Here is a 72,089-nt window from a genome sequence, read left to right on the forward strand (position 1 = left end):
GCTGCTCATGCCTCTTCGGTGGATGCTGATAGCTAGTTGTAAGGGGCCTCGAGAGACTTCCAGGGCTCCCAGCATCCATGCTGGAACCCCTTGAAAGGTTGGTTTCCAGGGATTGGGCACTTGGTATGTGTAAGCACCATACTTTGCGTTTTCACATGTCCTGTCTCATTCAGTAAGAAGAACAGCCTTGGCTGAAATTTCTGGTGGCCAGAAGCCCACGATGTCATAAGGTCTCAACTAAGAGGTAGCGCTGCAGCGAGGTTCGGCATATGAACAAATCATGTTTGAATCCCAGCTCTATAGCTTAGATGAATTATGTGAACTCTCTCTCTGCCTCACTTTCTCCATCCATAAAATGGGGGATAACAATAGTGCTTCGCATACAGGGTTTTATGCGGATTAAGTGAGGGAATATTGATAAGGCTTTTGAAGAGTGTTTACCATATAAAACCCTATGTAGGACCGTGGTGAAGCAACTCCACTTCTAGGACGACTCAGTGTCAGAAAGTTCTCTCTCCTACTCATCTCAAATCCATATTCGTTCCTCACTGGAGTCAAGCAAGGGCCCTGTGTTTGGAGAGTCTTCAGTCTTGTGCCTGTGATCATCAAGGTGGATTTCCTAGCCAGGCTGCCTTGGGAAGTTACTTCCATTGTCCAAGTCTTATGATTCCTCATCTATTAAATGGGTGCAGTCACCCAAGTGCCGCTTAGCTTCCAGAAGTTCATCGCGAACTCAGTGGTGACAGACCCTGTTTGGGCCAGGCTCCTGCGAACCAGGACACTAATTCACATTAACCAGGAGGTGTGCAGCAAGCAGCAATCCGCACATGTCACATCACAAGGATCAGGCTCGCTGGCAAGAGGCCTGGAAACTTTAGACTGATCCAGAGCAACCAGGATGATCTTTCCAAAGCACAAATTTGATGACGTCTGTCCCCGGCCTTCATCACTTGTCATGAGTTGTTCCCTTTTCTTTTCCTGCTTCATTTTCCTTCATTCCCTACTCTCCCAGCCCCACCCTGACCCACCCGGGTTTGCTTAATTTGCCATGTTCTGTCTGGAGCAGTGCTTCTCAAATGGGGGCGCGTGTGATCCCCCCAATCGGGGGACATGTAATAAATGTCTAGAAACATTTTTGATTGTCACTACTCAGGGAGGCAGTGGCACTGACACCTAATGGGTAGAGGTCAGAGATACTGCTCAACATCCTACAGTGCACAGTCCGAAACAAAGAATTATGGAGGCCAAGGTCAATGGTGCCAGGGTTGAGACACTCTAGGCTAGATTCCATCTTTCCAGAGAATACTTGCCACCAGCCATCCACCCACCTGTGCCTACTTGTATCAGTCAGGATAGACTTAGTTATAATGCAATAACACACATTCCCATATCTTAATGGCTTAGTTCCACAATGTTCATTCCTTACTAATGCTCCATGTCCACCAGGTTGGATAGGGGACGCCAATCCATATCATCCTCACTCTGGGACCTGGGCTAAGGGCACAGCACCTTTGGAATGTTGCAGATTGCAGTGGCGGGGGAGAGCACATGACAAATTGCTCACTGGTGTCGCTTTGGCTCACGTTTTATTGGCCAGTGCAAACCACATGGCCATGCCTAACCTCAAAGAGGACAGGGGAAGAAAACACAGGGAAAAAGCTCCTTGCCATTGGTCTTGGCAATGATTTTTTGGATATGACATCAAAAGCACAAGCAGCACAAGCAAAAATAAACAAGTGGGGCTACATCCAACTAAAAAGCTTCTGCACAGCAAAGAAAACCATCAAGAAAATGAAAAGGCAGCCCACAGAATGGTAGAAGATATTTGCAAACCATATCTCTGATAAGAGGTTAGTAACTAAAATATATAAGGAACTCCTACAACTTGGGAGCGCCTGGGTGACTCAGTAGGTTGGGTGTCTGTCTTCAGCTCGGATCATGATCTCAGGGTCCTGGGATTGAACCCCACGTTGGGCTCCCTGCTCAGTGCGGTGGGGGGGGGGAGGGGGGTCTGCGTCGCTCTCTCAAATAAATAAATAAATAAAATCTTTAAAAAAATAAAGGAACTCATACAATTCAATAGCAAAAAAAAAAAGTTATTAAAAAATGGACAAAGGAACTGAATAGACATTTTTTCTTTTTTCCAAAAAGACATACAAATGGCCAACAGGTACATGAAAAGCTGTCCAACTCCACTCATAGTCAGGGACATGCAAATCAAAATCACAATGAGACATCACTTCACACTCATTAGAATGGCCATTATCAAAAAGACAAGAGGTAACCAGCATTGGGGAAGATGTAGAAAAGAGGGGATCCTGGTGTGCTCTTGGTGGGAATGTAATTGGAGCAACCACTATGGAAAACAGTATGGACATCCCCCCAAAATTAAAAATAGAATTACTGTATGATCCAATAATTCCACTTCTGGGTATTTATCTAAGGACATGAAATCACTATCTTTTTTTTTTTTTTTAAAGATTTTATGTATTTGAGAGAGAGTGAGAGAGAAAGCACAAGCAGGGAGAGTGGCAGGCAGAGGGAGAAGCTGGCTCCCCGCTGAGCAGGGAGCCCAACGTGGGACTCGATCCCAGGACCCTGGGATCATGACCCAAGATGAAGGCAGACACTTAACCAACTGAGCCATCCAGGCACCCTGAAATCACGATCTTGAAGAACTAGCTCCACCCCATGCTCATTGCAGCATTATTCACAATAGCCAAGACATAAAAACAACCTAAATGTCCATTGCCAGATGAATGGATACAGAAACCGTGAGGACAATCCAGTGTTTCTGTCCCCTCTGCAGGCTGGACCAGCAAGGGCATCTGAACTCTGTCATTGATGGGCCAGGCCATCTCCTCCTCTAAACTCACCCCATTCTGCCTCCTCTCAGTGCTTCCCAAGTTACAAGCTGACCTCCTCCTGTGATGGACCAATTCTTTTGTTAGATAGGCTCATACCATCGACTGATATGCATCAAATCCAGTTCTTCCTATCCTCTACCCAACCCTGGTGAGGACTGCTTTCTAAGGTAACATTTTCAAACTTCTGTCACTTACTTACAACTGTCCCAATTTGGGACATATCTTTGTCCCACTTCCCCTATAATCTAATTGATATATTCTTTAACTAAACTCATATGTTCACCTAAATAAATTTATTAATAAATAAGGTCACTTTGGTCCTAAATAGATAGATAGATGCTAGATAGGTAGTTATAGATCAGTCATTGAGTCATTGGTCCCTTTGGGGAATTCTAGGGAACCACTTAAATCTTTGGAAAACTGATAAATTAAACATTTAATCCTGCCTTTTCTATATGGCTTGTATCTCAGGGTATCCACATAGCTGATGAAGAAGTTTTTCCGTATAGAAGTTTTCTAGCTAATAAATGAAGAAGGAATGTTGAGAGTGGAACATCACTATTTTGCGAGACTTAATGAATCAATGGATCTAGGCAATAAACATCAATGAGTAGTAATGTCATGGAAAGAGAAACAACAGATATTGTGTACTTCCTAATGAAAGAACACAGCACTATCAATGAAATGACTTTGCAAAAACATATTGAACTTGAATCTGATCGAGCTTCTAGACCTAACTACCAATTTACAGGATACACAAGTGACAGTGGACTTATCAAGTGACCCATAGGATGCAATCAGCAAATCTAAATTATGGAAGACTCTACAAAACAAATGACTTGGCTTCTTTAAAAAAAAAAAAGAAAGAAAGAAAGAAAGATTTTATTTATTTATTTGAGAGAGAGAGAACTAGCAGAGGGAGTGGGAGAGGGAGAAGCAGGCTCCCCGCTGAACACGGAGCCTGATGTGGGGCTCTATCCCAGGACCCTGAGATCATGACCTGAGCCGAAGTCAGATGCTTAAACAGCTGAGTCACCCAGATGCCCCTGGCCTTGCTTCTTTAACACAACCATATCCTCCCCCAAAAAACCTGCAAGTGAAAAAGAGAGAGAGATGGAAGAAAAACCTAAAGGTTAAAAGAGACTGACATGACACAGAAAATGACAAGGAATGGGCCTCATTTGGATCTTGACTCAAACAAATTGGGTAAAGGTGAGCACTTGCCTGGTGATGTGATGCTATTGATAGTAATTATTGTTAATTTTTTAGATGTGATAATGATGTTATGATTATGTTTTTAAAAGTCCTTATATTTGGGGGAAACACACCAAAATACTTCCCGATGGAAGGACATGCCATTCTGCATGTGCTTTGAAGTAACGGGGCAGGAAGAGAGGAGGTGGCCAGGGGGCGGATGGAGGAGGAGGAAGCTGGGGCCAAATGTCAGTGATGCCGAAGCTGAGATGCATTCTATTATTCTCTTTACTTTTATTTATTTTTTAAATTTTTTAAAAGATTTTATTTATTTGACAGAGAGAGACACAGCGAGAGAGGGAACACAAGCAGGGGGAGTGGGAGAGGGGGAAGCAGGCTTCCCGCGGAGCAGGGAGCCCGATGCAGGGCTTGATCCCAGGACCCTGGGATCATGACCTGAGCCGGAGGCAGACGCTTAAAGACTGAGCCACCCAGGTGCCCCTCTTTACTTTTAAGTATGCTTAAAAATTTCTACAATAAATTTAGATTTTCTAAACCCAGGATGATGTAAGGGAATGATGAGCAGGGTCAGTTGCAGGGAGGAAATCAGGGAAGCCTCTCTGAGAAATTGCATTCAAAACGGGATGACAAGGAGCCAGCTGCAGGAGGATTCAGCAGAGGAATATTCCAGGCGGAGGGAACAGCATGAACCATGCCACCAAGATTACTCAACGCTGTCTAAGCAATAACCTTGTAAAGCCTTGTAAAATGCCACTTACCCATTTTCTAAATTATATGATCAGCCAAGAGAAGATGTCTAATTAGCAACTGAAAATACTGCTACTTGGAAAATGATGCTAATTTTCACGAGGGTGTCTTCCCTCTGAGTGGAGATGTGTGTATAAACCTTATGCTTTGGATTAAGATTTCAAGTGTCTTTTATTTTTTCAAAATTTTGATTTAAATTATTTTAATTAAAAAAATTGTAATTGCCTTATTGTTGTTGCTTGCTGTCTGATTCTGCCACTGGGATCCTTCTGTGCACCTGCTGGAGTTTCACAAGCTGCCGGTTCAACAGCCACATGTCAGTAAATAAAAGGAAAACACAGTTTTTTATGTTTGTGAAATATTGCACCAATGCATGTACTGTAAAATAGCCCAGTATGGTCCCAGCTGAATAGTAAGAGGGTGATTTATTCCCAAGGCTCTGTTTCCATTTTTGCTGTTTATGATAGCATATCAATGGAGCTTTTTGATTGAATTACCACCTTGTATTCAGGCTGGGACCATGCATTATTACATATGTAAGTATAAATGTTGATGCAAATGAGTTTTCCTAATGAAATGAGAGGCAGTTTATTTTTCCTTGCATAATGGGTGGTTCTGCGGAGCAGATTTATTCTCTAGAAGTGAGTACATGCTTATTTTTCAATTTGTCATCCGTTCTTAGCATGAGCACCCCAATAATTCAGATCTACAGATCTTTAAGCTTCCACATGTTAATGTGGATTTTTTTTCATTTTTAAACTGAAATCAATTTCAATGTGATTTATCATCAGAGAATTGCCTTATGTAAAATGCTTAAGTGAATGAAGTAATAACTTTAGGCCTATCGGTTAGAGAGAGCAATTTTCAGTTTCTCGGTTCTAAATAAATGGTGAGATCCTGGGTCACATTTTCATTTTATTCATTACACTGTGTGCTTTAGTTATTACTGAGTTTTGGAATGTCTAGAAGCTTCAAATGAGCCGAATTACTTTTAAATCTTGCTGAATTTTATTTTATACAATTTGAGTTCCTTGGTAGGGTGTTTCTTGCTATCCTATTAGCCTCTCACCTGAACCAGCTGGCCAAGTCTGGAGTTTATTTCACTCTTCATAAATTAGGATACTAATGTTGAGCCGTGGGCTCTCTCTTGGCATATGAAATTACCTGCAGCCTCCTTGCTTTGGAAGGGGATCAAGGATCGGCTTAGTAAATACTTGCCCGGTGACTGCAGAAGGAGAACCAGGCTCAAGAAAGGACAGTATGGGAGCATTTCTCTCCCACCTTTGAGGAGCTGAAGGCTCAGGTGAGCAGATCCCCAGGATGGAGTTTTCCCGCCAAGCCTTCTACACAAACTGTCAGTTTGGGGATGAGTCAGGTGGAGCCCTCCAAGAGCATGATGGGAGTTCAGGGACAATATAATAATAAGAAGAAGAATAGTAATGATAATCCTGTTTGTTATACTTGTATGTAAATAATATATAATAAATATATGTGTCATATTAATATATAGGATATATATACTACTACTAATAGTAATAATAATAATCCTGTTCATTTATTGTTATTGTTATTGTTATTTTTTGTTATTGTTATTGTTATTTTTTATTTATTGTTATTGTTATTATATATTATATGTTATTATATATTATGTTATTGTTATTATATACTATATATTATATATTACTCATGTAAATGAGTTATTTACTCATGTAAATAATATATAATAATATATATAATATATATTTTTTTATTTTTTGTTATTGTTATTTTTTATTTATTGTTATTGTTACTCTATATTATTTACTCATGTAAATAATATATAATAACAAATATATGTATTATACTAATAAACAGAATATGTCTACTCATCATAATGGTGATGGTAATAATCCTGTCTATTATAGTCAAACATAAATAAGATAATAATAAATTGTGCATTATACTAATATATAGGATATATATACTAATCATAGTAATAGTAATAATCCTGTTCATTTATTAGGCTCATACGTAAATAATATATAATAATAAATGTATGTATTATACTAATACATAGAATACACATACTAATAATGGTAATAGTAATAATCCTGTTTGTTTATTATACTCATATGTAAATAAGATATAATACTAAATATTTGTATTATACTACTGTATAGGATATATACTACTAGAAATAATAATAATAATCCTATTTCTTTATACTTGTATATAAATAAGATATAATAATAAATATATGGATTACATTAATATATAGATTGCCCATCCTAATAATAATAATAATATGCAAGCATTTATTGAGCACATACCATGTCCAGGTACCCTGGTAGGTATCTAACAAGCATTATCCCATTTAATGTCCACAACAAACCCAAGGTAAGAACCACTATCATTTCCATTATACAAACAATAACAGAAGCTCAGAGAAGTTAAGGATCACCCAGGGTCACCCAGCTAATACACGGAGGAACAGAGATTTAAAACCAGTCTGGCAAGCATTCTACTCTAGCAAGATTTCCACCTGTACAGGAACTCTTCTTTGCACAGCGCTTGTGAAAACCCGCTAATCGGGCGCCTGGGTGGCTCAGTCGGTTAAGCGACTGCCTTCGGCTCAGGTCATGATCCTGGAGTCCCTGGATCGAGTCCCGCACCGGGCTCCCTGCTCGGCAGGGAGTCTGCTTTTCCCTCTGACCCTCCTCCCTCTCATGCTCTCTGTCTCTCATTCTCTCTGTCTCAAATAAATAAATAAAATCTTTAAAAAAAAAAAAAAGAAAGAAAGAAAGAAAGAAAACCCGCTAATCGCCCGTTCAGCGGGAAGGCAAGGAGATTGTGTAGCCACGTGGTAGGTCAGAGGTGGAACTTTAAAAGCCAGACACCTCTGGTTCGGTTCCAACTCTGGGGCTGTCACTTAAGCTTCATGACCTTGCATAAGTTGCTGAACTGCTGTCTGCCTCAGTTTCCCCAGGCACTATGGAGATGCTCATGATATTATTATTACGAAGAATTAATGAAGCAATGCAACGTCCAATGGGTTGGAACCCCTTGGCACCAGCTATCCTTAAACTAAATAAAATCTTACACCAGATTTCCTCAGGTGGGAGATGCCTCTGGGAACTATTTTAAAGGGGCTTATCAATTTGCATTTCTAATTACCCTCTAACTACCTGCCTGGCCAGTCCTCTGAGGACTTGCTTGGTGATTGATGTGATACCACTTAGAAATTTCTTTGAGTTCTTCCGAAGAAAGGTTTTCTGTACAATCCAGCAGGTGGTGTTACCATTTAGAGGAATCTGAAAACTGAACTGCGCTGCTGATACGCTCATAGGGAGTTGAAAGGGGGATTATCTTTTAAGACTTGAGAATGTTGATGTTTGCAAATATTTTCTTGCTGCCTCTGCGAACATTGCAAATTGACTGCTGAGATAATGGGCAAAAGATGACGTCACACGAAACAGCCGTCTTTTAAGTGTAAGAGCTAGAAGAACCACTTAGAGTAATTAGGAAATCCTTAAACAAGGGTTCGCAAAGTACTAGCTAACCCGTAATGTTTGCCTTTTTTTTTTTTTTTCCTGGCATCCAGCTCTAAAAATCTGACCTTGAATAATTATCTACCCACTGGCTTTCAGCACCAGGAGCAGAAAAGGCTCCGAGCAACCATCTGGTTGCATGTGGACAATGCCCGTGAACCTGAGCGCCGTGAAGGAAGAAGTGAGTAGCTGCTTGGAGGAAGTGCTCCCAGGCTGTGCAAAGCGGAGTTGCGTGAGGCCCCTGCTAAATGCTCCAGGTTTTCTGTCCTCTCGCTTCCACGTCCAAAATGGCTCTCTGGCTCTTTTAAAAGTCTGGTCATTCATCTCGTTCTGTTTAAACTGGCCTGGATCCCACTAGGCATCGTGGCCACCAGTGAAGGAGAAAAGCTGACTTTCTCAAGAGGATTCTTTGGCCCATTTCAGAAGAGGAGGTAGCATGATCGGAACTCCTGTTTTTTGGGCCCAGGTCTGCAGGGGGATGGGGTGAGCAGGGGGAAGCTAAGCCTGAGGTTAATGTTCAATCTTGTAGTAGCTAGATCAATGTATGGTGTCCTCTGCAAACCAATATTCTTACCTTAAAGAAGACCAGATATAGATAGATAGAGATAGAAATAGATAGATAGAAAATGCCTTTCTATTTATCAAAGCAATGCATTTCCCTCGCAGAAAAGTCAGAAACTACAAAAATGTAAAATAAATCAAGGGGGGGAAATGTCCATGATCTTACCTCCCAGTGAAAATCTTCAGGTTTTTTTTTTTTTCTCCTGTGCATTTTCACATAGTTGAGACGATGCCATGTTGATAATTTGGTCTTCAGCAATTTTCATAGCATTATTCCATAGGCATTTCCCCAAGCTTTGGCTAATAGCATCATTCTATTCCCCCACAGGGCTAGACCATCCTGTGCCTAACTTCACCCCTAGCTGTAGGCATTCAGGTTGTTTTCAGTGTTTGGTTATTATAAACCCTGCCAGGTTGATATCTTGCCACCAACCTCTCCAGTTCTCCACCAAGTTCAGCCCGTGTAGCAGACCAGCAGGTGCAAGAAACTTCCCTTGGTCCCTCATTTCCACCACGACTTGAGCAGGTGAGGATTACGACTGCCTGGATTATTTTAACTTCCAACACGGGGCTTTTCAGATACTCGGTAGGAAAGAGGAAATAAAAGCCACGTGTTGTCTTGTGACTCTGTAACCATCTCTTTGAGAGTCACTTGGTTTAAGAAAAAAGAGATTAAGTCAATGAGCCAAAGCAGAAGGTGATATTCTGAAAACCTGATATACCAGATTTCCTAGATCTTGTTTAAAATGATTGCTTGCTGTCCGCTGCAAATCTTCAGCAGGGAGTGGGGACGACATGTACATTATAAACAGACGGGTCTTTTCCTTAAGTAAAAAGAAGAGAGAGCCTTCCTATCATTGTCTCTGAGCACTCTGTGCAGGTGAATGGAGACTTTAGCGGTGCCAAGTAGATCCTTATCGTCATCATAAGGATGTAGTGTTGGAGGAAATGCAGGCCGGGTGTAGAGATGTTTGCAGGATGCTTGATGCCCAGTGCTTCGCTCATGGAGGACCAGGCAGTCTTCCCGATGGAGGAATTTGGCCCATGCGGATTGCTGAGGCCCTGGAAGGTAGTAGTCCCCATGGTAGTCTCCCAGGGCTCATTCTGTTCTGTATCAGGGTCCTTTCCTGTCCTCAATACCTATGACGGAGGGCTTCGGGAAGCTAGCAGAGAGAACAATGATCTGAGGCATAACCCCTTATCTGAGCATGCCTACAGACAAGGTTCCATTCAAACCCCTCTTGGGTCACTCCTTCTCTGGTCTTCTCCTCCCTTCTTTCCTTTTTACTCCCTCCCCCTCTTTTCCCTCTTGCCTGAGTATTAGGCATTGATGATGTAGGGTTGCTATACACCTGGCCTGTGTTTCCTCCAATGTTACATTCTGCTTCCTGGCCAGAAGCAGTTTTAACTCCATGGATGTTACTCCCTGGGCTGGCGACCTGCCTATCACAAGAGCTGCTTGAGAACAGGGTTCTCCAGTCGCTAATTCCCTGCGGGCAAGTCTTAATCCTCAAAAAGCAATAATGAGGTTTAATGGAGTTCAACGGAGAGGAGAGCCACCAAGTATCTTTTCAGATGCAAAACTATGTAAATCCTGAAAGAAACCAAATGCATACAAAGATGGGGGAGATCATTTCCAAATAGATTAGAGCAGAGAGATTCAGATTTTCTGCTGTCATTTTTTTAAAATGATGTTCAAGTTTCACATGGTGATTTCTTGATACTGTATCTTCTATTTGTATTTAGTCCCCAAGCTCCTAGTAAAATGCTCTGTGCAGATAAGTTTATTCATTCAACTGTTCTTAACTGTTTATTGAGTTGTTTATGTGCCGAGTACTGTGTGAGGTGAAGGGGATACAAGAATGAACAGAATCAACCTCATCCTTCCTCTTTGGGAGTGTGCAGTCCTAGTGGGAGACAAATGCTAGACAAATAATCACACATGCATGAATTATTATAACTCTTGCTAAGTGTTCTGAAAGGAAAATGAAGGATGTACATGGAGATTTGATTTCGATTGGAGACAGGCGGGATAGGGTGGTACAAAGAGGAGTTATCAGAGGAGGTTTCCTTAAGAGATGGTGTTCTAGCTGATGCCTGAAGGATATGTATAGAACTTAACCAGGAACAGAGCTTGAGGAAAGGTTTTCCACGCAAGCAAGAGCATATGCACGGACACCTGGAAGGGAAGGCACTGAGCAACGGGAGGAACTCTCCAACTTAAGTGGCAGGAGATGGGATCACATTGATAGGCAGGAGCCAGATTAGCAAAAGTTTTGCCAGCCCACAGGAAGGCATTGGAACATGATCCCGAGGACAAAGAGAAACCATTGATTCTGTTTTATTTTTAATTTACTTTTTTTTTAAAGCAGCGAAGTGACATGATCAAATTTGTATTTCAAGATCCCTTGGGTTGCATTGTGAAGAAGGGGTGGAGGGCGTTGGAGAGACCAGATCAGCCGGCGTCCACATGAAAGATGGCAGTGTCTCAGATGAAGGTGCCAGAAGTGGCTAATGGAGAGACAGATAGGGAAGGGAGAGTTTTTTCAGGAAGAATTGACAAGTCTTAATAAGACTGGATGGAGGTGGGGGGCTGGTGAGGAAGAGAAAGATATCAAGGATGAATTCTGGATATCTGCCTTCAAGCAGCCATTTAATACAGAAGGAAAACCCCAGAGACCAGCAAACTCAGAGGTGGAAAATAAACAAATATAAGTGAAGGAAACATCACAGTGATTACTTTAGTCTCTGACTTGCTAGGTGTCCTGGGAGAATAGGACCCCAAGTAGATGGTCAGTTCTTGCCCCCAGGAATTTACAATGATGCTGAGCCCAGGTGTGATTACAAACATTACTTGTTATGTGCATATCAGCCAAATTACATCTGATTTCTTAATACATGCTATCCTTCACATCTCTCCTTGTGGGGGCTCTAAATGTATTCACCTCCAAGTTTCTATACCATTCAATAAATTTGATAATTAATAGAAATCGTCTGACCACTCACAAGCCCGAATGGAGATATTTATCCACACTGTTCTCTGGGTAACCATGGGGTATGCGATTCTTAAGAGATATTTTAACATGTTTCTCCAGTTATTTTGATAAGTTCTTTAAAAGAGACGGGTGTATTTTTTTTTTTCCAGAAAGTAAACAATGGCATTCGTGCCATTGTAAATCATGATGGATTTCCATATTCTCCACCATAAAGAACTTTTTTTCTCTTAGGAAGGAAAATTAAGGTTGCTGTACCATGGGATCAGTTTCATTATCTTTAGCATACAAATGATCTCTTAAAAAGATTTTCTTCCTCTACATATGTACAGTATCAATGATATAATTTACATTGCATCCTTCATATTAACACTCTGATCCATCATCGCTAACAATGCAGGGTCTTTGTGTGAGGGGCTGTCGGACAAATGTTTTAGCTTGTGAGAAGAAAATTGTTAGCATTTGAATAGAGAATGGTACAGGAAGGATTAATAGCTTACTTTGATGGATTAGAATGTAGGGAAATTGCTCAATATTAATATGAAAATGTTTGTGAATTGGTTGCAAGGTGCTGTCAATGGAAAATGATTATGTCTCCGGGCCTTATCAGTTGAGACTTGACTCTTAGCAAAGACTTTCACACAAAAGACTGATGAGAGGTGTCGAGGATGCCGGGCTCTGGGAGCTGGGACAAAAACCCACCATTCAACCATTGGAGACCTCCTGTCACTCTGGGTGTCCTTTCTGTGATATCGTGTGTCTTCACGTCAACATATCTGGCTATGGATTTATAACAGAAGAGAAAGGGACGTGTATTATTTCTATACTTTAGCCTTTCCATCTTTGAAAACCCAATCAGAAACAAGGCAGGGTGTCTTTGTGTAAATTATCGTCTGAGATTTTTGTCTCTGTGCAATGGTTTTCAAGTTGGTCACAGTTGTGAGGACGGTCAACAGTTCCAAAACCATGACATGAAAATCGTCATTGAAGAGTGGGGTCGACAAACTCAGTCAGAGAGCAAGCCTAATTTTAGAACGATGTCTGAGAGGTTTTGGGGGTGTTAAAAAGTTACACTTGCAAAATTGCTCCCTGGTACTTTGAACATATCTTAAGCCTCACTTAACCTTTGGAAATCGATTTCCTACTGAAAGTTTAAATTACGAACACAGTGGAGACTCATAGAGCTTTGTTGTTTCTACAAAAGTCCTAGACAATAGCTCTGACCTTCTGGTGGGGTAACCCCCAGCGCCGGGCCCCCTCATCTCGCGGCCGCGCGGTAACGCTGACTTTCATTCTCACTGACTTGTCAGGATAGAAATGACAAGCCGAGCAGCTGGAAATGCTGTTCTTAAAATCAAGCCACTGTCTCTTCCAAGAATGGATGGGTGCCCTCAGGAGGGTCCTTAGAGTCTGTTTTTCCCATTCAAGTTTCATATTTAATGCTAGAACAGGCTTTCTTGACCTTAGCACCATTCGCAAAATAATCCTTTGTTGTGGGGGCTGCCCTGTGCATAATAGATGCTTAGCAGCCTCTCTGGCCTCCACCCACTAGATGCCAGTAGCATCCCCCCAGTTGTGGCTACCAAAAATATCTCCAGACATTGCGATATCCCCTGGGGGACAAACCTCCCTCCCAGCTGGGAACGACTGAGCTAAAGAAATGGAAGGTAATCGTGAGTTATGTAGGAATATTATTGTTGGAATGAAAACGGATACAAAGTTAAATTATTTTCACCTTAAAAAGTGAGATTCCATGATGTTTATTTATATATTTTTTATAAAGTAATGATACTAACTACTATCTATTGAATGTTAGCCATTTGCCTGGCATCCCATGCTTTGATATCGTTTTATAGTCTTTGGGAAAATCTGAAGACTTGGGTAAAGTGCCTCCCATTTCACAGAGGAGGAAGCTGAGGTTTGCAGATGTGAACCACTTACCCCATATCAATCTGCCAATATGACACAAACGGGACCCAAGCCTGGGTGGCTCTGACAACTGTACCTTTCACCACTTCTGTGTGTTCCTGGTCGTGAGGTCTTCGCTACAAACCTCTAGCCCCTAAAATGAGCTCTGAGACTCTGCCTCCTTCCCAGGCTGTTGGAGGGTCACTCCAACAGTGGGGGTGTGTTTGGGGTTGTAAATTCCAGGGTCGATGAGCTCTCCATGATGCCTTGCGTCTTTCCTGCGGCATTAGGCAGACATCTCTGCCTCCATAAGTAGTTGCTGCATGGGTTGACTCCTGCAAGATGCAGAAACCTGAAATAAGGGTGCTGGGAATTATCTAGAAACCTGTGGACCCCAACAATGCTTGTCCTTTCTTTATAGTCCCCGATAGGTGAGATGCCCTAAGATGGAGACTTCATTCTATCTGGCCAGGTATCCGATGCTTTTAGTCTGGTGCTTTGGGTCACAAACCCCAGCCCCTTGCACAACGAAGTATTGAACCTTCATAAAATAAATGCACATCTGCGTAAATATGCAAGCTTGCATAGATTTTCAGAGGAGCCAAAGAACCCACCAAGACCTCCCTCCCTAGATCCCAAATTAGGAATCCATTTCTAGACTACTTTTGTGTGCTCTCTAAGAATTTTGGTCTAAGTCAGAGCAGCACCATCTTTATAACAAAAGAAACCCATATTTGGACATACTGGGACCTAATTTATGGAAATGATCAGGTACAGTCACCAGTGAGGGTACACCAGGGAGAGCAGGTGACATCTTCCCCTGGCCTGGCAATGTGCATTTAAGAAAGCTGACAGCTTGCAAGACCAGCCTGTAGCAGATGCGTCCCCGGCGTGCCCCTGGGATTGGAAGCTTCATTATTGCTGTTGTCAGTGTTTGTGGAGTGCCGACCCTGTGTGCCAGCCAGGCCTTTCCCAGGTAGAGATGTTCATTGTAACCTATTAATTCCCAGGCAAAGACAGAGTCAAGATAGAGAGCTGGCGGCTCTTAACCCGCCTGCTGCACTTTCTGCTTTAACTCCTTATTTGTGGCTGAAGGGTGCGGACCTTTGTCCTGTCTATTGTCATCCTAGCCTGAATTCTCCCATTTCTTTTTGAATTAAAAACTTTCCCCTGGAGTTATACATGTTCCTGGTTCTAAAAGAATTCAATAAGGCTCCCCCTTGCCTCTCCAGTTCCCTATTCACTCACCCCAATCCTGCTCTCTAGAAGTGACGTTCAGTTCTTTCTGATGTACATTTGGAAACTCATTTCCTTGTTTCTAAATAACATGTTTGTATGGCTTTTCTTTAGTTTTAAGTCTAGGTATTGTCTGTTAACTTCCTACAGTAGAATATGAAGTGTTCTGGGTCTTAATGCATTTCTCACCACTGCCCCCAACACACATGCTTGGCAACACACAGGCTCACTTCCTGTCACCTTCCTCCCAGTAGAGTTATGTTACAATTTCATTTAGTTCAATATTCAGCCTTTACCTTGTTATGTTCATATCAATATTACCCTCAGCTGAGCCATTGATATTGATTACATTTCCTTCTTGTAGAACTTTTTGTTTTCCCTGGAGTTGCTAATAGCCTTGTTTTCTAGCTACCTCTCAGTAATTCACTTGCAGGCTCTCTATCAAAACTGTGACTCTTCTCTCACCATTTAAAAATACATCTGCTATTTGGTCAGTTTGTGATTCTTCCAGGAGATATCCCTTTTGGACTCTAGCACCACCCCATTCTCCTACTCAGTCTGGACTGACTGTCCTCTAGACTGACTTCTTGGTATCTTTCTTCAACATCATCCCAGGAATCCCTTTACTCTTTTGTTAGGTTGGATCTGTTTCCTGGAGCTACGTCCCTATCTTTTGGTGGGCATCATCTAGTAACTTCTGACTGTGGATTCATGAGATATATATTCCTTGAGTCTGAAAATGTCTTTTTCCTAATCTCACCAACAAATGTTAAGGCTGCAAGTGATTCCTTTTCAAAACATCATAAAAATCTCTTGTAGTTTTCCCAACCTTATTGCTCCATGAGCATAACACGGAGCAACATGTTTTTGGAGTCACTGACACTTTCAGACTTTTGGGAGTACTGTGTATACCTTTGCAATCTATCTCTCACTAACCACTCAGAATTAATAACAACCTACATTGTACAGCCCTTTATTATTTAGCAAGCATTGTCATAGTCATATCTTATTGTGGGAGGCAAGTAGATATCATGAATCCTGTAGCTGGGGAAGCTGAGGCTAACTCAGGACCACACTGTTCATAAATGTCTAGGACACAGGGTTTTGACTCCTGGTGAGTGCGAGATTGCTCAAGAAACCAACAAAGCATGTGATTATGGCACCAGATAAAATTTAAGTTTTGATGAGCTTAGCCAGAATTTTATATTAAGAAATTCTTCCAAAAAGCTATTTTTATACAAGCATATATGTTTTGTGTAAGTTTTATATTTTATAGCTTTATATGTTTTTGAACTCTATATGGTAAGTCAGGGGAGCACCATAATATTTTCAAGGTTTAGGAACTCTAAAAGTCTTTTTTTTTTTTTTTTAAGATTTTATTTATTTATTTGAGAGAGAGAGAATGAGAGACAGAGAGCATGAGAAGGGGGAAGGTCAGAGGGAGAAGCAGACTCCCTGCTGAGCAGGGAGCCCGATGCGGGACTCGATCCCGGGACTCCAGGATCATGACCTGAGCCGAAGGCAGTCGCTTAACCAACTGAGCCACCCAGGCACCCGGAACTCTAAAAGTCTTAATCTGGTTTGTTTCAAGTTAGGTGATTTGCTCCCCCACCACTCCACCTTGATTAAATGAAGTTAATTTCTGTAATTATGCTCCAATTCAGTCCATCCCAGGAATTAACTTTTAGGCATTGACCAAAAATTTCCGCATCATGAATGTTCTGTTGACTACAGAGTTTCTCTGTTGGAAAAGAAGGAAAGGGTTTTATATCCAAATCACCAAGGGAGATTTTTCAACCTATACTCTCTCTCTTTCTGATATTTTCCCCTGACCCTTATTCTACTTCTTTTTACCAATTTAGGGATCCAGTGGAGGGGAGGGTGGAGAAAGAAAAAAATTAAAACAATAGGATTACATTGACCTTTATCAGAGCTTATGAACTATTTCTCGTTGCCAGGCAGAGGAAATAGCAAGTACAAAGATCCTGTGGCCCTTCGGAAGCTCCCATCCCCTCAGTGCTCTGCTTTCCCAGGTAAGCACTAGCTAGTTTTTAAAAAATAATCTGATAAAGTATTCTGGATTAATGTAGCTTAAACATAGCTTGAAAACATGTTCTAGAGACTATACCTTAATCCAAAGAGGGAAGAGAAGTAGTAGAATTTCTGATATTGGCAGGCAGGGGACTTCTGTATTTTTCAATCACGGTGAACAGCACACCTGGAGAAGCAACAAAATACAAAGGAAACAGGGCAGGATTTGAGATCAGGACACCCAGCTGGTTACCCCTGCTCTGTTCTATCATGGTTGTGTGATTAGTCACTCCTCACTCTAAATTGAGATAATACAAAACATGCCATGCCTTAACCTGTATCTCATATGAAGAGGGTACAGCAAAGTGCTCTGTAATGAGATACAGTAAGGAAGGAAAACCTTTGCATACCATAAACATTAAAGCCATGTTAGTTTCTTACCAAGTTAATTTCATTTCCTAATATTTTCATGTCAAGATAAAGTACTTTCACGTAATTCCCTCACAGCAGGTACACTTCTGTAACTCATATTTCCATACTTATCAGAAATAAATTTTCTTTCCTTAAATACAGCCTGCATAAAATTAAATGTATATAAGTGCAGGTATCAGTCAGGGCTTTGGGTTGCAAACATAGAAATGGACTCTATTAGCTTAAGTGAAAAAGGGGAATTTATTCAAAGTTTATCAGAGTGCATAGAATTGATATTCAAAATAGTAACTCACAGGACCTGGCACTGTCCAGTCAGAAGGGAGCTGGAGCAGGTAGCTGGTGGCCTCCTGCTGTTCTGAGAGTTAACCCTGAGGTTTCTGGATGATTGGGCGGGGGGGACCTGAGCAGATTTCAAGGAAGAGGACTCACTCAGCCACAGCAGTACCAGCATGCGGATTGGGGAGCTTGGGGCTGCGGGCTCCTCACGGAAGGAACCAAAGCATTTTAACATTTTAACCACTGGCATGGACTCGCTAAAGCAGACCCACTGAACATCAGTCCTGGCTGGAGGAGAGACCAAGAGCGCCAGGCTGGAGAAAGATTCAGAAACCCAGACAATGGGCAAGACATCTCCACCACCTTTTATGAGACCTGTGGAGGCCACTGTGGTCGATTCTGAACCCTACTCCTTTGCAAGGAAATTCCTAACTGAGCCCTCCTCTTCATGCATCCAGGACACGAAGTCCTGCACGGGGACAACAGGCTGGCCAAGCTAGGTGTGCACGCTGCCATGGAGTAAGTAGAGGGTGGTGTAAGACCTACTACCATACAGCGAAGGGGAATTTCTTCCAAGGAGAAACAGACTTTAGATGCTGGTGTAACCGACGTTTGCTAGAACGAGTATTGAATGTTGAGACAAAGATGCTTTCTGTAAGGTGGTCTCCCAGTCTGCTTCTCTTTCTCTCCCTCATCTGGAGAGTAACTCTGTAAACAAGCCATCATCATCACCATCATCAAAAAAAGACCTTAAAAAACCAGTAGGTGATCGACAATGTGTTGCTCAGCCCAAGGTCACCTTGGATTTTCATCATGACTGCCATGTTTTTCTTCTCATTAAAATATTTGACAAGAATTCTTTGCATGGATGAGCAGCTCCAAGCACCCCAGCCCCACACTGTTCTCACAAAGATGTTGTACTGTCATTGTAAATAATTGTGCTGCCAAATGAAAATCAATATCTGTGTTACACACACATTAACAACAAAATCTGCTGTTCGTACAGGTACAATGCCGAAGATAATGCATGATTTCTTGATGAAATAACATGTATTTTCTTCCCTTTAGGTTACTTACAAGTGGTCTAAAAAGTAGGGTTTACATCTTTATTTATTTCTGGTTCCCTACTGCACCTGGCAAAGAGTTTTTGATCACAGTTGATGGTTGAAAGTGTTCACTGGATTGGACAACAGTGTTGGAATTGCAAGAATATGAATATACTAAGTCTAAGAAGTTGTATAAAGGAGGAAGTCAAGTATAGTTGTGAGTGTTATAGGTAGGACGACCAATTGTCCAGGTTTGCCGGGGACCGAAGGGGTACCCAGGACACAGGACTACCAGGGACAAAACTGAAAAGTCATAAGCTCTGACACCAGACAACCTAGATTGGAATCCTGGTTCCACCACTTATCAACTGCATGACTCAGTTTTTAATTTGTAAAAGGTGAATAACAACACATTTATTCCAATGGGCTTTGAAATAAACATGTTAACATGTATAAAGTACTTAGGACCATCTTGGATCATGGTACATGCTCAGTCAATGTCAACAAATAGTAAATTATTATAACGATGCCTAACTATGATGTCTCCTACCAGAGCCCAGAAGATGCTTCTGTGAATATCTTTCTCAGCATTCGTAAGTATTTTTAAAATATTACATGTTGTAAGGGAGCCTGGGTGCCTCAGTCGGTTAAAGGTCTGAGTCTTGGTTTTGGCTCTGGTCATGATCTTGAGGTCATGGGATCAAGCCCCACGTGGGGCTCTGTGCTCAGTGTGGAGTCTGCTTCAGATTCCCTCTCTCTCTCTCTCCCTCTCTCTCTCTCCCTCCCCACTGCTTGTGTGTGCACTCTCCCTCTCTCTCAAATAAATAAAATCTTAAAAAAAAATTGCATGCTGTAAAACATAAACAGTAGAGCGTTTGTTTCAAAACAATGTTATTTTGAAACAGAACAAACTAACTTTTGCAGATATTGGCAAATAACGAGTCAAATTGGAAATCCCTTTGTATAATCACAGGATGTTAAAATGTGACACAGACTGAAAAATTTGCAGATATGGGACAAAGTGTCTTGAGATGAACTATGTGATTCTACGTTTTAGACAGCTATTGTCCTGACTCTCCCCTTCCATACACACACACACACACACACACACACACCCCAACAGGATAACACAATATTGGTTGTTTTTGTACCACAAACTTAAGGATTCCCCAAAATCATCCAGGGGAAAAGAAAAGGAAGGACAGAAGGTGCTGGAAAAGCCTCTTCTACCTAAATAAATGCCACGGTAGCTCTGAACTCTTTGTTTTTCTCCCTCTCTCAATGGAAATGTTCCTTATCCCTAATTCCATAGACAAGCTTAAATCAACGTGTAAATATTTTGCCATCACTGGGACCTGATTTCTTCGTCGAAGTAACCAGAAGTCTTTAGTCCGCATGTGAAAGAAACACAGAGGCCTTATCATCTTACACGGAAACCAGGGCATGTGCTGGAAGCTAAACCATAAAGGCATAATCGGGGTCTGTAAAGCAAGGTTTACCAGCTCCTGGAGCTAGTGCTCCCATGAGCCTCTGTGGCCCACTGATTGTTAGCCTGGACTAGCTTTTAACTGGGTCTCAGCTATGTGAGCTCAGATCATTGGGATGAAAAGAAGACATGGTCAATAATCTGGGTGTTTTGTCACTGCTGTCAAGTATGTGGGTGTTGGGGAATGTCTGTGTGGCTGAGCTCTGACCTGTTATACAGGCTTGAATCCTTTTTCTTTTTCCTTAGACTCTAAGATCCACTCGGGATGAGTTACACTGAGAATTGTAAGGTAACGGTACTATTTCCACTCGAGGGCAAAAGATGAAGGGAAAGCAAAGACCAGTGCTGGATGCTTCAGTCAGGGAAGGAGTTGTCTAAAGAGACGATGACCTAAATCTTTAAGTTCTTTAAACTATGCAAATAAAGGTGATCGTGATCTTGCTTATGGAATCCTGAGGTGACTACAATGAAGGGATACCATCCAAGATTGTATATGGCATAGACGAGAGTGTTGGTTCTCAAACTTGGCTGCACGTTAGAATAACCCCGGGAGGCTTTAAAAAAATCCCATTGTCCAGGCCACATCCCAGACCAACTAAATGAGAACCTCTAGAGATGGGGTCCAGGCCTCAGTAACAGCAAAGCTCCCCAGAGGACTCCCAAGTACAACCAAGTTTGAGAACCCACTGGCACAGAGTGATGCTTTTCAGACCGTTGAGAGCACAAACACAGCACCTGGAGATCTTTCTGGAATGCCGATTCTAATTCGGGGGGAAAGTCTGTGGTTGGGTCTCAGATATTGCGTCTCTGACTGGCTCCCAAGTGGGGCTGATGCTGCTGGTCCAGGGACCTCACTTTGAATAGTGAGAGCATAGTGTATAGAGAAGAAAACTTGAAGGGAGGAAATCTCTGAATATTTGCTCTGGCATCTTTTAGCTGTCGCATAATCAACCGTCCCACTTTTCTAGGACTCTCCTGTTTTGGCATTTGAAAGTCCCATGTCCTGGCCAAACTGGGACCCTGCATGTGATCATGAGACGTCAGATAAAGCCTCTGAGCCCGGTAAGGTCAGTGTGAGAAATAATGTGTGTGCAGATGTCTGCTAATGTAACCCTGTACAGAGGAGGGGTCCAAAAAGCATTTGATAGTTGAAAAACAAGACAATAGTTAGCAAATTAAAATGAAGGTGAGCCGAGCACCTGGGTGGCTCAGTCATTAAGTGTCTGCCTTTGGGTCTGATCTCTGGGTCCTGGGATTGAGCCCTGCATCGGGCTCCCTGCTCAGCGGGGAGCCTGCTTCTCCCTCTCCCACTCTCCCTGCTTATGCTCTCTCTCTCTCTCTGTGTCAAATAAATAAATAAAATATTTTTTAAAAAAATTAAATTAAATTAAAAAATGAAGGTGAGCTACCACTTCATACTCACCAGAATGGCTAATCTGAAAATGCTAATTGTATCCAGGATGTGGAGAAGTGGGACTCTCATGCACTGCAGACAGGGGTCAAATTGGTAGCACCTCGTAGAAGAAACTGTAGCAGTATTAACTCACCCCAAGCCTACGTGCTCCCTATGGCCCAGACCTTTCCATCCTAGGTATATACCCAAGAGAAATGCATTAAACTTCGCCAAAAGATAAACATAGCAGCTTTACTTACAATAGTAAGAAGTTAGAAACAACTCAAAGGTCTGTCAGTTAACTGGCTACAGAAATTGTAGTATATTCATAAAACGGAACATAGCAATAAAGGCCAATGAACTATTGTTATGCGGAGCAACGCGGATGAATCTCACAAACTTCATCTGAGTGAAAGAAGTTGGATACAAAAGATGTCCCGTAGAATTTCATTTATGTAAGTTAATAAGGAATTTCACATAACTATACAAAAATTAGTAAGAATTTTATTTAAATAAAATAAAAAAAAAACAGCCCAACGTACTCTATAAGAAGTCAGAATAGTAGTTTCTACTGGAAAGGTCTCGGAGGTTCTGGCAATGTCCTATGTGCTCTAGGTATTGGTTATATCAGGGTGTTCACATCGGGAAAATTTATCTAACGGTATAATATGATCTGTGCACATTTCTGTATAAATAGTATACTGGAATACAAAGTTTTAAAAAGACCAAAAGGTAGAAAAACAAACATAGGGGATTTATTAGCCTTAACAGACGATACTAGCTGGAAGCTTCGATGGATCCCAAAAGATTTTCGACAGATTGCAAATGAGATGCCTTAATGGTTTCTAAGAGACGGGGAATACGACGCATTTAAATAGACGTCTTTCTCCTCTGAATGGTCTCCACGGATTTCCATCCCAAACATGCAGTGGACGGAACTGTCTGCAAGTCTCACTGCTCTGTCCTGCACTTCCAACTAGGCGTTCCACACAGGGGGCCTTCTTTTCTCGTCTCTGCGAAGAAAGCCCAAAACTTAGCCAGCACAGGGCAAGGTTCCTAGGAGACTGAATACACTTCCCTTTAAAGCACCTGTCATATAATCTGCCTCCCATCGGGCCCCCATCCCTCTGGCGCTCCAATCCATTCGCTGCTGAGAATCACCATAGACACTCTTAATCTACTTCCTCGGATTTATCTTTTAGGCTCCATCGGCCAGTTCTTATAATCCTATGACATAAGATACGCTCAGCAAGCTGAGTGCCAATTCCTCCAGCTCACCATGTTAAAATGGAATTATCGGGCTGAAATCAGAAGCCATGTCAATCTTCAACAAGCTGTCATTATGGCTGTTGATTCAGGAGACCATGCTTTTCCCAGAGATCTGGGGTATTCCTGACAGATGTTTTGTTGGAATGAAGGAGGCCTCTTCGGAGGAGTCATTGACAATACCAAGTGAGGCTGAAACATCAAGAATCTGCAGATCTCTTGGTCCTGTTTCTTTGGACGCCCTGGGAGAGACTAATGCAGCAAAAGTGCATCAGAGGTGCATCTTATTTTTCAGAGAAGAGCAAGACAGCCCCCTTGGAGTGTCTTGTGAGCTTTAAAATGTAGTTGCTTTCTACCCGCTGAACGGAAATGTAGTCATGGTCAGAGCAATAATAACCAGAGAGATTCTATGTTCAACACGGCAGCCACCACCAGCCCGGCAGAAAGTAAGACCCATCCGTTCTCCCCCACTCTCCAAACCTGTCAAAATGGCTCCCGCTTCCCTCAGAGTAAAATCCAAAGTCTTCCCTGCTTTCCCAGGCCCTTCCTGATCTCCTCTCTTACCTTGCCCACGCCATATCTCACCATTCTTGCCCTCTCTGTCTCTCTCGCTGTCTCTAGCCACCTTGGTCTGGTTGCTGCTTTTGAGAAACTCCAGGCATACTCCTACCTTGGGGTTCTGCACTGCCTGCCCCTCCTTCTTGGAATACCCCCACTCCACCAATCCTATTGGCTAACTCACTGAACACCTTCAGATCTGGGCTTACATGTCACCTCTTCAATGAGTTCAACCCTAACTATCCAGTACCCCTCCCACACACACACCTCTGCTCTTCTAAACCCCTTCACCCTGATCTACTTTCTTTTCTCCACACTGTTTCTACCTAACTTCCATATGACTATTTCGTTCTTCTGTTTATTGCCGCTTTCTGTGCTAGATTATCAGGTCCACAGGGTCAAGGATTTTGTTCTGTTTTGTTCACCAACGTATCCCACCAAAATAATACAGTCTGGCGCATACAGGTGCTCAACAAATAATCATTGAATGGTGAACGGCTAAAATTTATTGGGTGCTTAGTATGTGCTCTCCTTGTGCTGAACACTTCACGTGTATACAGGTGGCAATCCACGAGAAAGGTATATTACTAGCCACATTTACAAGTGAAATTGAAGCAGAGAGAGGTGGATTAACGGGACCGGGTCACACAGCGAGTAAATAATGAAGCCAAGATTCAAACCCAAGCACTCAGTCCTAGAACACTAGTTCTTAACCACACCAACTACATGGAAACAAGCGATGCCAAGACGAGGATATGCTCTCAGCAGGCAAATCTTGCCAGTGGTAGCTATCAACCTGTTGCTCCTACATTCATTCTTTTCCGGGTAACTGCACCCCAGTTTTCCTTTAGAGAATCATTCCTCCTCCCACTTTGGGTCTGTGGGATGCCATTCCTGAGCAGCGGGGAAGCACGTGATGGGAGAAAGCCAATCAGCACATGGCATTCCTCGGGTCTTGGTGATTGGCTCAGGGATGGTCACATGACCTGATCGGAGCTGAGAATGCCGGCCCTCGGCGGCTTCAGTTCTGCAGGGCAGGGAGGCAGCAAAGCCGGGAAGCATGCTGGCACCGTCTTGGGAGCTGGTGGGGACGAGGCAGTGCGGGAGCAGAGTCAACACCGAGGAAGTGGGGTCAGTGAACACTGGAAGAGGCCCTGGGGCTGCCTAGGAGGTTTGTCTGAAGCCTTGAGATGCTCTTTTCTCCACCCCAGTATCCTCTGTGGGTAATGGTCTCTGTCTGTGGTGGTTCAGTGGGCAGGAGAACACATCCCCTTCCTTTGATTTGCTCTTATTTTCCCTTTCTCCCTCTTTTTTTGCTCTTTCCTTCTCTCTTTCCTTTCTTCCAACCTCCCTCTCGCTTCTTTCTTTCTCTCCCTTCCATCCGCCTTCCTTCCCTAACATTAACTGAGTGGTTACTATGTGCCAGAAACCATCCTGCATTTAAACACTTCAGCCCATTTTATTTTCACAACAGCCATCATAGTTAGGAATGTTTAATATTCCCGTTCTGAAGACGAAGGTGCAGGCTAGGAAATTTGCACAGGGTCACCAGGTTGGTGAGTGACAGAGCAGGGTTCCAAACCCAGGCATTCTGACTCCAGCCCAGGCACTCTTCACTGCTAGGGTACTCTGCCTCCCTTGTGGAGCTGAGGGTTATGTGTGGGGCCGGCCAGAGCTGATAGAAGGGTGGCTCTGGAGTCAGCCCAGCGTGAATGCCGGTAGCAGGGTAAGGGGCAGACCAGAGCAGTGATGAAGAACAAAGCTTTGATTGCAGGCCAGTTCTGGTTTGAGTTCGGCCTCTTCCGTAAATACTAGTCATGTGAACTTGGCCCGTTGATTAACCTCTCTGAGCTCTTGGATTCTCACTGGTGATGAGCAGTGAAAATCATGCTATCAGTCTCGAAATCATGTTGCCTGGTTTAACTGAAAAAAAAAAAAGTGGGTACAAAGTGTTGCTCCATCATTTGGTACATAAGCGAAAGCTACTATGATAATCACTAGTAATAGTCTTCTTATTGGTGACCCTTCACATCTTCAGTCCCAGCAGTGGTTGTCCTGAAGACAGAGAGCAAATGTGTTTTCTCCCTCATGACTTGAGCTGACAGCCCCCTTTCTAGCTTCACTCTTGGAACTGAAGACTACTCACATGCTGCTGAAAAAAAATACATTTAAACGATGCCAATTAAATTTTGTCAGCCGTCGGAAGGAAAACATGAGGTGCAACATTCAGGATGTGACTGTGTTTAAAGAGATGTTCTCCGAAATACAGACGTTCCCCAATGAGGGGCGAATTAGCCTGAGTCCTTCCCAGGTGATACCAAGCAGACAGTGCTTTCAGAATGAGCGATCTGGCCCCAAAAGCGCTGGGACGGTGCCACAGGGGGTGAACCTTCGCGAGCAGGGACATAGCCTACAAATAGGAAACATCGCCCAGATCTTGGATCAACGCAGCTGTGGAAAATGACATTTGAATAAACATTTTCTCCAAATGGAGGCACTTTTAGCGTAAAGCCTTTCTTTTCTGTCCTGAGAGAAACGGAATGTTTTGGCTAGGCTCAAACCACGACGGCAGTTATTTTCCAAACACGCATGTTTTCCGCGTGTCAGTTTCCCTGCACGTTGTAGATCATTGTCAAGACTCCTTGGGGAGAAGAGATCCGAAAAACATGATTGTCTTCGACTTGAGCGAGCAGAAGTCATGATACCTGGTTCACATTTGGGGGTGTTCAGCTCCCTCCCATCTCCTTCCCCCCTTCCCGTAACTCTTCCGTTGTATTTACGCTTCTGGGAGAGCAGGACTTGGGTGCCTCAGCGCTGACAAGAAGAGACTGGACGTCAAAGCGCTTTGCCAGTTTCCACTTTTCCTTATAGTGTTCCTTTCCGCTTCAACTTTTACTTAAAAAAGAAAAAAGAAAATCCCGACTTAAGAAACCTTGATCTGTTTTGAACAGACTGGCCCCAGCTATTCCTTCCTGTGCTCCCCGAGACAGAGGGAGGCGTGGAGGCAAGAGGGCCTAGAAGATTCCAGGAGAAGAGAAGGGGGGGAGGTGCCAAGAGAGGGCAAGGGCGAATGGGGCCCGCTCTGCAGGGAACATTCAATAACTCTCTTACCTTTTATGCTGTAGGACAGGAGCTCATTTGCTCGATTTGGGGTGACAGCAGCTGGTTTTGTTACCGCGTAGCTGGAGTTTTAAATAAGTGCCCCTCTTGGAGGTTGAAGGCAGTGTTCGTTATCTTAGCCGTGGGAGGGCATGGAAATCGGAGGCAGTTTGGCAACGCAGCATAAATCCAGTGTTTGTGAGCGGCTGACCCAGCCGGGGAGGAAGGAATGCACAGTTTCCCTTTGACGGTGTGATTTCCTGCTTCTCCTCCGAGAGGTTGTCTGGACTGCGTGCAGAGGCAAAATCTGCATCAATTACTTGAAAGGAAACCAACCCAATTCCTGAAGGTTTGGCAGCAGAAATAGTCATTGTTGAGAAAGGGGAAGAAAGAAAAAAAAAAAAAAGCCTAATGAACCCCCCCCCTTCGGTACTTTCAAAGGCCTCTTGTGATGGTGGCTGCCTCTTTTTTATTATTTTTTTCTTTTTTTTAACAGAGTTCTTAGGGACGCTCATTAGCCCCTCAATAAATGCTACTTTAAGGGCTTGTAACTTTGTCATTAAATCTGCACTCCAAGATGAATTAAGGTTGTTGCAAAGAAATGCCCTCCCCACCCCCGACGAGCCTCTTTACAATTACCAAAAAGGCAGGAAAATACGTTTGTGCAGGATTTTCAGTACTCGTTTACGGGCCTCCCTGTCAAATAGTGATTAATTTGGGGCCACTTAAGTTTTTCTAACTTTCATCCATAATGGGCACGTTGACATTTTTATTTGAATCTCTTTACGCCATCCAAAATAATCTCCTTCAGCAACAGAAACTGATGGTCAATTGCAACAGAGCAGCTCTTACTCCTCAGCCGACAGCCTCTTTCAGGATGGTTCTGAGCTCGGTGCCTGTGACGCTCACGGACCCCAGTGACAGTGGCATGTCAGGTGGATTGATTGAATGGCCCCCTTGTTCCTGACTGGCTGTGTCTGTCTACACTGGTTGCCGGGCCAAACAAAGCCCTTCGCATCTAAATATAGCATTTTCTTTGGCCCCAGGCCCTCACTGTCTTGTTTTCCTATTCTTCCACGCTCTAAAACAAATACAAGCGCGTCCCACTTTAGCATGACTTATTTTTTTTACCCAGATTTGCATATTCCATGGGTCAGACTCTGTCCTGCAAATAGAACTTCATGCACAATTAATTTGATTTTCTGGTTAATTGAAGGCTCACCAGAAAAAACTGCTTTGGAAATTCACTGCTTACTGCAGAGTCCTCTGAAAGTGTGTCCAGATGCTCTCAGAGCAGCAGAATCTTGGAACTGAAAGAGAAGTGGGCATCTGTGTGCCCAGACCCCTGGGCGGGTGGAAGGCAGGACTGATGGATCCTGGAATTTATGTCTTTGGCACAGCGCTTCCATTTTTGAACACATTTCCAAAATTGTTCTTTAGGTATTTCCTTCTTGTGTTGCCTGCCCTGCTTATTAGTGAATTTTTAAAATTGTTTTCTTGATTAGGGGGGAGTCAGCAGGCCTTCAGGACCCCACATTGGCCATGGTCCTATGGATGTGGCGTTCCTGGGATGTAGGTGTGAGCGGGGGACTGCCAGAGGCACGAATCTTCTGTAGATGTCACAGATTCTCCAAGCTGTTTTCTTATCTTCTGTTCCCCTCCAAGCGTGGCCTGAGCGAAACAGTTCCAGATATTTGGAATTCAGCTAGATGAGGTTCTGTTCATGAATCTGGTGTTTTATTTTTTTAAAGATTTTATTTATTTATTTATTTGACAGAGAGAGGGAGAAAGCACAAGCGGGGGCGGGGTGGCAGGCAGAGGGAGGGGGAGAAGCAGGGTCCCCGCTGAGTAGAGAGCTCTAAGTGGGGCTCCATCCCACGACCCTGAGATCATGACCTGAGCTGAAGGCAGTCGCTTAACCGACTGAGCCACCCAGGCGTCCCAATCAATTCGGTGTTTTAGTGCACTGTGAGACTAGCCCTTGCAGAATGTTGGTATAACTTGAGGCACAAAGAAGAAAGAAAAATGACTAATTTAAGATGATCTACCTACCGTGTTCTGATCATAAAAGTAATATGTGTTATAATAAGTTCAAGCAATACAGAAAAGTAAAGGAAAGTTGAAGTCCCCCAAAGTCCTGCAGAAATAAGTATTTTACAATTAAAAAAAAAAACATGTGGCTGAGGCCCACGTGGAGGTGGTATGGCTCTGAATGGAGATGTTTAAGCTGTCCACCCTGCCACCTGCTTCTTCTGACTTCCGAGCCTTGACAGAAACGGCAATCAACCTTCCAGTTCCTCTGGAAGACCCCACCAAGAACAGGGTTATTCAGGGACATCTAAGGAGAACGATGGCCATAAGCTCTCCAGGTCCCAGAGTTCTATCTTTGGATCCAGTGGGACCCCATAAATCTGCTCCTTTGTGCTGTATGTATTTAGCCCAAGGTGAGGAGGTACATAGCACACGTGGTCGATCCTCTGCCCTCATCTTTGTCCAGCCTAGATATGACCTTGAATCCTTCTCACAACGGGGTTCTTCGAACCCGCCACCAAGCAACTGAAATGCGCACTAGATAGGCACCCATTTGCCCCGCTTTTTTGCTCTAGTGCTGGGAATTTTGTAACTGCATTTGCTCTCATGTTGACATTGAACTTCTTTCTGTTCTCATTGACCCCTTTTGAAGAGCTCTGAGTATAAGGTTTATTTTATTTAAAGATTTTATTTATTTATTTGAGAAAGAGAAAGAGCACGAGTGGTGGTGGGGGGGGGAATAGATGGGGCAGGAGACGAAGAGGGGGAGAATCTGGCAGATTTGAGCTGAGTGTGGAGCCCAATATGGGGCTGGATCTCACGACCCTGAGATCGTGACCTGAGCCAAAACCCAGAGTCGGATGCTTAACTGACTGAGCCACCCAGGCACCCCATAAAGTTTATTTTTAAATGAAGCTTCTGGAAATTTTTTTCTCCCTTCTGAAGAATTGGGTGCTCTAGTGAAGTGAGGCTTTGTCATTGGTCGCCATTCCCCTTTCACTCTTGCTGCCAGGAGGCTCTGAGTCGGATCTCAAAGTTCAGTGACAGTAAACATAATGAGCCTTATAATTGCCCTACTGCAACCTTCTTTTTCCTTGTCCAGAGTTATTGTTTCTACCACGAGTGTGTTTGGTTAGGAATCGCCTCATATCAAAGAGGCAAAGGGATAAATAAATAAATACACAAATTAAAAAATCATGCAGCCAAGCCACTGTCTTATAAACCCAAGCCTCAGCCCGAGAGCTCGTTCTGTTTTCCTTTGTGCTTAAACACTTCCGTCCATGCTTTTGCACTCTGTTTAAGAAGAAAAATGGCCGCCAGAACAATGTGACTGGAACCCAACAGGAGAAATAAAATGGGGCGGATGGCCTCTGGAGAACGTTGTCAAGGCCCATTTTACAGATAAGCCAGGGCAGACGTGAAGGAGGACTCGGCTTCTAGGGGCGGCCGGAGTACGTGTGAGTTGGCAGGTCACTCCAGAGTCCTGCCTCCAGGCCACCGTGGCTTGTCATCTTGGGCAACCTTTTCTGTTTCGAAAGCACTTCGGCACTCCCCGATCATTCCAAATGCTGCTGGGGAGCACCCTTCCTTTCTACTGTGTTTGCCCATCAGAGTCTCTCTGACTTTGGAAAAGCACAAAATCTCTCAAGGAAGGAAGGAACGTAGGTACTTGGCTTTCCACACCCCAACACGGAGGAACAATCTGAATACACAAAATTAGAAAAGCATACCACAGAAGGGTTGTTTAAAATTCACAGCTGTCAACATCAAGTATTTTGTGTGAGAGAAAGAACGTAGGAAACATCGGGTTAACAAAGTAGCTGCAGATGGATGGGTTCGCGCCTGGGACGGGGCTGGCATTGTCCGAGCTGTTTGCAGAGGCTCATTTGCATTCGGGGACAAAGATTCCCTGTGGGAGACCCTTTCTCTCCAGCCTCCTCCCCAAAAAGGCGCCTCACCATCCGCAGTGAAGATAGTCTGCCTCAGTCCCCTCATCCGAAACCTACAGGAACGAACACAAATCTGTTATTTTAACACAACGTGGGCACAAAGTGATGTTTTCACTCCGAAGAAAACCCGGGGAAGCCAAAGAATGGGGCCTTTTATTTGCAGGAGATACTCAAAGGAAGTGGGATTGAACTGCGGGCCAGGGTAGATGAATAAAGTTGTTAGAAACTTTGCAGCCTGTGGTCTGGGAGCTCCACTGTAAGTTTCTCGACTGTCAGCTTGAAGCACTTTGCATCAGAATGCATAATTGTATCTGTTAATGACATTTTTAGCTTAGCTCTCCAACATAGAATAAATTCATCTCCTCCCCCCCGCCCCCACTTTTCATACTGCCTGGGAGAGGACTTTTTTTTTTTTTTTTGATTTAATAAACATGATTGACAACAGAGAATGTAGATTTGCTTTCTTTCTGCTCCGACTGTATTTTTGAGTCTAGGAGGCACATACGGATTTTGCTGATGATGCGGTGGCAGCCTGTTAACAATTGCATTCATTCCACAAATTCTAAAGACCCCAGCTTATGACTCTCGGAAGAAGTAGCTGGAAAGTGGCACGGAGAAAGGTTTAAAAATACACTGAAATTAAGGACATTGGAAGCACCGTGTCTAAAGCGAAATGGCAGAGAAGAAATGGCATGTCGATGGTAGAGGCCAGCCTGGGAGGAGGCCAGGACAGCCTCTGCGAGCAGGGCCCTGAGCTCTGGGGCTCCCATCCCTGGGACACATCTCAAGGGCCTTGCCCTTGAAAGGCCTCCACCTTTTACCACTGCCTTTGAACCAGGAGCACTTGGAGCTTCGAATCTGGTCCTGCCCGGCTGGACAGCTGTTTTACTTGCAAAGATTGCGAGTCAGAGGATTAGAACCAGCACCCTGACCTACCTGGGACTGTGGGAGCGAGCCTGGGGCACCCATATCCCCTTCCCATCTCTCCCTCCCTCCCTGTGTTCCCGAGCTGCCCGGAAGAAGGGGTAAGAGTCCCCCTTTCCCGTCTGGATGGGGAACAGCACAGGAAAGATGACTTTAACCAAGGCCGAGAAGCCCAGGAGACATTGTGATTTCTGAGGCCCTGGCATGAGGCGCCGGGAGTCTGGGGGTGGCGACTGCCTGGCCCTATTATCAAGAGTGGCCCCATGATGTAACTGAGGGCCTTGACACCAGCTCTTTAAATCAGGGACTCCTTTAGGGGCTCCCCACTGCCATTGTTTCTAATGGCCTTAATCCCAGGCCTGCGGGGCAAGTTAAATAATTTTTCTTTTTTAACCACCAAAAAAACCTCCCTCGGGTTTGAGTAGAAGAGAGAGAGAGAGAGAGAGAGAAAGGAAATCCCCCAGAGCATACATAATCTCCTCTTGATCTGGTCTCCCCGGGCCCTTGGTTTGCAAAGCTAAGCCTTCAGGATAGGTTCAGGAAGAGGAGCAGGAGGATCTCGCTGCCTGGGTTTGGGAGAGCATGCTAAGGGGGGGTGGGGGGTGTGCCTGTGACGCCTTCAGGGGCTCCCAGCCCGTACTGGCCTCTGACCACTGTTTCAGACATCTGTGTGCAGCCCAGCATAGGCCGCTCTGAGCCGTGTGCAGGCCTTGGTGACTGTGGTCATAGGTCTGTGTCCAAGCGAGAGGTCAGATGAGATCATCGGGGTGGAAGAGCTTTGTAAACTCTAAAGCACTGGACAAATGTCAGTCTGTTTTAATTCGTAGCCAGTAGAACTGTCTCCCTCCTGCCAAGGAGACTTTTTTTTTTTTTTCTTTGGTCTGAGTATTTTTGTACTTGTTAACTAATATTGACTGAGAGCCTACCACTGACCAGGCACTTTAAAGACATGAATCAGATCCTGTCACTCCCCTACTTCAAACACTCTGTGGCTGCTCATCCCACGTAGAACAGCATTCAGAGTCCTCCCGTGGTCTGCAAGGCCGCCTCTGAGCAGGCCGTGCAGCCTCCTTCTCATCTTTACCCTGCGCCACCCCCTCTCCCCTTCTGCCCCCCGACCAGGTACCCTCCTTGCTGCTCTTCAAACGCGTCAGCTTTATGCTCATCGTAAGGCCTTTGCATGTGCTGTTGAATCTGCCCAGAAAGCTCTCTTTCATCCACTCGGATCTCCATTCGAATGTCACTTCCTCAGAGGCTGTCCTTGACCACACTCTATAATGCACGCCCCATACCTGATACTCTAGCCTCTTACCTTGCTTGAAGTCTCTTGTTGGCTCCCCATCATAACCTGAAATTGTTGAAGATCTGTATAATAGCGTGTAAGAGTGCGTGTGTGTGTTTACTGCTTGTCTCCTCCACTAGAACCCACGCTCCCCCAAGGGCATTTGGCCTGTGGCTATATGCCCATGGTACCCAGCACATAGTAGGTGCTCAGTAAATGTTTATGGTGTGAACGCCCAGCCCCGAGGATACCAAGATGAGAAGTTGGGGGCTCATAGTCCTGTGCTTTATCTGATGGGATTTAGCTTAGAAGGGAAGCAAGAATAATTAATAACTCACTCTTTACTTTGTGACTCAGTATGAAAGACTCAGACGTTCAGGTTACTTTTCATAAGACTTGTCCAAAATTGAGGATCTGGTTTCTAAGGTCCTCTTTGAGCCTGGAAGTGAGAACCACACACTAAGAGGACCACCTACCTCCCAGGGACTAGATGGACCTTCTCTACCTCTCTCTCAGCTGCCTCTTTGCAGAGAAGGTGAGAACCACCTCCTCTCTGCCCTGCTGATCCGTTTAAGTCAGCGCCTCACCTAAGCTGAGCCAATTACACTCCTTCGCCCCCAGGCCAAGGGTGACCAGGAGCCTGTAGCTGGGCCAGCTGGGGATTTTTCCAACAGGAACTAGAGAGAAAAACTTTTTCTGTCCAGTCACTAAGCTGTTGAGGATGCGAGGCCAGGAACACACCGTTCATGGAACTTGCAACTTCAACTGCCCCAGGAAGAGATTCAGGGACAAGAAGCAGTGGTGGAGAGGGAGACATAGAGAATGTCTGGCTGGTTGGTTCCACTCTTGCTCCCTCCCTTACCTACAGTCCTGAGCATTAAATCCCCCCTTTCTGCATGAGCCTACCTCAAGCTGTTTGGTGGTGGTGGTGTGTTTTTTGTTTTTGTTTTTTTAAATCAACCCACAATGCCCTGATGAGTATATTTTTATGTAAACTACTTATTTAATTACTCTAAAATAAACTCATGTCATTGAAAAATTCAGACTCTCCAGGAGATTGCATGATGAAAAGGGGTCTTCTTCCCTGGCCCCTACTCCCTCCTGTGCCTCAGCACCCCCCTCCCCACCTCATTCCCTAGAGGTAATGGCAACCACTTGTTAAACTGATTATCCTTCTTACTGTCATCTGACTAACTTCTGGCAAGCATTTTGAAAGGCAGCAGAAAAATCCTTTGTAATTTTGATTTATCTGATTGTAATATATATTCCTCTTGTAGATTTTCAAACAATGGGTTATTCAACCATTTATTTCAGTCAGCTTTGTCTGCATTAGTAAATGTTTTGACATTAGCCATTTATTTCAGAGATGAATGATTCATTTGGGTATTTCTCAACAACATAAAATAATACTCTGGGTGAGGGCATTGCTGACTTTTTGGCAGGGACTGAGTTACTCCTTTTCACATTCTTTATACCGATCGTGGTGCTTTGTGCCGAGTAAGCGCACAGTATGTGTCGGAATGGATGAGGAATTTGGTGAAAAGAAGCCCAGGATGGAAGGGGAAAGAATGAAATTTTATTGAGTGCTTTCAACGTACCGTGGACTTGGCATGCTTTCTCTCTTTAGTTGTGGCTGTAACTCTGAGAAGCTCTGCTTTCTTCTTCCTTCCCCAGCTGATTGTTTTTTTTTCTTTCCATTCCATGTGTCTCCTGCAAATTCATTTTGCTTAGGTTAGCAGGAGCTGGTTTCTGTTGCTTGCAACTCCAGAACCCTGACAGAGAAATCAGTGCCTGGAACATAGAGTATAATGGACTGGGCAGATAGAAACAGATAGACTCCATTTGCAAATGAGGAGAATGAAGGTACAGACCCATTAAGTGCTTTGCTTCAGGCTACAGAGCTAGGGAGTGGCCAAACAGGAATTAACTCGGGCCTGTCAGGGTACAAAAGTTTTAATTTTTCCAACCACTCTGCCGCCAGGTGCCAAGGAACAAATTATTTCTAGAGGCCAAAGAAAGCATGACTGAGCTCGTGTGGTTCTCGCCAAGAAGTTGGTCTGCATTTGTTTTGCAGAAGGTGGCCTCTTTTAGAAGTCTGTAGGTTGTCCTCAGAGAAGTTTCTAGATTTTTGTTGGCCCAGTGGCATGTCTTGGACACTTAGAAAACAATGTTTAGATGAGACAAATCATAAAAGAAGGCCTCAGATGCTATCCTCCTCTTGGTCTTTTATATCGCTAAATGGTTCAAATGTTGGGGTGCCTGGGTGGCTCAGTCATTAAGCGTCTGCCTTCGGCTCAGGTCATGATCCCAGGGTCCTGGAATCGAGCCCCGCATCGGGCTCCCTGCTCAGCGGGAAATGTGCTTCTCCCTCTCCCTCTCCCCCTGCTTGTGTTCCCTCTCTCACTGTCTCTCTCTCTGTCAAATAAATAAATAAAATCTTTTAAAAAAATACAAACCTGGGGCGCCTGGGTGGCTCAGTTGGTTAAGCAACTGCCTTCGGCTCACGTCATGATCCTGGAGTCCCGGGATCGAGTCCCACATCGGGCTACCTGCTCAGCAGGGAGTCTACTTCTCCCTGTCCCGCTCCCCGCTCTTGTGCTCTCTCTTTTTCTCTCACTCTCTCTCTCAAATAAATAAATAAAATCTTTAAAAAAAAAAATACAGACCTGTACCTCTGAAACAAATAATACATTATATGTTAAAAAAAAAAAAGAAGTTAGCAGGAAGGGAAGAATGAAGGGAGGAAAATCAGAGGGGGAGACGAACCATGACAGACTATGGACTCTGAGAAACAAACTGAGGGTTCTAGAGGGCAGGGGAGTGGGAGGATGGGTTAGCCTGGTGATGGGTATTAAAGAGGGCCACGTATTGAATGGAGCACTGGGTGTTATACGCAAACAATGAATCATGGAACACTGCATCAAAAACTAATGATGTAATGTATGGTGATTAACATAACATAATAATAATAACAATAATAATAATAAAATAAAAAATAAAAAAATAAATGGTTCATATGTGTTCCAATCCTATTCTGCTGCTATTGCTACATGGCTAAAAAGAAAACAAGAGGGACCCACCATCTATGGTGAATATTGATCATTTCTTTGCTTAAGGTATGATTCTTTATCTCACATAATACTGGAAAGTGGTCAAAAGCAGAGGCTCTAGAGCCAGATTTCCTGGGCTTGAATCCCAGGTCTTCTGCTTGTCTTGAAGCTTTGTTGTATCTGATCTATTACTGTAGCTGTGCTTCTGTTTTCTCATCTGTACAATGGGTATAATCATAAAGCCTCATGTTTCTTGGGACTGTTGTAAGGATTAAAAAGTTAACAGATGTAAAACATTTAGAACAGGGCCCGGCATAGAGTAGGGGCTGTGTTTGCTATTAATATTCTTCCTGAACTTATTACTTAAATTTTTAATTATATTTTTAATGTTAAGGTCCTGGGGAACCGGAACAGATGAAACGTTTTGAATTCTGCAAGTACACTTGTGTAAATTTCCCAGTTCAGAACAGTGGCTCAGAGTCTGTGATTAAGGCGTAGGTCTCCACGTAACAAACGACTGGCGGCAATAGGAGTATAAATAGAATCCTCCTTCATGGATATTCTAATTATTCTTTCCTCTTTGACACGATTCCATGTTTAGCTGCATAACATTAAGCAATACTCATACAGTTCGAGAAAGGGCAATTTAGAAAGATCAGACCCAATGATCTTAAAGCCGTGATGTATGGTTCAGTGAAAGTATAAGTAGGTCAAATACCGCTAACAGAATTAGCTGAAATTATGCAAGCTATTATATTGGATATTGCTGTTTGAACATTTTGTATAAACTGCAGTAATACACATTCGTCTTTATAGGATGAATCAAGACTTAAAACTAATTCTGGCGAATTAAGAATTGTATTTTCCAGGAATTAACTACCACCATTTGACTGCAGCTGTAAAAATTTTATTAGGTAATACATCTGACCTCAAATTGGAAATTGGTGTTGGAACCAGTTTAGGAAATAATTATTGCTGTGTTGTTAATTTTATATTTGCCTAATAAAACACAGCAGGAGCAACAGGGTTGGGTGAAAGTAACAAAAGAAAGCCCTTGGACATGGTCTAAACCAGTGTTTTCAACCTCACTGGAACGCCAATTAGGAATGCATCCGTCTGATGAATGCTGTTGCTGCTGAAATTGTGGAATTAATGGTCCCTGGCTATCAGACCGTGAAAGAGAAACATGGTGGTGTGTCTATACTGTCTGAGACAGCCACTAAGAAGTGTCACCGTGTGCGTGCCTCCCCCTGTTTGCTTTGGTAAAGTTTAACTTCCTCACGTACCTACAACTACACACACCTACGCACACCTGCATGTTGACATTGACCCTTGACCTACCCACTTGTTCCTGTTCGTCGGGTTGGCGATGTGAAGAGTAGTCGCAGAGAAAGACCAATGTCTCTTGGAAGCAAAAAGCATGTGTTTTTGTTATTGCTGTCAGGGTGGTTGCTGTTGGTGTTGAGAGAGGGCTAATTATTTCAACAATTCTCTGAGTGACTATTATGCTTCCTTATGCTAGTATCATCTTCTAGTATCTCCTAGTAGCATCTAGTACCTTCTATTATCTTCTAGTTTCATCTCAAAGACATAATTTGAGGCTATAAACTGAGTCAGTAGCCACTTGCTACTGGTTGCTGTGGGGCAGTGTTATCCAAAAGTTGGGATACAAATTGCCTTTTGGATGGGGTATCAAATAACAGATCCCATGATGAAAAAATTACTACCTTAGCAGTCATCTCAAGATCCTTCTGGTTGTGTCCATCAAAGTGGCTCAGTTTGCTGGTAAGATGTCCTTAACACCTTTTAAACACTTGTTCATCTCCATTTTTTACCAAAGAGGGGGGAGGACTCAGGCTCAGAACCTTGGCAGGCATGGCAGCTGCCAGAGTTAATGATATCAAATTTTCTGCTCTGCTCTTTTTTAATGGTTATGTTTGATTTAGAGTAAGTGAACACGGTTTTTCATTTGTTTTTAAGATTTTATTTATTTATTTATTTATTTATTTACTTTAAAAAGAGAGAACGCAGGAGTGGGGAGATGGGCAGAGAGAAAAGCAGAAGGAAAGGAAGAGAATTCCAAATAGACTCTGTGCGGAGTGTGGAGCCCGACTCTGGGCTTGATCTAATGACCCCGAGATCATGACCTGAGCCCAAACCAAGAGTCGGCTGGTTAACCAACTGAGCCACCCAGGAGTCCCTGGTTTTTCATTTAGATGATACAGATTGAATACCTACTTTAAAAAGAATTTAACATAAAATGAATTAATTGATTTTAAGAAAAAAATACTAGGTAAATACTAATAAGAGTAGTCCTCAGATAAGGCAAAATCAAGAAGGTTGTTGTAAAGGAATAGGGGCCATGCTCAAAGAATTTCAGCTGGTAAGAGGTTAATGAAATGTCTAGTTAAGGAGACATGGGCTGGGTTGGAGGAACCAAGGTGGAATGGGGTGTATCCAGGACCAGCAACTGTGGGAAGCCATTAGCCTCCCAGGGCCAAATGGTGAGGGAAAGGAAGGGTTTCCCCAGAGCCAAGTAAGACAGCTGCCCTAACGGGAAGCAGGGAAATCTTTCCCCATCCTGATGATGCCTTCTAGCAGCCCAACCCAACGGGAAGCCAAGGTCAAGGGAGAGGCTGGGAGATGATGCAGTCCTCAGAGGTCAGGCTCCCAGGGCAAGGGGCAGGTTGGAGAAGGGTTGAAAGTGCATCAGGAGTGGGGCTTGGCAGATGGAGAAGGGCCAGAAGGGCAGTGCTTTGGGGGCTGAATTCAGGAGATACTGCCAGGGGTATAAAGAGGGGAAATGGGGATTTGGGGAAAAGAAATGGACTTTTGAGATCCTACCCTGCATTTGCCATGGGTCAAATATCCTTGACCTGCTTTGTTTCATTATTTATTTCATTGGTGGACAGACAAGATAAAGGAAACCACCTCTAAAATTCTTACACTGCAAGAGTACAAAGCAAAGTGATCATTTATGAGCAGACAAAGGTTTAGCTTACAAGTCCTGCAGTAGGGCAGCCCAGCTCACCCAAGTGCTCTGTGAAGTAGAGCACAACAGTTGAGAAAAACAGTTTAGGAGGCCAGGCAGCTGGGGTTCAAATCCCAGCTCCATCATGTACTAGCTCTGCGATAGGACAAGTCATGTAGTCGTTCTGTGCTTCATTTTACTCATGTACAAAAGACCAGCTCCTACTTCTCAGGGATGCTGTGAGGACTGAATGGGTTCATGCAGATAAAGCTTTTTGAACAACCACCAACACATACTAAGTGTTCAATAAACATTTTTTTTTTTTTTGGTAGAATGTTACTGCAATTCTGGTCTTTTTGTTTTGTTTTGTTTTAAGATTTTTATTTATTTGAGAGAGAGAGAGCACAAAGGGAGAGTGAGAGGAAGAAGAGACTCCCTGCTGAGCGGAGAGCCCAATGCAAGGCTCGATCCCAGGACCCTGAGATCATGATCCGAGCCAAAAGCAGATGCTCAACTGACTGAGCTACCCAGGTGCCCCACTGCAATTCTGTTTTGTTTTTATGTTATTTTACAGAGATGATACCCATTCTCTCATTGGGGCATTAGTAACGGTAAGTACTAATTCTGAGGCATAAAAAAAAAATAATAAATAGGGTAAGCTCTTTCCTCCCCAGTGTTTCTTAAGTTCAGTAACATTTCAGTAGAAGAGAAGGCACAATAATTCAGTAAGCAAGACCCTGGTTAATCAAGTAAATCAGAATAATATCTGTTGAAATATTTTCTAAGATGGCCCAGTCCACTGAGATGACCTAGTGAGTAGAACAGTGGCTGTAGTTGAGCCTCTTTTAGAGAATGAATGCTGAGTGACCTGAGATGTATCATCCTTTGAGCCTGTGGATCAATATGGGGCTGAACATCCCAAGCGTTAATTTTGGAGGATTTTTCCTTAATCTGCAATATGTTACTTTATTGTCAATTCCTTCTTTCTGATAAGAAGAATAAAGTACCCTGGAAAGTTAAGGTTCTCCAAGCCTAAGGATGCTATAAGTGGTAAAAATCCTTCATTTAGTTGGTGTGTGTGTTGGAGCAAGGGTGCCCCGGATAAGGCATGGCTCTTGCTCTTGAGGAGAGTACGATTTTAATAGGGGGCATGAGATAAGATCCAGGTCAGACGATTCTGACCATCATTAAGACTGCTGCTCAGAAGGCACAGGGGGATTCCTGGAGACACACTTTCCCTTTCTGTTGAAGCTAGAAGGTCAGTTGAGTGGACCAGAGAGCGCTTTGAGAAGGAACTTATTTCTAAATTAGATTCAAGGGGAAACTTTTGAGAATTTTGGGAACCAGAGATGGATGAGAAGAGACATTTATTAGAGAAATAATTCTCCAAGTGAAGTCTTTTGAAGTGAGGAAATGACTTACAGGATCCAAAAACAGCAAACATCAAGTTTGGCAACCACGTGTTTTGCACATCCGAGTAGGCTCTTAATGTCTTTGTTTATGGAATAGAGCAGCATATGGGGCTCGGTAGTGTGAAAGAGGTCAGAAACTGCGGTGGGGGTCAGATTATAAAGAGTCTTGAAGGCCAAGCCAAAGAATGTGAATGCAAGATTATGAGGTGATTTTTAGACTTTTAATCTTGCAATGAAAAGGTATAGAGCCTTTTCAGTGTCCCAGCTCTTGAAATGAAGAGGTGGGTGTTATGGCCTTGCCTATACAGGGCTCATGGTGGGACAGGCAAGATGCTGATTGCTGCACAGTGTGGTGAAAGCCAAAGCAGAGGGACTGGGGAACCGAGGAGAAGGCACCTAGCTCACGGTAGGTTGGGCAGGCTTCTGGAGGAGGGGGTCCCTGGCTGAGACATAAGGGAAGGGCAGTTGTTGATTCAGCAAAGGAAGGCAGGGGAAAAGGTGCTGCAGGCAGACAGCAGTGTGTGCAAACATCCAGAGGTAAGAGGACGTGACCGTCAGGAAATAGTCAATGTGCTCCCTCCAAAGATGCGCTAGTCATGGCGATGCAGGGAGCAAGGGACAGAAAGCCACTCAAGCTGGTGGAAATATGCGGTTATTAGAAGGATACTAAGGTGTCCTGCAATTCAAGGACCAATACAACCAGGTTTCAGGGGATTTGTTGACTTTCAAGAGCGGAAGAGTCAATACTCTTCTCCTCTCCCCCATGAGCACATAATCTCTTATCTCTGTTTTTTCTTGCCTTATCTATTTCTGTCTCTCCCCTTGCCTCCTTGACTTCCACTGACTCAACATGGCTACCAGCCACAACACTACACAACCTATCTGCACAAGCCTAGCTAACTCAGCCTCTCAGCCCCTATACCCAGGAGAGGACTCTGATTGACCCCCTCACCTCGATTCAGGCAGAATTCTTGGCACCAGACTATGCCATAGAACTGTCTAGAGATTTATTGCTTTTGGGTCAGAACCTCTGGTTCAGTCAGCTCTGGCTGGGAGGGAGGGGAATGAGGTCACATAGCCCATGCCCACTCATCTGGAGCGATGGGTCTTAACCCCCAAACCCGAAAAGTTCCAGGGTGCCACAAAAGCAAAAAGCATAAGCTGTAGAGAAATCCAGGGATGAGTTGGTTGGTAGTCTGAATGAAGAACCGGCCCTGGAGCTGACAACATGGTGCCCTGGAAAAGCCCGCCCCTTCCCCCCTCCTCCACCACCCCAATCTGATCTAAGTGTAATGACCTGAGAGCCACTAGCTTGATTGACATTCTTGGCAAGATCCACTCATTCTAGGCCCACACTGTTAATTTCATTTGGAAGAGCAAAGAAATAAATAATTCAATTAGGCATTTTTCTGCTATACCTATAGAGAGAGCTAAGTGATAGGAATCTCTCCATCAAATTGTCAGTTTTATCTTAAGCACTCAGGGACAGAAAATGGTGGCAAATAACAATTTGTGATTGAGAGAAAGTATAAAGTGCAACCCTCCAGTCAGAATGCTAATTCTTAGGCTTTTGCGTTTATCTTGATGGCTATGCTTCCTTTATTTTATTAAAAGTTTAAGACTTGCTCTGATTAAAAATACACTAAGATGCTAAGAAAAAAATCCTTCCCCCCAATATTAAAATTTATTTCCCAGGAGAGAAAATAAATTTCCATGAAAGGAAAGAAAGAACTAATAGACAGTCATTTTCTGAATAACCATGTCTTTTTCTTGCAAAGAATGTGCTTTCAGGCAAATACATTTGTGTGTCTCTTGAGGTACGTGATTTCTGCTGCTGTAAGACAATAGCAATTAAAAAATTAAACAATTAAAAAAGGAAAAAGTTTGTCATCAATTTTAATGTTATGTTATGTGAATTAATATTTCTTCTTATAATGCAATATTCTGCAATTTACCATGCAGGCACAGTCCTTGCTTCTGCGTTGTAGATAATTAGTTTACATTACTCTACAGAAATGAATTGTCACTGGTGATCTCAAGTGCCTGCTAACAAATCACTCCTGTTGGAGGGTTCATTAAGATTCTACTCAGGTCTTAACTACAGCAATGTATGATACTGTTCTTAAATGTTAAATATCAGGCTAATTTAAAAAAACAAAACAAAACAAAAACAAAAACTAGATTCCTAGTCCAAGAAGGGAAGGATTCTACTCTTGTAACAAATCAGCACTCGGTCCACTAACTTCCTAAAAAAGGATTCATGTTCTCAAGTATAATTTTCATTACCAATTTTTCTATCCCCCACCCCCACCCCCCACCTACAACCCAGCCACTAAACAAACCAGGCAGGACAGTGAAGAGAGGTTTAGGACTCCCCTGGGGTTTTTAATGAGAAAAAATTACTCTTGAGTCTTTTGTGCGCTTCTCCTCTGAAACCTGATCTTGCCATAAAAAACTCATGGAAAAGAAAACTGACCTTAAGATCCAATTCAGAATCCCAGTATTTGTCATGTGTGAGAGCGCCATAGTATGGATCAATTTCATCATGGGGAGGCGGGGATCGCATTGTCAGATCATGTCTGGTGAGCTGATTGCAGAGCTGATCTGTCTCACTGCAGTCCTCAAGGGCAATATAGAGAAAACAGCCTGGGCGCATGGAGAACTCCGCAGTAACTGAGATGTGGCCTCCAAAAGGCTCTCCTTTGTGAGGTTTTAGAGAGAAGTTGATAATTTCTGAGAATTTGATTCATTGTCATCTAGAGATTCTTAAGAACATGAGCATACTCCAGAAAGCTTCAGAAAAATATCAGCCCTGCTTGCCAAGAGTTCCAAACCTTTGACCAAAATGACAAGCATTTACTGATGGACTACTATGGGCCCCACAATTGTGGGTTCTTGGATAGAACCATCAAGAAGGAGGAATCTGGCCTCTGCATTTGAGGGATTTATATTCTAGTTGGAGAAAACATGATGAACATAGGACAAGAGGCAATAAAATAAGATGGCATAATTATTGATTATTGATTCGTTTAGTACTTCCCAAAGTTCTGGTGGCACTCAAGCAATTTTAGGTGGTACATGTATACAGCAGTAATTAATGAATTAATGAGAAAATTAACAAATTTTTATCCCTTCTCAATTTTTCCATAATGACAAGAGAAAATCTAAGTTTGATGCCAATATGCCTTCATTACTTTGCTAAATCTTGCCAGCTTCCCTTTTAGCATGAAAAGGGCAAGTTTCAGGGCACAAACTTAGCTAGCATTTACTAATGTTATTTTTGTGTGTCTTTATTTACATTCTATTTATGCCAAGTACCACTGGTTTTCAGTTTACTCTTATGAAATACAATTTTCTTTTAAAATAAGCTGTTTGAGAAAAGTAGTGAGTCTACTTAAAGAAACTTGTTAAATAATTAGTAGCCTAGATGGTAGGTGGTTATAGCAAAAAAGAAAAAAAGAAAAGTGAAGGTGATATATACAGGACTGAAGTTTGGAAAACTCAGGGTTATCAGAATCAAGCATTAAACCCAGTTGGCCATTGACCATCAGGGACAGGTCAAAGGAAGGGCATAGAAGGGTGGGGTGACAGGAAAAGGAGGTGAAGAATCCAGCCTGCGAGAGAGAGACAGCATGGCATCATTTGACCTTGTGGCCTGTGGCAGTGAAGGCAGAAATCCTGGGCAGTAAGTCTGAGGATGCATGAGCACCTCACTGAGCCATTTCAAAGCCCTGACACCTGCATATGCACTGATACCTGCCCCCCATCTCCCACAGGGAAAACAAGACTCAAGACATTCATACCATCCTTTTAGCTAGCGTTCAGAGACAAGAACACACTATTTCCCTAAGCTCTAGCAGAAGACTTGAGATGCCACTGATGGGCAATCATGGTGATGAGTTGATTGGCCAGCTCGAGTCACATGCTTACAACACAGCCGGGGACGTGGGGCCACGTGATTGGCAGCCTCAGTAGACGTGTGTAAATGCTCTTGAGAAAAAGATGCTGAGCAGAAAGTAACAGCCACCACAAATGGGTAAGATTTCAAGAGATGGGCAGAGAGAAGGGCCAACAAAATCCCTTCTTAGTTCTTACCCTTGGCTCACATGGCAGATTAGCCCCCACTCCCCACCTGCCTCCCAGTGTTCAAAGTATTCATTCTCCCCTAAGTCCCTGGGAGTCTTCCTCTAGACTTGCCCCAACAGCATTTTGAGCTTAACCAAATAGCTAAGAAGTATATGCTAGAGGTAACTCTGTTCTGGTGCCATGTGGGGCATCATGGAGAGATGAGAAGTTGTCCTGCCATGTGATTAACCCATTTGAGCCCCCAAATTATAGGGTTTATTGACATATATCTGAAATAGGAGTTTGCTTTCCAAGAAGAGTGAATCTTACTAAAAAGGTCTTTGGTTTCTGTTGGACTCCTCGATAGATTTGGGACTGCCCACAGTAGACCTCTTGGATCTGAGTGTGAGAACAGGAGTTGACAAGAACTCAGTTAGAAATTCCCTGGGACAGTATGTCAGGAGAAGAGGATAGGGAATGTTTGCATGCTAGCTACGTGGAGTGATTCGCCCACTGAATGGCTGGGAGTAAAGGATTTCCAAGAGTAGGGATGGCTATTAGGAAGTCATTTGCACAGCTGTGATCCAAATCTCTAGCCATTCCTCCTCTTCTGTCATTCCAAACCTTCAGCAAAGTCGGCTTTACTAGGTACAGAAAGGAGTGTGTGTGTGTGTGTGTGTATGTGTGTGTGTGTGTGTGTGTGTGCATGTGCATTGGGTGTGGGGAGAGGTAGGGAGTCATGGCCTGGTTCCATCTCTGAGTCTTGGGAGTATGGAGCATGGGGACCACACATGCCAGGTGGTGAGATCATGCCACAGAAAGAGACACTCAGCACCAGAACCATCCCAAGGAGCCAGCCCCTGGGATTACAGTGTTCTTTGCAGAGAGTGCGGGCTGAGATATAGAGCAATCTAATCTCTATGGGAGATTAGACCAGAGCCAATATCCCTCTGGGTTTCCAGAAAGAAGTAAAAATGACTCAAATGGTCAAGTTTCAAACTGTCCTCAGACAAGGAATCGTATTCAGACACCAAGCAGCCAAAAGATGGCAGGGTTCAAGTCCCTGTGATCTGGAAATTACAGGCCCCAAGCATAGCATAGATACTAAACTCATTACCACGTGCTTGTGGCAATGACTCTCAGCTCTCTTGGATCCTGTCTGGTATGTGTGCGAGTGTGCGTGTTTCTAAGTCTTAGGATTGCTCGTTGATACCACAGACCTCCTCATGCTTTATTGTGCAAAGCTGTGGACGGTAGATGTCTAAAAGCAGCCACTTGGATCCTTAGAGTGGAGCCTGTAGCTGTCCCAGAGCCTCACTCCTTATATTCCACATGTATAAGTCTCCCCAGAATAGTGGCTTTGGAAATCACTTTCCTGCCCCATTCTTCTGTCCCAACTTCTGCCTGTTGGGATTTCTCCACTGTTTGGAATAACCTCACCCCCTACCCCCACCCCCACCCCAGATCCCAAGTCTCACCAGCACAACAGGGTCTGCAGAGGTATGGCAGGAGGTGATGAAGGAAGCACAGACCACACCTCTTTCCTTAGGTAAAATGCCTAGGATTGGAGATCCTCCAACTATGTTTCCTGGAATGCAGATCTGCCTGGTTTTGGGATTTGGAGATGGGCACCCAGAGTCTTATATTTAGCATCTCAGTGGGCCTTTGGGAGATACTGTAATAGGAAGAGGCCCTTCTTTTGTTTGTTCCCATCTTACCAGTTTTTCCTATTTACAAGAAGCAAAACCCTTTTAAGACCCAAGAAGGATGTGGATATGTGCTTGCTGTAAGGGGAGAAGGGTAAGAAAGAAGCTCTTTCCCCGTATGTCCCCCCAGTCTCATTAACTCACCTCCTTCAAGGCTCTCCTTAAACTTCGCCTTCTCAGGGAGGCTCCCCTGGACCCCTTTTCTAGAACACTCCCTATCTCCCTATCTTTATTTTCTCCCTAGTACTTATCATCTTTGAACATTCTATATATTAAACCTCTTGGTCTCATTTAACTGCCGGCTGCCCCACTAGAACATCTGCTCCATGAGAGCAAAGATTTTAGTCTGTTTTGTTCACTTCTGTCTCCCTAACATCTCCCTCTAGGTGATCAATAAATCTCTGTTATTGAAAGACTCGTGTCATCTGGGCTGAGGGACCAGAACCCCAATTGGATAATATAGGTATTAACTCTAAGATGGGAAGCAGCCAGTTGCCCCTGGGTCCTTACAAAGTTCTGCAATGACCAGATAGTCAGGCCAGGACGAAGGATTATCACTGGGGCTTGAATCCCTGCAGCTCACAACCCCATTGTTCCCTGGAACCCAACCCCGGTTGTTAATTGTGCCTTTTGGAAATCCCATTTCTCACCCTGGGGACTAGGAAAGTGGCCGATTCTGGGTGAGACCTCACTTCCTGATTGGGGAGAGAGTCTGGCTCAGGCCCTGCATACTCATCATATCCCATAGCTTAAGGGGGTTATTGGTTAAATTGGCATTTGGGGATTTGCTTGGGACGCTCACCACCGGACTCTCTGTGGGAAGTGGGTCTGGCTTACCCTCAGCTTCCCAGCCGTGCGTTTGTGGAGTGGGATAATGGGGCTGCCATCACCAGGATGCACCCGCTGGAAAGTGTTTCACCCACCCTGGCTGCTTCAAGCCTAATCGTTTTGTCTCACATGGGTTAAGAGTGCAAAGTTGAATCCAGAAAGGACTCAATTTAATCTCATTTCCTCCTCCCTTTGATCTTTTCATTTCCTATTTCACTTCCTCTGACAATTTCCTCCTTCCATTCCCAGAACAAACAACTCTCACCGTGGCACGTGGCCATTTCAATCATTTCCCAGACACCAAGCTCCTCATTTGGCCGCCGTTCGCCATGGCGCAGCGGGTGATCTGATAAATATCAGGGACAGGCTGTGAAGAGGCAAGGGTGGGGATACCCCACTTGGTGTCCTGTGCACCCTCATGCCTGAAACTTGGGTGTAGCCAGGGATATCCATCTGTGAAGTCCTGGGGTCCCCCAAAAGGAAGGTAGCACAATTAACAACCACGAAGGAGGACATTTCACAGCGAGCAACGGTAGAATTTCTACCGATGGATGCATCAGAGGCACTGAAGTCATGATTTTGGCCATTTGTGTTTTCCTCTCCCAACTGAGCTCATAGGTGGGAACCAAATAGTCCATTCAAAAAAAAAAAAAAAAAAATTCAAGGTGCAAAATGTTCTAGAAACTTCTGTGTTTCTCTTTTGATATCTGAGTCTCAATGTGAAATGGTTCCTGAACTAATCATATTAGTAAAACTGGCAAGATTAAAAGAGCCATAAATACACACGCTTAGTGTTTCAACATCCATTAAAATGTATACTGCAGCCTCCTAGAACATTTAATAGGCTTATATGATGACTGAATGTGAATTCATTCATCTCAGTCAAGTCGGGTTATTAAGATACACATGCTAAGTGATTTGTCCTGTGTTTACCCTGTGCTGGGAAAATGGTATCTGATTTTGAAAAAAAAAAAAAAAATTCAGAGCTGTTCTTTGTTGGAAGAAATGGGAGTCAGGACCCTACCCCACCCCCAGTTTCCATGCCAGCTTTATCACAAGCAAACTGCTCAGTCCCTGTGGAACTCAGTTGTCCATCTGAGAAATTAGGAAGAATGCTTAAATGATCTCTGTTATTTTTTCCAGCCCTAACCTCTTTAAATGTGTCAGGTGGCGTAGAGGTTATGAGTGTGGGCTCTGGCATCCAACCGCCATGGTTCAAACCCTGCCTCTACTACTCAGTTTTCCCATCTGTAAAATGGGGATAGTAATAGAAGGCTAAAATGAGGTAATCAGTGCAAATCACAGCACTTACTGAGTGCTCAATAAATGTGAGTGAACCTTAGAACTTAATGTAAACATCTACTGGGCACTTTGATGCATGGCTTTCATTCTTGAAGTTAAGAATATGGAACTTTAGATACATTAACTTAATCCCCCTGCAATCTGGCAAGGTGGATGGAGTTAACCTTGTTTTACAGATAAGAAACTGAGACTGAGAGGGATTAACTAACTTGCCCAAGGTGACACAATTATTAAGAGACGAAGCTAGGATTTAAACTCGGATCCAGACTGATGCTATCCTGGACTCTTCTCCCACCCAGTCTATCTACCTACCCATCTCTGGTTAATTTCTAGAGTATTCAGCCTCCCCCAGAGAGACTAAGGACAGCAGTGAGTATTCAGTCTCTGGCCATTAGCTTCTCCACCTTGGGAACATAAAAAGAGCTGGACAATCTCCTGATCGTGCTGGTCTCTCTGGAGTTCAGGACTGGAAAATCAAAGTCATGTTCTCAACACCTGTGTTGTTCTCCCTTCTGACTGAAGTTCAGTCGGCCAAGAGCCACTTTTGTTCATTATTATTTTCTGTTTTAATTTGCTGAGACTCAGACTCAATAACATCACATCTCCAGCATTAATGTGTGCCCTGGCCAAGCTGAGCCAACAGGAAGACCAGCGTCACATGTGTGTCTGGTTCAGGGTTTCTCAACTTTGGCACTATTGATATTTGGGGCCCGACAATTTTGTGTTGTGGAGGCCTGTCCTAAACGTACTGTAGACGGTTTAGCAGCATCCTTGCCCTCTGCCTACCAGGCGCCAAAAGCAACCCCTCTCTCTCTCCCCGGTGTGACAGTCAAAAATGCCTCCAGACCTTGCCAAATATTCCCTGGGAAGCAAAATCACCATTGGTTGAGAACGACTGGGCTAGCTGAAGGATGAAAGGCTTGAGGCTAAGGATGATTTTCCTTCTGCATTCTTCATGCTTTCTTCATCACGTGGCTTTTGGAGTTATTTTGGTCTTAGTAAGCAGTTGTTTTATCTGGCAACATCCTAGCAGCCAAAACCATTGACCATCTTGAGACGCTTTTGGTCTGAAGGCAAATTTGCCTGGACGGAAATAAATGTTTTTGTCTCAGTGGCTAGCAGAAGTGTTTTCTTTGGGACAGTTAAGGCAGCCATTTTCAAAATGGTCTCCCCAATTTTCAATGGGGCCAGTGCCCTCTGCTGGAAAGTTTGTCAGCATTGCCTCAGAGTAGGTTGGGGCAAATGGTTTGAAAATTTGGAAAATAACAGAAGCACAAAAGAAGGCCAATGAAACAATCCAATTAGTAGGAAATTTTGCAGTGGCTTCCTTTATAATTGTCTCCACAAGCTTTCTGGTTTCTTTGCAGAGTTGTTTGTTGTGTTTTTTTTTTTTTTTTTTGGTAGGTTAACCAAAACTTTCTTTCCATCCTTCCATGTATACACCACTCTATACACTGTCAGTGATCATTATAATAACCACATTAACAAAATGTTACCCAATATTTACTGAACACTTACCATGGGTTAGGTCAATGTGTCCTACATTTCCCACCTACTCTTGCTTTCTCAATAGCTCTGGGACACAGGGGCTATTATTACTGTTATTACTCACCTAAGACCTGAGGAAGCCAAGTGAGCTGACCAAGCTCACACAACTCAAAATGGTGGAGAAAAGCCTCCAACCCACAGCCTGTGGTTTTAACCTTATGCTATGCTGCTGCATTCACTTATTCATCTTTTCTTTTTCATTCGATCCCAAAGTTCCCTTCCTAAATGTGACTCTATTGATCCGAGAAAGCAGTGTATGGATGTCCGGTGTCATTTTGAATTTGCTCCCATTTATTTAAAGCATACTTGTCACCTAATTATCCATTTTAGATTTTGAAACCCCAGGAAGATAAGTTGTTTCCCTCCACATGGGGACTTTAGATGCAGAATTCTAATAGAGAACTAGATTCTTATGCATTCAAGTGCTCATAGATCTCTCAAAAAACATTATATACGAATAGCATTCATGTGCATCAGAATATATCAGAATATACCCAAGACATTGTAATTTATGGCCTTGCTTATTACTTTAAAAGCCTGGGATTCTTGTAGAATATGGCTTAGTGGGTCAAACATTCCCTTTCCTCTCATTTATCAGGCTTTTGATCTCACGTCAGTCCTGAATGTTGGCACGTCTGGCCTGGAGCCGTGTGCTAGGAGATCACACACACAACAGACCCCCTTCTATTTTGAAAACTTTCTGGGGATGCCAATGCTACAGCCCTGCCTGGGTAAGCAGAGGAGGTATTGAGTTCAACCCCCCCACCCCCACCACCACCGTCCCGTCCTCACTGCCCCTTTGTCTACTATTATTTTATAGTTTTGCTCTGCATTCCTTCCATTCAACCTCCAGTCCATAGAAGCCTGTTTCTTTATTAGTTACATATGTCTGCACCCTTTTACCCCAGCAGGGAAAGACAAAATATTCTGGAGGGCTTGGAGGCCTGGGATGGACAGCTAATCCATCCCCACCTTGAACTAATCGACGGGCTGATGTGCTATTGTACGGGGCCCTGTTCTGCGCAGCTGAGCGGCGGGGTTTCAATTTGTAGGAGCATAAACAGATACTAAAGTTGGAAGAACGGCTCGGTCATTTGTTAGCAGAGTTCAGATCAAATTATCACAGCGGTCCCCTGCTGACAGCCTGAACAATTACCTCCTTTTTTCTTTCTTGATCTTTAAATGTTTTCTGTTTCACTCAAGCCTCAGTAAATAGTTTACTTCTCATGGGCTTCATTTATTGACACAGAGAGGCTTGATTTATTTAATTTTGTTTCTCTGCTGCCTTCCCAGAAAGCAGTGGTAATGTTTTGTTGAAACCTCTCCCCCCCCACCCCAAGAATGATAAGTTTATTGTGGTAGGCTGAGGAAGCGGTTTAATGATGTGACTATAAATTATCCAGCTTTTTAATGAGAAGTGTAGATGCCCGAATGCGAAAGCCTATTTTTAAATGCCTTAAACCAGAACCCAGCATCTGTTGCTCGAAAAGGTTGAACTCCCGAGTCAGAAACCAGGATGAGGAGAGAGGGCCAAGGCTCTGGGATCAGAATCCATAATTGGATTATTCAAAACCCAGGAATTTGATTATTCTCTGAAAGAAAACGGAGTACATTGTGTCTGTTGTCTCGGTCCTCTCTCGGCACAGATTCATTGATGTTCTGCGTGAGTTCCCCAGAATTAGTTCCAACATTTGTTTTCACTCTTTCCCCTCCCCCCGTTTCAACCCTTGACTTTCGCTCTTCCATAGTTACATTTGTCTGCTTCTTACAGTCCTACTGGGATGGATTTATCATCATTTGCTAACATATCTGTCTCAAAATCTCAGCTTTGATCAGCTTGTATTTTATAACTTACATCTGTTCTACATTTAACCTTTTGTAATGCTGTTTTTCAAAAATATTACCTGATCTAACAAAAGAATTGTACCAGAGCAGGAGTCCGGAGTGTAGATTTAAACACACATACACACACCAAACATACCTGCCTACATGACCATAGTCTTATTGTTCTTCCACAGTTTCCTTTCCATGAAATATATAAATCCATCATTTCCCTCCAACTCACAACAGGACCTCTGTGGATCCAGGGGCTTCATGCTCCCCATCTGTTCTTGGCCCATTATCTTGACCCTTCCTGTGCCTAGAGTTCATGACAGGGCGGGGGCCGTGAGCAGGGTGCTTCTGCTGAGGCCCATGGCTGGGAATGGAGCTGGTCCTCCTCACCCATTGGTCTGGCCCTGGAGGGTAGCCAGGGAGCTCTGGCTGACCTCAGGGGGTTGTCTTTGCAGCAGGTTCTGCCTTCCAAGAGGTTAAATTCAATTTCATTTGCTTATTGTATTTTAATAAATTTATTTTTACCAATGAATTATGAAATATTTAAGACATCCCCCAAAATATTTTAAAAAATCATATAATGAGCACTCATATACCCACCACCCAGCTTAAGAAATATAATATTACAGGAACACCTAGGTGGCTCCATCAGTTATAACAGCGTCTGACTCTTTTTTTTTTTTTTTTTTTTTAGATTTTATTTATTTATTTGAGAGAGAGAGAATGAGAGACAGAGAGCATGAGAGGGAAGAGGGCAGAGGGAGAAGCAGACCCCCTGCCGAGCAGGGAGCCCGATGTGGGACTTGATCCCGGGACTCCAGGATCATGACCTGAGCCGAAGGCAGTCGCTTAACCAACTGAGCCACCCAGGCGCCCATAACAGCGTCTGACTCTTGATTTCGGCTCAGGTCATGATCTCAGGGTCATGAGATTGAGCCCCACAGCATGGAGCCCAGCATGGAGCCTGCTTAAGATTCTCTCTCTGCCCTTCTCCACCCCCACACCCAGCTCACTTGTTCTCTCTCTTTAAATATATATATATATATATTTAGATTAGATATATATATCTCTCTCTTTAAATATATATTTATATATATTAATATATATCTTTAAATATATATACACATATAATATATACACATACGTATACATATATGTGTAATATTACAAATACAGTAGACCTCCTCCGTGTCTCTCCTCTCTTTTGCATTACATCCTCCCCACCCTTCCTCAGAGAGAATGGCAGCTCTGAATTGAGGTTGTTCATTTCCAAGTATCTCTTTATAGTTGAACTACTTATATATGTTCCTCTACATAAGGTTTTTCATATTCTTCTGCCATATGCTTTCTACATCCATGTTGATATGTATAGTGCTAAGGCATCATTTTCATTGCCATAGAATGTTCCATTTGGGGATGAACATTTACATTATTTTCAACTTCCTTGCTATCAAGAGCAATGTTTTATGAAATTTCTTTTTTTTTTTTTCCTCTTACAGAGGGAGAGAGAGGAGGTGAGGAGAAGGGCAGAGGCAGAGGGAGAGAGAGAATCTCAAGCAGGCTCCACGCCCAGTACAGAGCCCAATGTGGGGCTCAGTCTCACAACCCTGAGACGGTGACCTGAACCAAAATCAAGAGTCAGATGTCCAACCGACTGAGCCACCCAGGCATGCCTGAAAATGCGTTTTCTTTAAAAGATTTTATTTATTTATTTATTTATTTGAGAGAGAGAGAGAGAAGGAGAGTGTGCGTGCACGTGAGTTGGGAGGGGGAGGAGAGGGAGAAGGAGAGGATCTCAAGCAGACTCCACGCTGAGCGCTGAGCACAGAGCCCCATGTGGGACTGGATCTCACACCCCCGAGATCATGACCTGAGCTGAAACCAAGAGTTGCTCGCTTAACTGACTGAGCCACCCAGGTGCCCTGCCCTGAAAATTCTTATATGTGTCTCCCAGAGCGCATGTGTGAGACTTTCGCTAGGGGGCATGCCTGAGGGGGAAGGGGAAACTCACAGGATATGCACTACTCTAGTTTATTGATTATTGCCAACTATTTCCCGACACAGTGGTGTAATTTTATACTCTCGCCAATGCTTGGTACTGTCAGATATTTTGCACTGTTGCCAGCTGATGGGAACATAATGGTATCACGTAGCTTGTAGAAACTTGTAGAAAACAATATTGCTTATCACAGTGCCTACCTAGCACATACTAATCATTCTATTAATGGTAGGTATTATTCTTATGACTAATCTTGTGATTATTCCCATTTTATAGATGAGGAATCAGGATCTGGAAACGTGGTAGCTCTAACAAGATAGATCCAAAGGAGCATAAGCAGTGGAGGTGATTGTGGTGGGAATAACCTGTGATCCAAAACCGACCTGTTGGAATCACTACCGCGTGGAAAGACTGTGGCGGGTAGGTTGGGGCTGCCATCTTGAACAATGCTTGCCATCTTCCTAATTACTTTTACACCTGCTCTGGTTCTAGACTAACACAGGAATGTGAAGATCAAAGATTGGACTCTCTTTTTTGGCTCATGGACTGGGGAGAGGCCAGCTGACCATTGGTTCATCTCTGGGATGGAGGACATACCACCCAGGCAGCCAGGGTCTCCGCATAACCTTACAAAGTACCCCTTTCCATCGTCAAGCTAGAAGAAGGCATATTTGGGGGGACACATAGGAGTCATCCTGAGGATTGATAATGAAGATGATGAGGGGGAAGAAGAGAAAGACAGAAGTTACGTTTTTGTTTGTTTGTTTTCGCTACTACGCATTTTGCTCCTTCTATATGCCAAGATGGACATCTTACCTATACTCTCTGTATCTTTAGAGCCCCTGATAACTCTGTTAAGGTGACAGTATCATCTCCATTTTACAGTCCCGGGAAGATTGTAAGGAACAGAGAAATAAGCAGACTCAGGGACAGCCTGGTTTGGGGGCAGGAGAGTCAAGACACTCCAGTGTTTACCTAAGTATTTCTGCGCCCTAATCCCTCTTCTTTTGTTCAATTGCTAGATTAATTTTCTTCTAAAGAGTTAATCCATGCACTCTGTAAACTAATCCTGTTTGGTTTCAAACACCCAGGGTTCTAGGACAAAAACAAGTTTTCCATAAACTTGCAGCCTCATATCTGGGTTCCCTGTCTTCTTTAAGGGCTGGTCCTTGGGGAGACAGGTGGTGGCTTCAGCTCCGTATCTTAGCGCTTTGGGTTGAAGAAAGGAGACTGGAGGTACGCTGCTACCACTCTGAGGTTGAGATAGGGCCGTACACCTTTTTCTCTTTTGACTTCCAGAAGGCATGGGAATGGCTAAGGTCACCAAGCATACCTCTCTTGATGGGGGAGAAATATCTTTTTTTTTGTTTGTTTGGTTTTGTTGTGCCAAATTCTACCCTTTGAAAAACGCAGAAGCCCATTCAAGATTAAGACTACAAACAAGCTTGAAACACATCTTAACAGCATTCAGAAAGGTCCCAGGTGTAGGCGGGTCAAAGTGATATCTTGTTCTCCTAAATATTTCAACAGATAGACAAACTTTTGATTGCGCTATCTGTTCAAAAAATGACTTTGAACTTTCCGCCAAGCCACCCACTTGGGCTTTCTCAAACCCACAGAGGGCTGGGGGCAGATAAGGGGTCTGAGTGGTCCCGGACGGCTGGGGCCTTTTATCTCGCCTGGGCTGTGTACACGAGCCGTTTGCTTAGCTTGGCTCTGCTATCCTGAGGACCTTTTAAAAATCCTCCCACTTATTAGGATCTAACACCCAGTCTGTAAATAAGCCAGGAGAAAATGTAGATTTCAACAGCAGTGGGAGTGTGGTTTACTTTCAGGCAGGCAAGTTTCTCCGTCTTGCTCATTATTTCCCTGGATTTCCTCTTCCCTCCTCTTCCCTCTCTTCATTTCTCCTCCCCTTCCTGCCCTGCCCTTCCCTGCCTCCCTTCCTTTCCTTCAGCCACTTGCAGATGACAAAAGAAAAACCGAATCCATGGGCCGTATTTTTGATGGACGCTTCTTAAGTTCAGGTACCTAGAAAATAGTAAAGCGTGGTCAGAACACAGACTCGGAACCAGACTGTTTGTGTTGTGTGGGTCTGAGCTGTGTGACCTCAGGCAATCTATGGAACCTCTCTGTGCCTGTTTTCTCATCAGTACAGGGGGGACAAAATAACAGCACTGTCCCAACGAGTCACTGTGGGATTAAATGAGTTTTACATACATAAAGGACTTAGGATGGCACGTGGCATGAGGTCTTGGCCAGCACTATGATTATTATTGTTTTATTATTATGAACATGCAGGAGGCTTTGAGGTTGTTTTCGTGGAGTTATCAGTGACTCTGATCAGTGGCCGCAGACAAATACCTCCGTGACAAGTATGTGAGCCCCTTCCCACATTGCATTTCCCACAGTCGTGCCTGGCGCCCCTCATCCCCTCAAAGATGGATGGAGGGGAAATGCGGTGGGTATTACCGCCCTACACTCGCAAAGGCCAACAGTGTGGCCTGACCAAGCCTCTCCTTCCATACCTCCATCCCCCAAGCATCTGAAGGATGGCAGGGCCTCTGTGGTGGCAATATTTCAGATGTCGGGATCGAGCTAGTCAAAGCAAGCCCTGTCAGGAACCTTTGGTGATCAGGGGCTCGTAGCACTGGGAGGAAATGTGGTCGCCTCCCAGCCATGCCCTGTCCTCAGGAGAGAATGCCTGAACACACCCAGCGAGCCCGGACCTCCAGCAGGAAAGAGGGTCCGGACACCCTCCTCCCTCCGTTCTGCACACCCTGGGCCTCCAGAGTCTCCACCAGGCCCAGGGCAGTTTGCACGGATGCTGTGGTCTCTCCCACTTGAAGGCCTGCGGGACTCTGCTTTCCATTCCTCATCTATGGGGCTATGACAGGAAAGCCCGTTCTGATTTCTCAGCCAGGAGTGGCGGCTGACCCGAGATGCCAGGGCGCCCAACAGAAAGCATCTCCTGAAGACTCTTTGGAGCTCATTCTGCAGGGCCGAGAGCAGCCCTAGAGCTCAAACTGAATCTGAAAGAAAGCAGAGTGCATCCCTCTCTGGTTGTGTACAAGCAGAAATTTTGGATATCATTTTTTTTTCCTAAAGGCTCAAGGAGAGTTGCCTTTTTGAAAGGACCTATAGTGAAATGAGAATCTTTTGGAAGGTGATTCACAGCGCAGATGATCAGAATCATAAGGCTGTCTTAAATGAGACCTGCCTTGCTGTGCGCAACACTCCCCTGCAGCCTCCAAACGGGCTTCATGAGCTGCAGGCAGAACAGGGGACCCGAGGGCCCGCGGAGGACATCTGTCACTGAGGAAAGACAATCGCTGTCCGCGCAGACTCCCTCCCTCTGGTTATGGCTTGTGGTGGGGACTGCACTCTGTCCACACAAAGTCCATTCTCTCCTTTGGTCCTTTGGCCCAACTAGCCTATGTTACCCAGACTCCTTTGCAGCTGACTACGGCCACGTGCTTAGTTTTTGCCAATAAAATACGAGCCACGTGATGTGTGCCGCTTCCAGTCCTGGGCTTTCCCACCTCTGGTGTGCCTCCTCCGTGCTCTCTTGCCCCTTGGACTGGCTGGGATCTGGACCAGGCAGAGACTCAGCAGACAGTGACAATGCCCTGGGGCAGGGTCAGCAAACGCCACTCCAAATCCAGTCCACAGAGGGCCAAATCTGGCCATGCCCATCGTTAGAGTACTGCCTCGGCCTGCTCTTGTTCCAGGGTGGCAGAGTCCAGTAGTTGTAACAGAGACCCTATAACTGGCAAAGCCCAAGACATTTACTGTCTGCCGACCCCTTCCTTAGGGGATGACGAGGCAACTAGAGAGGAAGCTGGACGCTGCACGAGCACATGGAGCAGAGCAGGGGTGCTCACGTCAGAACTATTGTGAAGTGTTTGTATCTGTATGTGCTCTGTTCACTCTGCCTCTACATTGGTGAGTCTCTGTTACGGCCCCAGAGCCTCAGTGCAAGCTGTGATAATCTCTAGGAATCGCCTCAGAGAGAACCATAAGCACTGACTTCCATCTTCTCTTCCCTGGGGCCCCACACGCCATTGGTCATCATGGCTGGAAATCCTACTGGGACACCCCAAGGAAGAGCCTGGCACACAGTAGGCCCTCTATAAATATTTGTTGAATGAATGATTGAATGAGCAGGACAGTAAAAGAAAGAAGTCGAGAGAGAGGAGAAAGAGAACCCACCAGAGTGTTCTTCCCAAAGTAGAGGAGCAGATATAACCTGAGTTTTGAATGCAGCAAGACCTAGTTCCTGTGCACACTAGCTGTGTGTCCTTCAACAAGAGATTTTACCTCTCTGAACCTTATAGAGTGTCTTGATCCATAAAAAGGGGATGGAAATATTTAACCATGCAGTGTTGCTGTCAGGATTAGAAATAACACAAGTAGAGGGCGTGATGTGGAAGCCATGGCCGTGATCGTCTGCCATCATGTGGTTGTTTCTCGGCCATCAGACATGGAGGAAGTGAAAGAAGCAGGTATCACTGAGACCTTTGGCATCCAACGCCCACTAGGTAAATACCACATATAAAAAATTATCTTCCTCTGAGTCACCATATTGCCCTCCAAATCAACTTGTGCCCCCAGGCCTCGAATGATGAGCAAGACAATGCAACCAACAGGGCGGCCATATTAACTAGGGAGGGACGGCGACAGTTATGTTGCCTACGTACAGATGTGATTGCTTTGAGCAGCGGAACTACAGGCTGAAATTCTGTGATTCTGACAACTTGGTGGGTTCTTGCTTTGCTAAATGGAGGGGAATTATTGGGTGTCAGAATCAGAATATCCCCCAAGCGAGGGGATAACAACAAGTTCACGTAAGTGCTAAGGAGACGGGGCATCTGTAGCTGGCATGGAGTCAGGTGTGTTGAAGGCACTTTGAGTGACTCAGTGTGTTGATCCAATGAACCTCTGCCCTTGCTTGAACACTGATGTGTGCCAGCACTGCGGGGGTCGGGGGTGGGAGGGGTGGGATGACTCTGCATTTTTAACCAGCTTGTGAGGTTGGTACTGATTATGGTCCACTTTCTACAGATGGGGAAGTTGAGATAATAAGAGCGGAAGTTGCTTGATTTGGAGCTCACGCCTGATAATGGCGGGGCCAGGATTCAAACCCTGGTCTGTAGGACCCAAAGCCTGGTATGAAACACAGCGTCTTCTGAGGGCCTTCGCTTGTCTATAGACCAAAGCCACAAATGGTAGGTGATGATGGATACACTCACATATTTTTTAAAATTTCATTAGTTGCCTATATTAAAAAACTAGGAGACTTTATATTAAATGCTAGACTTGGAGCTCATCGTGGCCAATCAGAAGATCTGGCAACATGGTGTATGAACTGTCCCTCAACAACGATAACTTGGAGTCAAGGAAAGGCTATTCCCTTTGGGAAAGACAAACAAGCTCCAACTGGCCACAGTCCCCACCACTCCCTATTGCTCATCCTCTGCCAGCTTCACCCATCTCCTTTCTGTCCTGGTCTCTGTGGACACTTGAATTCAAGATCCCTGCCCTAGCCTCGTAGAGCCCCACCACTTTCAGGAGTACCTGGCGGGAGCCATAAAAATATTACCTTGCCCTTTGGATTATGGTGAGGCCAGAATTGGTGGCAGTGGTTGAGTGGGGGGACTGGACTATCGTGTAAGCAGCATTAAGTTGTTCCAACAGGAAGATGTCTTCCTTTGAGGGGGCGCCATCTTCCCCATCCCCTCAGGGCTCAAGAATCTCCGAAAGCAGCTTGCTATCGTCCTCTTCCCTCTGCCTGAAGCCCTCAGTGGCTTCTATTGGACCCATTTTATTTGTTTTACTTGATCTCCAAAGAGCCTAGACTCATTACAGACGGTGGTAAACGCTTCCCTCCCCACAGCTCTATGGGGAGATCAGCTAACTTAATCAATAGAACCAAACTTTAATTTTTCTTACCTAGCTAAGGCTATATGGTGAGGGTGGAGGGGAAAAGGAAGGCAGGGGGTGGGGGTTGGGGTGGAGCCTTAAAACAGTGTAGTTATGATTTCCCTTTGCCTTGAGGAGTAAACGATGTTGCTTCAATTTTGGCTTGAGTTAAACGTGATGCACACATCACCGTAAATGGGTCAGGCAGTCAACAAAGCCAACAGTTGGCCACATTTGTGCTAACTCTAGTCTTTTTGTTTTTGCCAGAGGAAAAAAAAATTCTAATTTCTATCAGTCTAAATTGAGTTGGGGAGCATTATCAGCTGGAAGGACCCTTCTGATTTGACAGGCCCCACTGTATGATGATTAATTACTTCTCAGCTTCATTGGACTTTTCTAATTTCCTTTTGCCACTGGCTGGAGGCACCGAACGATAAGTACTGCTCTTATTATTTTGTGCAAAGGAAAATGTCTATTACGCGCTGTCGTACAAGCGAGCAGAATAAAAAGACAGCTGATCAGGAAACTTGCAAGCTCCTCTATCTTTATTTGGTCTCTCCTGGCCTCCTTTCCTCCCTTGTTCTAAGACAGAGGTGGCCACACACGGTTTCCTGTCAAAATAAGAAGATAAAATCATAATCTCTATCAGAGCACTTGACATTTTGAAATTTGTATAATGATTTCATGGGATTTAATCCTCCGGCTTGCCACAAATCCTCCTCCAAATGCAAATGCAACTAAAATATTATACTGAAAAAATGCAAGGCTATTCTTCTTTGTCAGCTGATTTATGTGGCCATAAATTCAACTTGGGGGATTGCCTTATTATATATAGTACTGCAATGAGAACAATAAAACCAGTTATCATTGTAATAATAATTATTATTAAAGAACCATAATTGAATTTGGAAAGAGAACATTTTGTCTAAGCGGACCCCACACCTTAAATGATCATGTGTGGGTTTCCAGAAGCATCTTTGTCTTAGCACATGACAGCTTACGTGGCTGATGGGCTGGCTGTCTTCTTAGGATGATCACAGACGCTGCCAGAAAGGACAATTGAGACTCGGCAGAGGCTGTTTGTTTTCCTGGAGAGGAGAGATATGAAAACGTATAAAGGATCCCACTTCTGCAGCCCCTTCCGCCTGCTAATCCTTGGGCCCGGGCTGATACTGAGTTCAGGTACTCTCGGGGACGTGTTTACCGAGGCTTACGTGGGAAAAGCCCCAATGAGCAGTCACGGCTGCGTTTATGTCTCAGGCTGCTGAAGAGGCTGCTGACTGTGCCAGGGGTCTCACTTCAAAGCAGGGGTGGAGGAGGAGGGCTGTGCTGGGGGCCCAGAGCCATGGGTTCCGGTCCCAGCACGGCACTGGCTTCTGAATTCTGCATCTCTGAGGTTGTGGTCTTGTTTATCCTTGGAGGGGAGGGATGAGCAGCAGGCTGGGGACTGCTGAAGGAGAAAGAGCATTTAGCCTCTCTTCTTGATAATAATGTTAACTAGTATTTAGTGAGCACCTACTACATGCTTTATGTACACTAGCCCAGACAGTCCACGCGGGCCCCTTGAGATTGGTGCCATTATGAGCCCATTTTGCAGCCAAGAGCACTTGGGCCTCGCCATTCAATGTCTCACCGGGGATCACGCAGCTGGTAAATGACAGAGGCAGCCTTTGACCCCAAGACTGTCCCTTTCTCAACCTCTCTGTTCTACTGCCTCCTATGTGTACGTTCACTTTTCCTCTCTTCTAGGAGTCCTGATGATAGGGCGTGTGGTGAAGAATACTGGCTGGGCGAACAGGGTTTGTTTTTTTCAGTCACATACCCCATTCGTTATTTTCTCATTTCCGTCTTTATTTGTTCCATAAACATTTATTGAGCCCTTATTATGTGCCATGTGTTGGACTAGGCTCTAGAGATCCGCAGATGAAATCCCCAGGGCACTTGCTGAGACTAACATCAACAAAGAAATGGCTACACACGAGAACCCAGAGTAAGAAATGCTATAATACAGTACGAGTGATGAATTTTGTCTGAAGGGAATGAGGAGGTTTGCAAGAGGGGCTGACATTTGACTTGGGCCTGGAAGAACTTGCCAGGCAGACAGAACAGTCTGGTGAGGCCAGTTTGAGGGATACTTGGATGATTGAGAAAACAGAACCTCTGGAAACTAAGGCTGGGAAGGTATCAAAGGCCAGATCCTGAGGCAACCCAAGGAGTTTGACACTTAGTTAAATCTCTGAAATGGACTATTTGAGACCTCAGGCAAGACCTTTCCCATCTCTGGGCCTCAGTTTCCCCGTCAATGCATGAAGCCCTAAGCCTAGACCAGTGACCCATGGGCTGGATGTGGTCCACAGGTGAGTTTCTTTTGGACTGCATGCTCCTTTCATTAGCAGAGAGAGAGCCGCCATCCAAGAGTTCATATCAAAATCCAGATTTCTAGCTTCTTTTGAAAATAAAGCCACGACAGATGGCACCCCCGTTCCGCCCCCCGGCCAGAGGCGGCTAGAATGAAGAAGCAGATGAATTGTTCAGATGGACTGAGAGCTTGCCAATTTGTCACAGTCTCCGCCACTCCCTATTGGTGCCCAACACTAAGACCAGCTAATAATGGTCATTTATCCTCATGTTTGCCTTGCTGACTCGTGGGGGGCTTTCTGAGAAGAGAGAAAATACACCTCCTACAACCATGATACTGACAAAAGTGGGAAGCAAAACTTAGACCAATGAGGGAGCACATTTTAAGGAAAATCATAAAGGGCGTATTTCCATGTTGAATTAAGGAATATTTCTATGCATTTTATATATGAAGAGGAGTGCGCTTGCATTCAGAGAATTCACTTTCATTTATTTAGGGTTCCTGGTAGCATCGGAGTTTGCACCCAGGGCTTTGTACGTCTCCAAAGCCTCACTCTGGCTCCTGAGTGGGCCTGCTGTGGAGCCCTGGAGTCCCCTGACTCCACCAGCGATGCAGTCCCAACAGAGGGCCAGGGTGAGAAGCAGCGTGCTGGCCACTGATTTCCCCTCCAAAGGGTGTGTATGACTTACATACCCCTCTGAGAGAGGTATGTAAGTCATTCAGATAAGGAGAACACCCACGTACTGACTGATCTTTCTGGAAGAAGGGGTACAGCATTCATTGATGTAAGGCACCCTCCCCCACAGCAGCCCCGGGAGAAAGACAGGGTTCGGGCCATGCTTGGTATGGCGCAGATGACGCATCCTGTGTCACCGATGGTCACCGATGATGAGATGAGTTCTGGTAAATTGTAGCCTTGATTTGATGATCAGGACACTTCTCCTCTGTGAACCTTCATTCCTCCCTGGATCCACACCCTTCATTCTGTGATTTTGTGGGTGCCCCTTGGCTCTGAGCTCAGTCGTGTGACTTGCTTTGGTCAAGAAGATGTTAGCAGACACAAAGCAAGCAGAGGCTTGAAATGCGCTTGCGCATCTCCTCTTCTTCTGCCTGCTCCACGAGAACACGCCCGGGCCGGCCTGTGGGAAGATGTGGCTCACGGAGTGGAGCCAGGTTGCCCAGTTGCATAAGCCAAGGCCATCCTAGACCAACCACAGCCAGCTAGCCCCGAAACAAGGGAGAGAACCAGCCCACGTTAGCAGAGCCCTCTAGCCAGCCCACAGCTGACCACGTACTCATGAGTTAGACCAGTAGAGACCAGAAGAATCTCCCAGTCAGCCCACAGACAGGGGAGCTGATTGCTGAGGCCGCAGGGTTTGGGGGTGGTTTATGACATGGGTTCTGGTGATACCCACCCCCGCAAGGAGGTTTCTTCGGCAGAAGCAACAATCCCTCTCCCCCAGGTCAGTGGCCCCATCTCCTGTCGTCAGGCTTACTCCTAGAAGATGAAGTGGTTCAGAGCCCGAGTGCAGGGCGTCCTTCAGACATGGGTTGGGGTTTAACTCTGCCAATTCCCAGCTCCAGCGCCCTTCACAAGCACTCCATTCTTGGAAGCCTCAGTTCCCTCATCTGTATTATGGGGAGAGTAATAACCAAAAAGGGAGTTACACTCACTTCACAAAGAGTTGCTATGGTCATTCAATGCCAAGAGGCTTGAAGGCAGCACATGAAGCCCAGTGTTCAATAAACATCAACTAGTCTCACTTGCTCCCCTCCCCCTTTCCTCTCCCTAATACTTTCTCAATTCCTGGTGGAGCCTCGCCCTTCCTCCCCACGGCAGCGGGCACCCAGGCAACTCTTTCAACCCGCACGATGCTCCATGATGCCAGAACACACACACGTATGGAATTTCCCTCCGGCCAGAACCACAGCCAACACCCAGGATCGCCCACTGCCTGCCTCATTCTCAGCAGGTCACTGGAGGTGGCCAGAAGCAAACTCAGACAGGCTAGACATCACTTTGCACTCAGAAAACATAATCAGGGGGCACCTGGGTGACTCAGTCTGTTAAGCGTCTGACTCTTGGGTTTGGCTCCGGTCATGACCTCAGGTTTCTGGGATCGAGCCCCATGTCAGGGTCCACACTCAGCAAGGAGTCTGCTTGAGATTCTCTCTCCCTTCCTCTCCCTCCCCTCTGCTCTTCCCTCTGCTTGCATGCTGTCTCTCTAAAATAAATAAATAAAAATCTTTTTTAAAAAAAGAAAAAGATGGGGCGCCTGGGTGGCTCAGATGGTTAAGCGTCTGCCTTCGGCTCAGGTCATGATCCCAGAGTCCTGGGATCGAGTCCCACATCAGGCTCCTGACTCAGCGGGGAGTCTGCTTCTTCCTCTCCCTCTGCCTCTCCCACTGCTCATGCTCTCTCTCTCTCTGTATCTCTGTGTCTCAAATGAATAAATAAAATCTTTAAAAAAAAAAAAGAAAAAGAAAAGAAAACCTAATCAGCGACACATCTAAAAGACAACATTTGTCCCCCAGAGAGGCAGATGGTGCAGAAAATGAGATTTTTGGGGGTAGTGTAAAAAAAACAGCATTTCCCAAAGTCTATACTGAGAGAATGTCCCATTATACCCATAAATAAATAAATGATTGATTGAAGATAGATAGATAGATAATAGATGGAACAAGCTAAGGAAAAATAAATTTGATAAATTCTGAGCCAAAAAGGCTTCTTTGTTGCAGGACTTCTCGGAGACTTTCTAGGATAACATGTATTTTTTTTCCTCTCAAGCAAGGAGGTAGAGAATGTTGTGTTCTTTTGAAAGTGATTTGACCACAAAGCCCTCATTCTTGGAACGACACTTTATGGGACTAATAGCCCCGGGAATCTCCTTCTGGGAAACGATGGCTTGGATGCTAAGTTGGTAGTATGGCAGAAATTATAGATGAGATATTCACACAGGCAAGAACTTCTCTCCCTCACGGGTGGAGGCATGGGTGAAATCACTGTTCTCTTTCTTATTGTCCTTGGCTCTTTTGTTCGGGTCTGTCCTTACTGCCCTGTTTGTCTTGCCACCAACAAGAGCCGAAAGTTTGACTAACCTTAGTTATGGCTTTTTTTTTTTTTTCTACAAGGGAATTGTGCTGTCAGATGTGGGCATTTCACTATTCCTGCCTTATAGTATGAACACACAAGGAGACAGAAGTACCTTCTTTGTGCCGGAATAAAGCAGGGATGCTAGAAGGATTATTACTTCTTCATCATCGCTCCAATCAGCAGAGGTTTAAATGGAATTCTGTCAGGGTCACCGACATGATTTTTTTTTTTTTTTTTTTAAGCAGACACACAAGATACCATTACATTTCATCTTGGGACAATTGTTCTCTGAGCAAAGTGTGTTATTTTCCTGGAGGTAATCCCTTACCAGATTGTGGATTTTTCATGTTCAACATCAACCGCTACAACCCAAAAGCAACGAACTGTGTTATTGACAATGTTTTAATTACAATACATAAAAGATACTAGACAGCAAAAACGAGAAAATTATCTGCCTGGAGTGGCATTTATATGTTTAAGAAAACTCACAGAGGTGGTGGTTCCAGTATGAAACGTATGTATTTTTTTTCTGTTAGTGCTGAAAATTCTAATGCAAATATGAGATTGCTTTAAAAGAAATAATAACATTAATAGAAACGATTGTCCCTGGCAGCACAATAAATGAAATTAGAAGCTCTTAAAACTGTGTGCTTGCAACAATGTTAGTGTGAAATATAATCATTGAATTGCTTTGTTCCTTTTTCCAATAAAAGGTGGAAGCCATTGAGTGTTGTTATTAGGCTCGCTAAGCTGGGCTTCTGTACAGCATAGTTTTGTGTGTCTGAAGCTTTTGAAGTCCCACGATTCCTTCTGCTTGCTAATTCTTCCATTTGTTTGATTTTTGGTACAAAGAAAATGAAAGAATATGATGAGATTATGGCATTTTAAGTCAATATTTATTAAAAAATCAATCTAGATGAAAATCTGCCCATCCCTCTAATTAGATGAGGCAACTTGAGGTTGATTTTTAATTGCAAAAGTAATTACACGGAGCAGATAGCCAGTGACATTTGATTATCTAGGTGATTGATTAAAAAGCCGAGCTCACCGAGCAGATTGCCAGCCAGGGAATCCAGACAAAAGAGCAAATTAAAAAAGTTGTCCTGTTAGTAATCACAAAATTCAAGGATGAAATTACAGAGCCAAACACCTCCATTGCCCCTCATCTTCATCACTGACTCCACAGCATTCACTCCAGCATCTGATAAAGAAATGGATTAGTGTGAAATTAATTGAAGAGGAGAAGAAAAAAAAATGGGAACTGAATTCATGGCTGAGAATAAGGCTTTTAACAAGTTGAAACAAATTTCTCCAGTTTTATAATAAAGTTTTTTTTTTTTGGCAAGAGAGATGTTTTCATAAAGAATCTTTTCAGAATGTTTGATGATATTAATTTATCTATTAAGAGAGAAGGAGGGGGGGGAAATCTCACTTTCTCACAGAATAGGATATTAAGATGTCTTGCTTGTTCTTCATTTCATTATAACATGAAAGCCTGGGCAGCAGGCTGTACATTTGGCAAGAGAATCCTTGGATCTGTAAACAGCCCTGGCTGACATATTGAGCAGAATAATGAAGGGGCTTCTCGGTCATTCAGAGGGACCCCGATGGGGTCCACTTGAGGAGATTGTGGAGGATAAAGGTGGAATGGGTGTGTACCAGAGCAGTCCCCAAGAGGACATTGGCGCTGGCTTGCAGCAATAATTCTAGGTCCTCAGGAGTCCCAGAAAAGCAAAAGGGAAACTGAGACAGGGCCACTCAGTGCAGCTGTGGCAGCGTTGTGAGTTCTGAGCCGCCTCCCTGGGACTGCTCCTTGGTGCCGCTGTGGGTAGGATGTAATGAAGCAGTCAGGAGATAAAGTCCAAATCACTGGTAACATCTATCCTTCTGCTTTGTCAGCAGACGCCATCCAGGCAGAGAGTTGGATGAGTGTGTGATGTGCTTCTTACAACCTTCCAGGGCACCTGATTTCAGCTCTTTCCAGGATCCTGAGCCTACATGTGCCACAGGGAGACACATACTTCAGTAGACAGACGCTTGGATTCTAGTTAATGCCATCCCTCCTTTGTATTCATGATTTCGCTTTTTCCAAAACCCACCGATACCTTCAACACATGTTTTTGGTAAGGCAGTTTGATATCATGGTTAGGAGTTCAAGCTCTTAGAAAAAACAATTTGGTGTCATGCAATGCAACTGGATTTACACACGCCCTCTGACCTAGCAATTCTTCCATGAGGCATGTGTCCTAGAAAAACATGCAATGTACATGAGGAGATGCGTGCAAGAACATTCCTAGCAACGTGGTTCTCACAGTTTCCACAAACTGGGAACAGACCAAATTTCCATCATCTGAGAAATGGATACAGAAATTGAGGTCTATCATTCAATAGCATACTATACAGGAAACATTTTACTTGCCCAAGCAGCAAGACACAAAAGAATATTTAATGAATAATTCCATTTATACAAAGCTCAAAAATCAGGAAAAGCTAAATTATACTGTCTAAGACTCTGTAGGTGGTATAAGGGGAGGATGACAATGAGGAAGGACATGCAGTGAGCCTGAGGTATTTGCAATATTCTATTTATTATCATTGGTGGTAGTTACCAATTTTTTTGTCCAACCGCACCTCTATGTTTTATGTTTTTTTTTCTAAATGTAAGTTAGAGTTCACGTGCACACATATTGGTAAATACATATATATGAGTTTAAAAATAAATCCGTAGAAGCACCTGGGTAGCTCAGTCGGTTAAGCGTCCGACTCTTGATTTCGGCTCAGGTCATGATCTCAGGATCATGGGATTGAGCCCTGCATTGGGCTCTGTGCTGGGCGTGGAGCCTGCTTAAGATTTTCTTTCTCCCTCTGCTCCTCCCTCCCATGCACAGGCGTGCGCTCTTGCTCTCTCTCTCAAAAAATAAATAGGTAGATAGATAGATAGATAGATGATAGATCGATAGATAGATAAAAAAATAAAAATAAATCCTTAGGACACTCAACAGATACACGCCAGTGGAGAGGGAGGGAAAGGAGACTGCAGATGTGATCCTTCAACTTCACTAGTCATGTTTCATCCCTTGTATTAAAAATAATAATAATAACACCTCAATTTTATTTGCTGTGTTTGAGTGCTTTTATTTAAGAAGATACACTGATTATGGCAGAATGTTAACAAACATAAATTCTAGTTCATGGGAACGTGAAAACTTAAAAATCTTTGTTTCTGTAATTTTCCTTTTAAAAATTTCTGAAAAAAAAAAAAGGAAAACACTTCATATGAAAAACACTCTCATAAGGACACATGCTATACTGTTTGTGGGAGTCAAAAGAAGAAGAACCTGATTGGCCCGAGATGTGTGTGGAAGGTTCCCAAAGGAGGTGGCATTTGAGAACCGTGGCAGGTCAGCAGAAGCTCAGCAGCTGGACAAAGAGGATGAAGCGCTCGGGTGGAAAAGCACCCCACACTTTGAGGACCCTGCAGACACTTGGTGTTACTGGAAGCCCTCTCTGGGGCTCAGTTTCCCCATCTGTCAAATGAGCCATGTTTCCATCTCTCACGGAGCAGGCTCCAGAAAGTCAGGAGACTCGGGTACAGCAAAAGCAGTTAAAATCTTGTCTTTGGACACAGCCTACCCAAGTTCTAGTGCAGCTCTATTACTTACTAGCTGTGAGAGTTTGGGCGAGACAATCAACCTCCCTGGACTCCTCTTGCCTTGTCTGTAAGACTAGTGACAAAAGCATGTCAGTATTTACCTCTCAGGACTTTTATAAGAGCACGACGAGTTCATACACTTTAAAAAATGTAGATCAGTGCCCTGTGGATATTAAGAGCTCGGGTTATTATTATTATGGGAGGATTGATTTCTTTATTTTCAAGAATCTGTGACATCCATTTGTCGCTCTTTCAAAGGTTCTGGCGGATTCATCTCCTCCATCCACCACAATTTGACAGGATTAAGGATTCTGCCATGTTTGCTTGGGGAATTCTCCCGGCCAGGTGCTCATTGCATCCAGGTCATCTGATGGATGTGTTTCCAGATTTGCCAATTATTCCCTCTCCGAAGGTACCCCTCCTCCTTTAATAGATATTTTTTTGCTGGGATTTCATTAATTCTTATTTGTCTGAGTTTTCCCTTCTTATTGTTACTGTCAGCCAAATTCTCCAAAGGCCACCGTCAAAGCTCCCCCAAATCCATACTCATTACATTGCCCTCCCGAGGGGAAGGGGACTAGTCCGGGAGATAACAAGAAAGATACCATTGTTGCTTTTTCCTTGACGCAGGGCTTTTGAGCAGAGCTTCTCTCTGTTAGGCGTGGGAGGTAAACATTTCCTGGCAGGTGTGCTCTGTCTGTGAAGCCGGAAGTGGTTATTGGTGAGGCTGAGTCCTTGAAGAGGGGTGCCCAATGGACCAGGGGAAGAGTGTCTTTTCCTCATTCACACTTTGGAGCTGGACAGCAGAGAGGTGAACAGGAACTCTGGGACCTGAGCCTCAGCTGTCAGATCTGGGTATAGGGTGGGGGAATCATTGCAAGACCTGACTGGCCTTCTCATGGCACGGGTAAGAGCTAGAAGCACAGTCAAGCTTTCTGATTTCCAACCCATCACTCTGCCATGTTGATGAGCTCAGCGACTCACTGCCATCTCTAAGTGCACTAAGGTGATGGCAAAAAAGCCATCCATTTTTCACGCCTCCCTGGAAACACATTGTTTGCAATGTTACTGCCGTTTCTCATATCAAGAGGTGGAAGATTCTACTGAAATCTGTGCTGGTCTGCTCAGGCTGTTGTAGCAAAGGGCCACAGTCTGAGTGGCTTCAACAATAGAAATGTATTCTTTCACCATTCTGGAGGCCAGAAGTCCAAGATCAAGATCAAGTCCAAGACTGTGTCAGCAGGGTTGGTTTCTTCTGAGGCTTCTCTTCTTGGCTTGCAGATGCTTGTCTTTTCCCTGTGTCCTCACATGGTCTTCCCTCTGGACATGTCTGTGTCCTAAGGACATGAGTCATATTGGGTTGGGGCCTCACCCACACGACCTCCTTTTACCTAAATCACCTGTTTAAAGACCCTTTCTCCAAATACAGTACCATGCTGAGGTACCGGGAGTTAGGATCTCAGTGTATGGAATCTGGGCTGAAGTCATAACACATTTTGGCCAATGGAATGTGGCAGAAGTGATGGCGCCAGTTCCAAGCCTAGGCCTCACAAGGCTTCACATGCTTCTGCTCTAGAACCCTGCCAGGGCCACCTGCAGTGAACAAGCCTGGACTAGCCTATTGGCTACATGGAGCAGAGGGGATACCATCCTAGATTGACCAATAGCCAGCCAACTCCCAAAAGGGAAGCCAAGAGCTGCAAAATCAGCCTGCAAGTGACTTGTCACCAGACCAAGACACCTGAGTGAGCTCAGCCCAGCCCAGCAGAACCACCCATCCAACCAGCAGATCCATGAGCTAACTAAAAGGTTTTTGTTTTTAAGCCACTGGGTTTAGTGTTTACTTGTTACGTGGCATATTATGGATGATAACTGATACATTTGCCCACATCCATGTGTTGCTGCTCAGAGCCCATTCCCCTTCTTACTATTAATGACCTTCTTCATTCATTGAGCAATTTCCTCTGGCCAGATATGATTTCAAGCACTTTGCATGTATTAGCTCATTTAACTACTTTATTCCTATTTTTTAGATCTGGAACCTGAGGCAGAGAGAGTGGGACTTGCTCCAGGTTATGTAGTATGTTTGCTACAAGAATAAAGATCTGAACTCAAGCAATCTGGCTCTAGAACCCATGTCCTGTGATCATTCCTCTATGGTGCTTTTCTGGTATTGCTTATGGGGAATTATCTCTCTTCTACTCAAACTAGATCTGACAGGAGAACAATTCCCAGGTTGACATCCCAGATCCCAAAGTGACCTCTTTCTAGGGAAGCTTGGGAGGGATTGGGGGAAGGGTTGGAGTAAAGGGGAGGGGTCTTCTTAACTATTCCTAGTGTGGTGACATGAGGCCACCAAATTAGTTCCCCCTGCCCTGTATCTAGCACAGCAGTGATGTTTGGAGGCTGTTTTCATAAGCAAAATGGTGGTGACAGAGGCAATAGGGATCCCTCTAGCAGCGATGTCCAGACTGGGCTGCTCTTGGAATGAGAAGTTTCTGAGTCCCTTCTTCCAGTTTTGTAGACCCCCAGAGCTAGCTTGGTTCCTGCCATTCCTAAGGCCTATCCCTCCTTCCATCTCCCATCAGTTTTGCAACCTCTATCTCCTTCCATTAAACCACTGTTTCATCAGCCAAACTGATTAACACCACGAACAAACATTATGTCAGCAATTATATTTCATGCATTCAACAGCTATTTATTGAGCATCTGCTCCATGCTAGGTGCTATTCTGGATGCTGCAGACTCATCAGTGAATAAAGCACACAAATCCCATGCTCTCACGGAACACACATTCTAGCAAATACAGGCCTTGTCCTGTTAAATGCATTTGTGGGATATCCAAGTACATCTCACGAGGCAGCCACATGATCAAGGCCTTCAGAGTCAGTCAGATGTGGATTTGAACTGTAGAAATGTCTTTGAGGCTTCACGTTTGAACTCCAAAATGCATGTGAATTTTGTACTCTCTTCCATTATATCTGGTTTCTCCTAGCATAAAGACGTTCCTAGCTATGTGGCAAATCCATCAGCTTCTCGAAGCCTCACTTTGCCCCTTGTCTCTGTACATGGGGTGTTGTGGTTCCTACGACTCAATAATAGCAGCTGTCCCTTAGGTAAGTAAGTTCCAGGCATTCTCCTGTTAACTCTTGTAGTCCTTGTACCCATTCCATGAGACAGATACCGTGATCAGTCTCCAGACTGGTCCTTTGCCCTGTCTGCTTGAAGATTCACACTCCCACCCGCCTACCTTTCTCCCCCTGTACTGTTCTGTATCACAGGGAACTGACCTCTGTAAACTGTTCCCCAGGCTTCCTCGTCTCCTCCAAGGTTCTGGTTCCCACATGACGGCCCTGAGCCATGGACTCCGAAATACCATCTACTCTCTTGTCCCTTAGCCCCGGGGGCAACCACAAGTCCTTATTGCTAAGCTGTGTGTGTTTTCACTGTCCCAGCCTGGTGTCTTCACTCTCCCATGGCTGGTTACGTATATTAACTATATGTAAGTATGTGAAAGGGTG

Source organism: Leptonychotes weddellii, chromosome 16 (assembly GCF_054177405.1).
Source record: "Leptonychotes weddellii isolate Sample4059 chromosome 16, ASM5417740v2, whole genome shotgun sequence".
NCBI classification, from domain to species: domain Eukaryota; kingdom Metazoa; phylum Chordata; class Mammalia; order Carnivora; family Phocidae; genus Leptonychotes; species Leptonychotes weddellii.